Consider the following 72,089-nt stretch of genomic DNA (forward strand, 5'->3'; position numbering starts at 1 on the left):
TGTCTCTCCCATAAGATAAAAGCATGTTGGGTGAACAAATTACAGTTGGGCAATTGACAAATAAAGAGAGCATGACAATGCACATACATATCATGATGAGTATAGTGAGATTTAATTGGGCATTACGACAAAGTACATAGACCGCCATCCAACTGCATCTATGCCTAAAAGTCCACCTTCGGGTTATCATCCGAACCCCCTCCAGTATTAAGTTGCTAAACAACGAGACAATTGCATTAAGTATGGTGCGTAATGTAATCAACAACTACATCCTCGGACATAGCGCCAATGTTTTATCCCTAGTGGCAACGAGCACAACACAACCTTAGAACTTTTCGTCACTCGTCCCAGGTGTCAATGCAGGTATGAACCCACTATCGAGCATAAGTACTCCCTCTTGGAGTTACAAGCATCTACTTGGCCAGAGCATCTACTAGTAACGGAGAGCATGCAAGATCATAAACAACACATAAGCATAACTTTGATAATCAACATAACAAGTATTCTCTATTCATCGGATCCCAACAAACGCAACATATAGAATTACGGATAGATGATCTTGATCATGATAGGCAGCTCACAAGATCCGACAATGATAGCACAATGGGGAGAAGACAACCATCTAGCTACTGCTATGGACCCATAGTCCAGGGGTAGACTACTCACACATCACACCGGAGGCGACCATGGCGGCGTAGAGTCCTCCGGGAGATGATTCCCCTCTCCGGCAGGGTGCCGGAGGCGATCTCCTGGATCCCCCGAGATGGGATCGGCGGCGACGGCGTCTCAGTAAGGTTTTCCGTATCGTGGCTCTCGGTGCGGGGGTTTCGTCACGGAGGCTATTTGTAGGCGGAAGGGTAGGTCAAGAGGCGGCACGAGGGCCCCACACCACGGGGCCGCGCGGCCAAGGGGGGCCGCGCCGCCCTAGGGTGTGGCCCCTCGTGGCCCCTCTTCGTCTCTCCTTCGGACTTCGGAAGCTTCGTGGAAAAATAGGCCCCTGGGCTTTGATTTCGTCCAATTCCGAGAATATATCCTTACTAGGATTTCTGAAACCAAAAACAGCGAGAAAACAGAATCGGCACTTCGGCATCTTGTTAATAGGTTAGTTCCAGAAAATGCACGAATATGACATAAAGTGTGCATAAAACATGTAGATAACATCAATAATGTGGCATGGAACATAAGAAATTATCGATACGTCGGAGACGTATCAATTACCCCTTCATCTTGGATGAGAGAATGAATACGCTTTTTCTGATGTCTGCCATTGGCCAAGCCATGAAAATATCGCGTATTCAAATCACCTTCCAAAATGAATTGGGCTTTGGATCTTTGATACCATTTGAGTTCCTCTTCGCGAAGAAGACTCGCCATCTGTGCATTGGATTGATTCTTAAGGTCAATCTCTTGCGTGGACAACGGTCTCACTTCCGCTACAGCCTCAAGATCATCGATCACTTTTGATAAGCGAGCCTTCTCTTTTTTAAGAATACCAGCCATATGGGCAGCCCAACCAGAGAGATGTTTGCGCATAGCACTCATCTTATTATTCCATCTCAATATTGGTGAACTACCCCGACTGGTCTTTCCCAAACCGTCTTAACCATCTCATGAAATCCGTCTCGATGTAACCAGCCAAGTTCAAATTTGAACGGCCGCTTACAAACAGGTCGGGGATTCCCAGTAGTTAGAAGGATAGGAGCATGGTTAGACAATTTTTCAATACGTTCTAGTGCACGGACGGACACCATAGGATATTTATGTTCCCATTCGGTATCCATCAACACGCGATCTAGTTTCTCGTATGTGGGTTCAGGCAAGCTGTTGGCCCAAGTAAACTGTCGACCGGACATAAATACCTCTCTTAAGTCTAGGCTATCAATGACAGCATTAAACAAGAAAGGCCAATGTCCATCGAAAATGCCTTTGCTTTTCTCATGAGGAAATCTCAGCAAATTGAAGTCCCCTCCGATTAAAATCGGATGCGGATTATCTTTTGCAAGATTTACCAACTCACGTAAAAAGTCAGCCTTAAAAGCGTCTTGGGCAGCACCATACACAGCAACCAGACTCCAGATGAAACCATCTGCTTTGTTCTGAATATCGAGTTTAATGTGATACTCTCCATGAGAACTAGCTAAAACGGTCATGGTGTCTATGCGGACGCCAAGTAAAATGCCCCCAGACCTGCCACGAGGCGAGCGAGAAAACCACTGAAAGTTAATCCCGCCTGATAAACGGTCGAGGAAACTTTGTGAGAATTTTCGCCTACCCGTCTCAGATATAGCAATAAAATATAAATCATAATCTTTACAACCATCGGCAATGTGAGAATGTTTAGCCAAGTCACCAAGACCTCTGCTATTCCGAAACATGCCATTCATCGAGAAACTATTTTAGATTTAGTATTTTTGCCATATCTACGAGACTTCTTTCGAGCGGACGATCGAGAACCACGTGCAGAAGCATTTAGATCATAAACTGAACTAAGCTCTGAGTGTTCTAAATCGACCTCTGTAACACTCCCAACTATAGCCGAGAGAAGCTGACCATCTAGGATGTCATCATCTTCATCATCGTCTACAATAGAAGTAGCAGGCTCAGTGGATCCATTTGAAGCAACCGTTAAATGGTCAAGCTCCGTCTGTCTCAACACATTAGCCGATGCTAAAATCTCATCAGACCGACTACCCAACGAGACCCCTACTCTACATAAATTAGAAGAAATCCGAGTATCCGAAAAAGAGGTAAACGGCTTGGCTGTTTGTTTAGTACCTGCCGTGTCGAGGTTCAACTCCGCCTTGCGCCGCATAGCCCTCTGCATCACGTTTTCATCCATGACCCCCGCGCCATCCTCTGCCACAGCATACCTCCCACTCCTCCTCACCGTCGGCTGAACAACCGGTGGAGGACTCGTGGGCTGAAGCTGCGGTACGGCAGCTGGCGGAGAAGGACTCATGCATGGTGAAGAAGGCACCGAGCCCAACAGCGAAGACGTAGTAGACGAAGCCCGTGAAGCCGGTGAAGGCGCACACGATGCAGGGGTAGATGGCGTAGAAGCCCCCTGCACCGAGCCCGACCGCAACGCCGCTGCCCCCCAGGCGAAGGGGGCGTGGAAGATGGGCTGGGGCTCCTCCCCAAGCCGGCCTGCACCGCCGCCTGAGGGTGAAGCTGGGCCGGCAGCGCCCCCGTCATCTCGTCGCTGCGTCCAGAGTGAGCACGAGGGAGCACGGCCGATGGTGGGGGTCGCGCCACCTCACCATCCCCGCATGGCAGTTGTTGTATCGCCAAGCCCTGGGCTGGCTGCTGCTGCTCCACAACGATGGGGACAGGCTGCAGCTGCCCCGCCGGTCCATAAGCCAGCTGTTGCGATGGCACCGAGCCACCGGCCGGCTGCTGCTGCCCCTCTGAACCGGCGTCACGCTGCTGCTGCCCCGCCGGAAGAGTCGCAGCCGGCTGCTTTCCCGAGACTGCCGTGTCCACCGCCGAAAGAGGGGGAGTCCTCGGCTGCACCCTCTCCGTCTGAGCTGAGGTAGAAGACGGAGCGGGAACAACTGAGGGACTACCCAACGGTGTAGACGACGAAGTGGAACGAGTCCTCCCCTGCATAAAAGTCCGAACGCGAGACGGAGAAGACGCCCTGGTCGTAGATGGCGGAGTGGCCACCAAATGAGGCGACACCGTCATGGCTCGAGCCACAATCTCCCGCCCCCTGTCTGTCCTCGGCGAGTGGTTAAACGGGGTCAAAGCCACCTGAGTAACCGGTACCGAAGCTGTGTCAGAAGAGTGCATAGGTGCATGGCCATCGACCTCGATGTGTGATGACCCTGGTGCCACATCCGCCGCAGAATCATCAAGCCCCTCGTCCTCAAAACCATGAGACGCATCATCATCATCGTCGCCCTTCCAGAAGAAAGGTCGAAACTGAGGATCTGGCTTATACCCAGGAGCCTCACGACGAAACCGAAATCTATATCCATTAAGCTGTAGACGAGCCAAGACCTCTAAGCATGGTGGCCTGTCCTTAGACTTATCTTTCTCCAAAACAGATACATTCCTCATGGCCACCTGAATCCGAACTATCCCCTGACTCCGAAGGGTATACAAGTCCACATCAAGAGTAGAGCCAATAAAAGTACCTACAGCCCATAGACCCAGGAAGTGACGGAGAGAGTCTGGCACACCTTCGACATGCACCCACACAGGCTCCATAACAAACTCAGGTGTAACATCCTGATAAGTCCAAGAAGATACTATGGCATGTGCATTTATCTTAGGCACACTCATCTGCATACCATCAATCATCAACAAGTCACCAACTGTAGGGATCGCAATCAAAAAAGCATTATCGCCATGAGACACCGCCACCCACTTCCATGTAAGGTTCCCCGGACACATGCGAGCCATGAGACTCTGGATATCTGCCGCTGTGACAGTCCCCTCCCCTGACACCTGTACCAAGGCTGTAGGTGCTCCAGAGGAAGACAACTATGGCTTATACACTGAATCAGGAATCTGAAGGTCGAGCGTAGCGTCGTTACCACATCCAACAAAAAAACTCATGGGCTTCGGGGTCTTCAAAACAGGGCACCGAATGGTCGGGTGTGCCCCAGTCACAGACTAAACAGTAGTGAGGCACCTTGCAGTCCTTTGTAGCATGTGTATTGACCGCGCATTTCCAGCATCGACCCACTTTCTTAGGTCTCACGATAGGTGCGGCGGCGACTGGTGCAGCCGTAGGCAACTGCTGTGGTACAGGAGGCGCCTCCACCGCGGGCATAGCAACTGGCATACCCCCGGTACCGAAAGATCCTGCACTATCCCCTGCACAGCGGGCGGCTGTACGGCAGTCCCACTTCCCACCGCACCCACCGCAGCGGCGGGCTTCTTCTTTCTCCTCTTCTTCAGCTGTCCAGGTTGCACTGGCGGATTCTGAGCTACAGGCTGCTGCATCTGCTGTGGCACCACCGGTTGCTGCATAGGAATAGGATACTGATAAAACTGCCCTTGATACTGCGGGTATTGTTGTGGCGGCGGGAACGGATGTTGTTGCTGCGGCATGAATTGCGTAGCCGGAATACGCAGCGGAGGCGGGCGGTATCCCACTTGAGGCCGGGGCGGAGCCGCAGGTGCAGGCGGCATGAGGGCGCCCGCCGGCCATCCCTGGAACCCCGGAGGGCCCTGGTACACGCTGGACCCCGGCGCATCGACCGCCTGCGCGGGAGGCGGCGCTGCTGGTGCCTGCGGCGTCCCTGGCGGCACGGGGCGTGGCGGTCTGGCCATGCCTTCCGCAGAAACTCCCTTGGCAACCACGTCGACAAAAGAACGTCTGAACGGGCGCCGGCGATAATAGATGACGACGACGAGAGAGGCGAGCGCGGATCCGGCGGCACTTGTGGCGGCGCAGACGGATGCGAGGCGGCGACGGCGCGATCTTCCAACGAGAACGAGTTTACGATCGTATGTCTCGCGATCGGTACGTGATGTACCCTGCGTCTGTCTTCCCGCTGCAGGCCCATCACCGCCCGACACAAACTGGCCCAACACCTCTGCGGCCCAGCTAGCGACGCTCCCGCCTCCTCCGGTTCGAACCAAGGCCGCCGCGCCGTCGAGGCAGAGCCGCCGGCCGGCCGATCCACTCCCGTCCTGGCAATGCCGATGAAGTCACCGAAGACAGCCGGCGGCGTAAACCTCTTGGGGGGGGAGAGGACCCTTCCACCCCTTGATCCGTACCGCCTGCCGAGGAAGTCTCAGACCCGGCGGCGAGCTTGAGCTTGCCCTAACGACCGTCGCCGGTTCCACGCGCGAAGGCGAGGCCGAACGAGCCCTCGGCACAGCCGACGCCGCCGGAGACCGTCGCTCCCATGGCCTGGTCGCTGCCCCTGGGTACCCGATCTTCCCCCAGAAGTCTTCCAAGAGCGCTTCCCGATCTTGACCGGCATCCAGGGCGATCGGCAGCACCTTAGGACTTAGGATCGTCTTCCAGCCCTGCCCACGCCACCTCCTCCGCCACCGTAATCTCCTCGTCCACCTCCGAGTCCTCTAGGTAATCGAAACGGCTACCCGAGCGCGGAGACGATCCGGCCGGAGAGAGGATGGGCCGGACCGGCGGCAGGCGGATCCGCCGGCGAGGCGAGATCCAAGGTTCCGTCGCGCTCATTCCGTCGCGCTCATCTTTATTGTATCTCCTTTTTGTACTTTACCGTGTTGGATAGAAACTAGGAAGTCCCTCCGGGTTCCGGCGGCGTCAGACGCGATTTCCTTCCCCTCGGGACTTCCTCGCCTTGTTGGAGTCAAACCCAATCGAAGTTAGGATCTACGGAGTACTATGTTCCTAAAGAGTGCAAATAAATAGAGACTCTAGAGTTAGCGGAGGCGAAGGCGGAAAAGAAAGGATTTTTCGTGTCGACGCATCATGGGGCTGCTATCGCTCAACCGTCTTATGATGTCGCTGAAGCAGGATTCTCGTCGCCGGCAAATTCAAGACCGACGTAAGCCATTTCCTCTTCGTCTCTCTGTTATTTTATTCATATATGTAGCAGTAGAGACGGTTGACACCTAGATTTACGGGGAAACTCTCGCGGGGGGCAGCACGAGCAATCGGCCACTATGAAAAAGAAGTCATGGCTGACACATATGTCACAAATTCGGACTACTATTACTCTTCTGTATTATGCAACAAAATTTTCCTAGGCTGTTGGTATATGTTTCTATTTGGTTACTCCGTTTCTGTTCCAGTTGTTGATTTGGTCATAACAATATTTTAAGGGAAAATTGGTTATTTACCTAATAGTTCACTGGCCTTGGATCCTGTACCCAAAGTTGAGGATGAAATACCCATAAAAAGGATTAAGTATTTTAATGATTTACCCAAAAGGGATTTTCTATAAATAGACAAGTCCAACCTTTTAACAGTTCGAGAAAAAAAACTAATTTATCTTTAGTACATTTTAATCCCTGCGTGTAATCGATCGTTCTATGTTTTTCCTAGGTTGAGTGGACCTAATCATCTGTTTCTCCTTCCTGAGTTGAATCGCTCCTTACATTAGCCCATCCATTCTTTCTTTCATCTCTTATTAATATAGTTTCTCGTGATGAATGCAAACAATGGTTACATCATAAATTTGACTGTTTTGGACCACAACACTACAACACGCAAAGGAATATCTGCAACCAGTGGCCCTGCTATTAGAATGAGGACCAACCTGTGGTTGGATGGGTTAGGAGGGTTAGGAGAGCAATGGCACCCTTAGTCCACTAGAGTTCAAACCACAGGTTTGACACTTTGGTGTCTCATAAAGACGGAATATTTTTTTTGAAACGAGGCAAAAGCTTTGCCTTTCATTGATATAGGAGAAAAGAGTGGCCCGTTTATGAGGAAAACTGGCCGAAAAACCGTACAACACGACACCACACGCCAGCCCCGAGGCTGCGCTCCACACGGGTCGACGACCAGCTAGGTCGACACCACACCTCAACGCAACAGGCGGAGGCGAAAGACCGGAGCCACCGCTCCAACTACCACACCGGCCCCGAGGCCGCGCCCCGCCTGGCCGAAGACGAACCCGCCTCCGTGGTAACTTTGTTGATCTCAAGACCTGCCGGATCATCAGTTTCATGCATTTAGTCTCTCGGAAGTGCTCATAGGAGTAGGATGTGCGTGCTTTCATAGTGGTGAGTGTATGTGCGTATGTGTGTTTCGCAAAAAAAAAAGCGCTACCATTAGAATGGAAATTGATTAGCCTGTCATTAATTAATCATAGGCCAATGCAATATTAATCAAATCGCATCTCACAACGGCGGTGAAGACGGCAACGACGGCATCGTTCATGAACAGACTACTCTGATGACGGGTGGAGACGACAGCAGCGGATGGCGCCGTAGTTGATCTGCCGCCAGCAGCCACCATGGTGGGAGACGCGTGCATATACCCAAGCTGACCCAACGATAGTTTCTGATCTAGTTGATCAAAACTGACCCAAACAGCGATCCATTATCATCTCTGTTTCATAAGTAGGGAGCAGTATTGCATGTCCTGATATAATCATAAATATGGTACTACTACAAATGGAGGGGTCCAGCATTACTTTTTTTTCGCATCGAAGCCCCTAGTGGGTATTTTACCAATGAACAATGAACTTTGGGTACATGATCCGAGGCTAATAAAATTTTGCGTAAATAACCACTTTTCCATATTTTAATCCGGAGAGCCTTGTCAGGGAGGAGTGCAAAGGCAGTTTGTAGTGGATATCCATCTCATCCTATATGTATGGTGTGTGTCACTGTCATCTACTCCCTCCGTACCATAATATAAGATGCTATTACAACCAATATATGAGTATATTGGATGGAATAGCATCTTAGATTCTGGGACAGAAGGAGTATTAGATTGTACAAGCTACTCCCTCCGTTCCAAAATAACTTGCTCAACTTTGTCTAGATACGGGACAAAGTTGAGCAAGTTATTTTGGGACGGAGGGAGCATTTCTTTTTCACATCTTTTTTCATGTAATTTTATTATTTTTCTTGCACAACAGCAACAGGTTACTTCGATCCGCATGTGTGTTCATGTGCTTGTTCTTGTTGTGTTCCTTCGTTTTCCTTCTCTACTATCATAACCATGAGCTATTGCAGATGTATCAATTAGTTCATTAGCTAAAAGAAAGCGCTCACAAGAACATGTATCTCGAACTGGCAAAAGAGCAAGATACTCAGGCTCACGCCTGCCGGAGGTATGTGTCATGAAATGCTGATAACAGAATAGTAGTAAGCAGATTATCACTATGTTACCTGAATATAATAACAGACTGTAATCACCTACGGTCCTACTATGATTTTGTTCCCACTTGTATTGGTTGCATTTTTTTTCATTTCCAGGAGAAAACATTGTTTCAAATATTAGATCCCTTGATACATTTATTAGTAGACTTTCTAAAGCTATTTTGCTGGCACAAGCAGCTTGTACTTGATTTTCTCTGATTACTATAGTCGAGATCACCCTCAAATCCTTTGCAACTTGTCCTTACCCTCGCCTAGGGGTACTAGGCTACTAGCACACCTAAGGAAGGTGATTTGAACTTGGGTTTCTTGCTAGCACAACCATATGTTGTACTCCCTCCATCCCAAAATATAAGGCGTCTAAGGATTAGTTAAAAGTCAATGTTTTTAAAGTTTGACCAGGTTTATACACAAAAATATAAATATTTACAATACTAAATCATTATCAATAGATTCACCCTAAAGTATATTTTCTTAATATGTCAATTTGATATTGTAGATGTAAATATTTTTTCTAAATATTTGGTCAAAGTTTGTAAGGTTTGACTTTTGACCAATCCTTAGACGCCTTACATTTTGGGACGGAGGGAGTATCATTGAGCTACTTAATGATCCCCGTAGCTACTAAATATAATAGTACAATTGCTGCATTATGTGTATACTACATATTTATTTTTCATATATTTGTGCTAACTGAAACAAGAAAGCCATCCAATCCAATGCTTTAATATTACCAATTTACCATTGTTCTGGTGGACAGTGTTCAGTATAGGATCAAACGAAAATCAACAATGCCCAACATGAGTTATATAATAAAGATCAATTGAGGATAAGAACCTAAGCATCCCTGAAATCAGCAACAAAAAAATATACAATCTTAGTCTTATCCAACCTCTACGAGTTAATTTTCAAGATGTTAAATAATTGTAGAGGTTGGCATCTATGATATTTGGGCATACTCCAACCTCAGATATCGTAAGCAAATGTGCTTCACCCCTGCACTAGCCTATGGCTTTGTCTATAATGTCCACGTGACTCCAGAAAAGAGCCCTGCCTTGGTCAGTTGCTACCGTAAAACAATGGCAAAGGGCCAGGCCAAGCAAATCACCTATTCCTCTGCCTTCTGCTTTTCCCATGCATGGGAGATCTATTGGAAGGTAAGGACCTGAAGGAAAAGAGTCTTGTGTCATGCACAAGTGTCGGATGCATGTAGATCTATGGCAGAAATTTGGGATATGCCTTTTTTCTTTATTTTTTCTCATTATTAATTGTTGAAAATTTGGGAGTTGTGTTGTTGATTTTTTTAATTTTTCATGAAATTCAGCTTAGAAACGGTATTATCTCTGTGGAATAGGATGAAACACATTAAAACTCCGATGAAACTTCCGTGAAATGTGTGCAAAACTCTATATTTTCTCTGTAATATGTGTGAAGCGAGATTAACTTCCACAAAATATTTAGTAATTCGATGATACTCGTACTTTGTTTATGTTTTTCTCTCTCTATCCACTTTTTGATTTCCATATGTTTATTTTGGGTTTGGTATCTATCCTGCCCCAACTTGCTTGGGACAAAAGACTGTTGTTAATGATGATGATGCTCCTGCCAAACTCGTTGGAAAATGTAGAAACACATCTATTTGAAACTCATATGGATCTATTTGAAACTTGCTTGAAATATACCAAAACTTCTCTGTAAAGATGTAGAAGAGCGGGCCTGGCGCAGTGGTAGAGTATCTCCACTTGTGTCCTGGATGTCCTGGGTTCGAATCAGCCTCCTTGTATAATAAAATACAAGGGAAATGCTGCCTGGAAATACCCTTCCCCAGACCCCACAATGTGAGAGCTTTCAGCAATGGGTACGCCCTTTTTTTAAAGATGTAGTGCCGATGTGAGTGTGCAAGGAATTTGTAATCCATTCTTTGTATTTCATGCTAGCATGAGGATTCGGTGCAAAATGTATGAAGTTGTGGATTGTGTATTTCATCTAGGTTTCACGTCTGGTATCCAACAGTCGTTGCTCTAATTTACGTGCTCCATTGAACATGAGTTTCCTTTTCATCACATAAGACGTGCTCATACCTGTCCCAGCCATGTCTGAAGCCAAGAAAATACATTCTTACATGGTATAGGAATGAGCTGGACAAGAATATACTCTTTCATATGCCGTGTCTTACATGCACAGAAAATATTCAGTTTTCTCTAGGTTGAAATAGTTTTTTGCTTCTGCAATTCAAGATTTAAACTTCTCTACTTGTGCATGCAGGATATTTGGCAACTTATCTGCTCCTTTCTGCCACTGAAAGATGCTGCGCGTGCTGCTTGTGTGTCACACGCCTTTCAATCTGGGTGGAGCTGCCATCCCAGCCTAACCTTTAGTAGAGAAACGATGGGCTTGAGTGAAAATACACGTAGACAGGGTAAAGTAACAAGACATTACAACAGCAGAGTTAGCAATATTCTGCAAAAACACTCAGGCGTTGGTGTGAAGACACTCAATCTTGAATTCTACGGTCCTTATAATGCCAACACCAGCTATTGTCTTGATAGTTGGCTCCAGATTGCTGTTACACCAGGCATAGAAGAACTCACCCTTATAATGTCTTCAAATATCGTTGAGCTTCCAAATTTGGACAGTGACCAGTTTTCATACAAGGCAATGTACAATTTTCCATGCACAATTTTATCTGATGGGATTAGAAACTCTATTCGTGAGCTGGACATTGTAGGTTGTGCTTTCCGCCCTACCGAAGGAATTGGTCGCATGGGAAACCTGAAGATTTTGTCTCTGTGTTTTGTGCATATTACGGGGGACGAGTTGGGGTTCCTTCTTTCCAACTCTTTTGCTTTGGAGTTATTGGAACTCAGCTGTTGCAGTGAGATAATTTTCATTAAGATACCTTCCCTGCAGCGCCTCAGCTCCCTTAAGGTGTCCCAATGTTGCATGCTGCAAGTGATAGAAAGCAAAGCTCCGAATGTCTCCAGTTTTGACTTTGATGGGGAACAAGTACAATTATTTCTTGGAGAAGCATTGCAAGTGAAGAAAATAGACATATCACATTCCGGTGTTCTTCTTTATGCTCGCACCATGCTCCCGTCCAGTACGCCAAATCTTGAAACTCTTATCATACATTCGATTGGTGAGGTATATACTCTAAAACTTAAGGTGTCTATGGACTACGATATGCATATAGCTGTAGTTATTATATTATATATATATATATGGGGTTAATATTCTAGGCATTTCTATGCAGATGGTCAGTATACCAATGCTACCAAGCAAATTCCTCCACCTCAAATGTTTAAATATTGCTGTAACTGGATGGTCCTTATCTCCGGCTTCTGATCTTTTGTCCCTCGTTTCTTTTCTTGACGCCTCTCCTTGCTTGGAGACTTTCGATCTACAAGTAAGTAACTGTTTACCCTGCCGAGATATTTTGTTAATGATCAGTTAGAGCCATAAATCAAAGAATGTTGGCTTTTCATCTGCAGGCACCAACGAGACGCCAGGACCATGACTTGGTTTTTGAAGACCCCTCACATTTGGGGCAGTTTCCAGGACACTGCTATGAGAATCTTCGGTTTGTGAAGATCACTAGTTTCTGCTATGCGAACCCCTTGATTAAGTTCGCACGCCATATTCTTCAGCATACAACGTCGCTTGAGTGCCTTACACTGGACATAACTGCTGGTGGTTTAAGGTGCTCCGATGACAAAGTTGGTGAATGTGACGTAAGCAAGGGTACTCTTGTGGAAGCTCCTAATGCACTCGTGGCTATCCGAACTTATATTGAGGGGAGAGTCCCTTCCACAGTGAAGTTAAATGTCTTGGAGCCTTGCAACAGGTGCAGTGTTGTTGATGCTTAAGTCTCAAGCTATCATGATTACCGAGTGTAACTTTTCATGGCTTTGTGCTTTTTAATTCTTTTATTAATACGGAAACCATAGCCACTTTTTATTAGACTATTAATGTTGATGGGCGCGATGGCTAGTTGAGGTGAGTTTAACAACCAAATATGGTGTCCAATATCTAGCTCGTTTGTGATCCTCAACATTTACCGATGTTTTCTCATGAACGATGGTGTCAGAGATGATTGTATTGGCGCTAAGATAAATGAATTGACCATCAAAACAAGAGGGAATTTTGCCTACGATCCATCCAAATGCTCGACTCGTGAGTGGCTCGAGACTCGTGAGAGGCTCGAGCTTGACTCATATTTTCTTAGCTCGAAACTAGCTCGAGATCTTTACAAACTGGGCAGATACCAACTTCGTCTAACTTTCTCGAACTTGACCAGTTTGCACTAGAAAATATAGGTTACTATAAGTATCAAAAGAAACAAGTTTGTCAGAAAAGTTGTTTATGAAGTGGTGTTGATAATCCCAAGATCATGCTTCAAAGTTCTTAGAAACCAAGCCCAATTTTCGTATCCTCAACTTCCACTGCTACAACTGCTATTGGGCATAAACGATCGTTATAAAATCCATACCTACAACGGTTAGTAACAATTCTCTGTATCCGGTCTTAATATGACAACCATCAACAAATATGATTGGCTTGCGACCTAGAATGAAACCCTATTTTCTAGCTTCGAAACACATGTAGGATCTTCTAAACCTGTCATTTTGATCAACTGAGAGGTAGAAAGTACTTTGCTTCTTATTTCATTTGCATAGTCCTAGAGAAGCTTGTACTTGCCTTCTTCATCTCGATGCAATGGGCCAGCAAAATTTGAAGCATGTATTGCAGGGCTGGGCCAGCGAAATTTGAAGCGTGTATTTGATGACCCACAAGTATAGGGGATCGCAACAGTCTTCGAGGGAAGTAAAACCCAATTTATTGATTCGACACAAGGGGAGATAAAGAACACTTGAAAGCCTTAACAACGGAGTTGTCAATTCAGCTGCACCTGGAAACAGACTTGCTCGCAAGAGTTTATCAGTAGTAACGAGTTTTATAGCGATAGCGATAGTGAAATAACAGCGACAGAGTAACGGAAACAGCGAGTAGTGATTTTAGTAAACAGCAGGATTAAAATACTCGTAGGCACGGGGACGGATAACGGGCGTTGCATGGATGAGAGAAACTCATGTAACAATCATAGCAGGGCATTTGCAGATAATAATAAAACGGTATCCAAGTACTAATCAATCAATAGGCATGTGTTCCAATTATAGTCGTACGTGCTCGCAATGAGAAACTTGCACAACATCTTTTGTCCTACCAGCCGGTGGCAGCAGGGCCTCAAGGGAAACTACTGGATATTAAGGTACTCCTTTTAATAGAGTACCGGAGCAAAGCATTAACACTCCGTGAACACATGTGATCCTCACGTCACTACCATCCCCTCCGGTTGTCCCAATTTCTGTCACTTCGGGGCCATTGGTTCCGGACAACGACATGTGTATACAACTTGCGAGTAAGATCATAAACAACGAATATCTTCATGAATCAATAACATGTTCAGATCTGAGATCATGGCACTCGGGCCCTAGTGACAAGCATTAAGCATAACAAGTTGCAACAATATCATAAAAGTAACATCTACGGATACTAGGCACTATGCCCTAACAATCTTATGCTAGCTATTACATGACCAATCTCATCCAATCCCTACCATCCCCTTCGGCCTACGGCGGGGGAATTACTCACACATGGATGGGGGAAACATGGCTGGTTGATGGAGAGGCGTTGGCGGTGATGGCGGCGATGATCTCCTCCAATTCCCCGTCCCGGCGGAGTGCCAGAACGGAGACTTCGGCTCCCGCGACGGAGTTTCGCGATGTGGCGGCGTTCTGGAGGGTTTCTGGCGACTTCGACTTCTCCCCGTGCGTTTTTAGGTCGAGGCCGATAAATAGTCCGAAGGAGGGCGTCGGAGGCCAGCCGAGGGGGCCACACCATAGGCCGCGCGGGCCACCCCTAGGCCGCGCCGCCTTATGGTGTGGGGCCCTCGGGCCTCCACTTGATTTGTCCTTCGGCTCCGTCGTATTCGGGAAAATAGGGCCTTCGTCAAAATCCCGAGGTTTTTCCCGAAAGTTGGATTTCGCACAAAAACGAGACACCGAACGGTTCTGCTGAAAACATCGTTAGTCCGTGTTAGTTGCATCCAAAATACACAAATTAGAGGCAAAACAATAGCAAAAGTGTTCGGGAAAATAGATACGTTTTGGACGTATCAACTCCCCCAAGCTTAGCTTATTGCTTGTCCTCAAGCAATTCGGTTAACAACCGAGCGATAAAAGAACTTTCACGAACACATTTGTTCATATGATGTATATATTCTCATGATATGGCTAATACTTAAGCAATTCATAATAAGATACATGCAAATAAGATCATCTAACAGCTATGTCAATCATGAAGAGGTACCAACAATTAATAATAAGCATCATGAATCATGTATATAAGCAGGATTGCAATGTTCATAAGAGAGTATGATAAAGTGGTATCTCGATTGCCTGTATTTGATCGGCAAAACATAAATACCCGGGCACCTCTGGAGTTCATAGAAAGACTAGAAGTAGTGATTGTCAAAGATAAAAGCATCAAAGTTATACCACAATCAATCATATTTTGAGACAAGCATATTATACTAAGAATGACAGTTGTGCTCTCAAGAAGGTGCTCAAAGAAAGGATGGAGACACGACATAAAAGTAAAAGATTGACCCTTCGCAGAGGGAAGCAGGGATTAACATGCGCTAGAGCTTTTCATTTGTAAAGCAGGAGTAAAATTATTTTGAGAGGTGTTTGTTGTTGTCAACGAATGGTAATGGGTACACCAACTACCTCGCCAACCGGACTTTCAAGAGCGGCTCCCATGAATTATTTGCATGTTTATGTGGCACTCCTTCCAACCTTTCTTACACAAACCATGGCTAACCGAATCCTCGGGTGCCTGCCAACAATCACATACCATGAAGGAGTGCCTTTTTAGTTTAGTTTTATTATGATGATGACACTCCCCCCAACCTTTCCTTACACAAGCCATGGCTAACCGAATCCTTCGGGTGCCGTCCAACAATCACAAACCATGGAGAAGTGTCTATTTAAGTTAATTAATTCGGGACTGGGAATCCCATTGCCAGCTCTTTTTGCAAAATTATTGGATAAGCAGATGTGCCACTAGTCCATATGAGAGTCCGTCAAAAGTAAATGACAAGGTTGAAAGCTAAACACCACATACTTCCTCATGAGCTATGAAACATTAACACAAATTAAGAAGCATTTTGAAGGTTTTAAAGGTAGCGCATGAGAATTTACTTGGAATGGTTTGAAATGCCATGCATAGGTATTTATGGTGGACACTTTGGAATAACTTGGTTTTCATGTGTTTGGAGGCACGAGCAGCGTTCCCGCTCAGTACAAGTGAAGGCTAGCAAAAGACTAGGGAGCGACAAATCAAGAGAGCAGTGAATCGTCATAATCATGCTTGCGGCAAAATAAATTAACCGAGGCATAAAAGTGATACAAGAACTCGAAGCAATGTAAATCATTGAGGCTTAATTGACTTTTGTTCAGTCATATGCATGCGTGAGCATGTGCCAAGTCGATATAAATGAATTATTCAGAGGAGGATACCACAATATCATACCTATCTATGAATAAAACAATGCAAGCAAACATCCATGACATGCTACTCATATTAATAAATTGGAGCTAAACATGAGAGATCCTGAACTACTAGACTTTCTTAAATGACATATACCTCACATGAACCAACTAAGCATGCTCACATGGATGAGTATATGTACAAAAATGAAAACAAATAGAGTTCATACCAGCCTCTCACCACAATCGGATTGTCGTAGATCGTCATTATTGCCTTTTCACTTGTGTAGCTTGGATAGTATGAAATGAAAACCACGCTCCAGCCACCGAAGACCATTGAACTCATAATGAACTTTACAAACCAAATAAGAACAGCAAATATTTTTGGTGTTTTCGAATTTGAGAACAAGAACAAAAGGAAACAAGCAAACAAAGCAAAATCTTTTTTGAGTTTTCTTATAGCAAACTAGCAATAGCAAATAAAGCGAAACAAAAGCAAGAAACCAAGATAAACAAATGATGAAGAGAAACAACAGAAATATTTTTGGTCTTTTTGTGTTTTAGGAAAGAAACAAAGTGAAAGCAAGAAATAGCAAACTAAAAGAAACACAGAAAAGCGAGATGGCAGAAATCTGCCAAAACCTGACAGCAGTACAGAAATCGATTTTTACAAAAATCTTACGTTTCTCAGCTCGAAAAGTGTTCAGCTAATGAAAGTTAGATAACAACCTGGGGAACCTGCACAAAAATTGGCAGCTCAAAATAACTCTCTGGCTGTGCGCACGAATTTTTCTAGTAACAGTCCAGAATCTGTTTTCAGGCAGCATTTCCCCAAATATCATCTTCCTCTCATTAGAAAACCACTCAAACAAACTAAACAAGTACATACAAGTATCCAGCAATCATGATATGCAAAGAATGAGTGATGCCGGTATACCTCCCCCCAAGCTTAGGCTTTTGGCCTAAGTGGAGTTCAATCCCATCGAGGGTCTGGGTTCCACGCCGGTGGATCATACATGGAGTAGTCATAATAAGGTACCGATGCAGAAGAAAAGCGTGGAGGCTCCTCATGCCCAATGTGTTGATGCAAAGATCTTGCTGCATCTGACGACGAGTCGAGGTGTTCCTCGATCTCATCCGTGTTATCTCTTGCACGATGGCTTCCTCCCTCTATGTATGCATTAACTGCACTTTCCGTGACTGACCAATCCTCCCTGGAATCAAGGTTAAACAGAGAAGGTGCAGGCAATCCTACTAATTTTCAAATTTCTTAGTCCTTGTCCAAGATTTCTTGTAAAATGTTATTCTGTAAGACAGGTTTCTCAAATTAGACGAATCAGAAACAAATTCATGCTTAATCATGGAGGCTATGTCAAGTTTCTCTATGGGGAGCTGAATATCAAGACGGTGAGGTCCTACATTATGCATAGCTAATAAACGAGAGGCGATGAGACCCCCACAAACTCCTCCCCTCTCACGGTTAGTAGCAAGTCTGTTGGCTATCAAAGCTCCCAAGTTATAAGTCCTATTACCTTGTAATGCAGCAGCTAGAAAGGCTAGATCCTGGATAGTTACTTTACCTCCATTCTTTCTTGCTAGAACGCACTTGGTAATGAAATAAGCAAAATAACGAATAGCTGGGAGATGAATGCTACTGATTTTACCACCATCCTCTGAGAAGCCTCTTCCATGACAAATCATCTTGAAGAGGTCTAAGAATTCTTGCGGCGATCCCTTTATCTTCTCGCATGATCCCCACTGCGGCACTCTGATTGCTGCACAAAAATCATTGAATGGCAAGTTGACAGTTTTATTATAAATTTTGTACTGAACCATGGGATTAGATCGTGACCATTTGAATTTAAAATCCTGCACTACTGACATAGTCAGTTTTACATATTGGCATGGTTCCCCATCAACAAAATCATCCAACCCTGCACGAGAGATTAAACTTTGAACGTCCTGCAAGATCCCTGCACTTCTCATGAAATCCACGCACGGATAGTAAGTGGGATATACTACTTCTTCTCGGTGAACTCTCATGACCTGTTGCACCTCTAATTTTTGTTGGTTAAGTTGGTGCCTACTCCCTTCCATTTTCTGAAATTTTTCAACAAACAATATAAAACTTGATTTGGTGACATATAATTGAGGGAAACTACCATAGGAACTTGCTAGAGTACTAATCATGCATCAAAACTAATTTCTACCACTTAGAACAAGCATGCAAGCTCACTAAACATGTTACCTACAGCAGCAAAATATTCAACATATACTCAACCAAACAAAATTCTACTTGGATAATCGAAGGAGTCACATACCGGAGAGCAAATGTGCCAAATTTAAGACAGAAATCTGGGCTGAGCAAAGAGATCGAAAAATCCTGAGCTCTTGAGCAAAAACGCGAGTGAGAGAAAGTTGGTTCGAGTTTTTTCGGGAGAGAGAAGATGCTCGGGAGAAAGAGATGAAGTAGTGGGGCAAGGAGGGGCCCACACCACAGGGTGGCGCGCCCCTCCTTGGCCGCGCCGGCCTGTGGTGTGGCACCCCGTGGTGCCCCACAGGTCATCCTCTGGTACTCCCAGGTGCCTCGTCGAAAAATAGGACCAACGGTGTAATTTTCGTGAATTTTTGAAAACTTTGAAAAATGCACATTTCTGGGTATTAAGTTTATTATTACTGGACAGGAAATTTTTTAAAATCTCCAATTAACTAAGGAACTTTGAAAAATAAAAGTGCTACAGCAACTAGAGCAAGTGGAGGAAGAAAGAGATGTTGTTTACCTCCTCTATGCATATAAAAAGTATTTGTTAACAAGGTTGATCAAGTCTTGCCACCAAATAAATTTTACATAGCATATGAAGAAATGAACCTCAAATCAATCATGTTACCTTGAATTGTATTGATATGGATCCAATCATAAGAGTTTGATATTTTTCTTTAGGCTCATATATAGGACAATCAATAGTTTCCACTTTGATAGTTCTCACATTAGAAATAGTATTAACTCCACACGCTTTCTCAATCCTCTTGGGGAAATAGACGGTGTGTTCCTTATCATCAACATTGAAAGTAACCTTTCCTTTATTGCAATCAATAACAGCCCCTGCGGTGTTAAGAAAAGGTCTCCCAAGAATAATAGACATATTATCATCTTCGAGCATTTCCAACACAACAAAATCAGTTAATATCAAGCAGTTATTAGTAACTTGAACAGGAACATCCTCACATATACCAACAGGAATAGCAGTAGATTTATCAGCCATTTGCAAAGATATATCAGTAGGTATCAACTTATCTAAGTAAAGTCTCTTATAAAGAGAAAAAGGCATAACACTAACACCAGGCGCCCAAGTCACATAGAGCAGTTTTAACATAATTATTCTTAATAGAACAAGGAATAGTAGGTATACCGGGTCGCCCAACTTCTTTGGAACTTTGCCATTGAAAGAGTAATTAGCAAGCATAGTGGAAATTTCCTCATTGGGGATTTTGCTTTTGTTAGTAACAATATCTTTCATATACTTTGAATAAGGAGGCAATTTAATAGCATCAGTCAAAGGGATTTGCAAGAATAAAGGTTTCATCCAGATCACAAAATTTATTATAGTGTTCTTCTTCCTTTGATTTTAGTTTCTTAGCAGGAAAAGGCATTTGCTTTTGAACCCAAGGTTCTCTTTCATTACCATGTTTCTCAGCAATAAAATCTTCTTTAGTATACTTTTTTATTTTTAGCATGCTTTTCAGGTTCTTCTTCAACCTCTTCTTTATCAGGAGTATCATTCTTATCATTATCTTTATCATGTTCATTACCACTTTCAGTTTCAGCATCAGAAATAGAAATACTATTAGGATCATTAACAGGTTCAGAGGATTCTACAACATTTTTATGTTTCTTCTTCTTTTTCTTAGATGGAGCACTAGTTTTAGTTCGTTGAGAATCTTGTTCAACTCTTTTGGGATGCCCTTCAGGATATAGAGGATCCTGGGTAGAGACACCACCTCTAGTTGTTACTTCATAAGCATGTTTTTCTTTAGAATTATTTCCTAGCAAGTCATTTTGCACTTTAGTGAGTTGATCAATTTGAGTTTGAACCATATGAAAATGTTTAACAAGCATCTTAACATCATTGGAGGTTCTCTCCACAATATCATGCAATTCACTAATGGCTTGAGAATTTTCCATTAGATGATTCTCTACTCTCATATTAAAATTTTCTTGCTTAACAATATAATTATCAAACTCATCTAAGCATTGCGCAGGAGGTTTTGAATACGGAATATCTTCCCTAGTAAAGCGCTGAAGGGAATTTACCTCAATCATGGATGAAGGGGGAATTATCTCACATATATCTTCTATGGGAGGAAGATTCTTCACATCTATTTAATACCTTTCTCCTTGAGAGACTTCTTAGCTTCCCTCATATCTTCATCATTCAATTTAATTAAACCCCTCTTCTTCAATATTGGCGTTGGAGTTGGTTCAGGCGTAGTCCAATCATCATGATTGCGGCCTATTTTAGCCAATAATTCTTCAGCTTCGTCTGGAGTTCTTTTCCTGAAAACACAACCAAGCACAACTATCCGGTATGCCCTAGACTCAATGGTTAGTCCACTATAAAATATATCAAGTAAATCATGCTTTTCCAAATCATGGTCAGGCCGAGCTCTAATAAGAGAGCAAAATCTCGCCCAAGCCTCAGACAATTTCTCTCCATCTCCCTGATCAAAATTATAGATTCTCTGCAAAGCAATATGTTGAGCACTAGCAGGAAAGTATTTACGGAAGAAAACATCAAACAATTCTTTTGGACTTTTAATAGAATTAGGTGGCAAACTATTATACCAAGTTTTAGCGTCATCCTTTAATGAGAATGGAAAGATTTTAGCAACAAAGTAAGTACGCTTCTTAACATCATCGTAAAACAAGCTACTCGAGTAGATAACTCAATCATGTGTTCAACAAGCACTTTCTTTTTCAAGTACCACAAAAGGGTGTTTTCTCAACAATAGCTATATGAGATAGATCAAGAGAAAAATCATAATCTTTATCCTTAATGTTTATAGGAGATGTGGCAAATTTAGGATCGGAGACAGCTTTATATCTAACAAGCATGTTCTCGCAAGCAACTTTTTAATTTTTCTTGCATCAGTAGTAGCATTGCATTTTTCAATAAAATCATCATCAAGTTCCACATAATCTTCATCAAGATCATCACTAGAGTATTCAAGTTCAGGTGAATTAACAGGTGTAGTAACATCGGAGTTTCAGTGTTTTCAATTTGTCTAGACCTAGCAATTGTAGCATCTAGAAAAGTTCCCAATGAACCACTATCATCAAGCACAGCAGAAATATTATCAATATTATGAGAGTTTTCAGATTCAGCAGAAGTACCAGCAAGCGAAGCATGTGGCGGTGAAACAAGTTTATCAATCACAGATGGTGAATCAAGAGCAGCAGAGGTACTCAGAGTTGTACCTTTTCTTGTAGTGGATGGTAATATGGCGACCTTAGTATCGCGAGTTTTACCCATAATGGAGAATTTGCAGCGAACAATATCAATCCAAGTGAACTTCCAAATAAAGCTATGCTCACCAAGCAACGGCGCCGTGAAAATAGTCTTGATGACCCACAAGTATAGGGGATCGCAACTAGTCTTTGAGGGAAGTAAAACCCAATTTATTGATTCGACACAAGGGGAGACAAAGAACACTTGAAAGCCTTAACAAGTGAGTTGTCAATTCAGCTGCACCTGGAAACAGACTTGCTCGCAAGAGTTTATCGATAGTAACAGCTTTATAGCAATAGCAGTGAGTGAAATAACAAGAAGCAGAGTAACGGAAACAGCAAGTAGTGATTTTAGTAAACAAGCAGGATTAAAATATCGTAGGCACGGGGACGGATAACTGGCGTTGCATGGATGAGAGAAACTCATGTAACAATCATAGCGGTGGCATTTGCATATAATAATAAAACGGTATCCAAGTACTAATCAATCAATAGGCATGTGTTCCAATTATAGTCGTACGTGCTCGCAATGAGAAACTTGCACAACATCTTTTGTCCTACCAGCCGGTGGCAGCCGGGCCTCAAGGGAAACTACTGGATATTAAGGTACTCCTTTTAATAGAGTACCGGAGCAAAGCATTAACACTCCGTGAACACATGTGATCCTCACGTCACTACCATCCCCTCCGGTTGTCCCAATTTCTGTCACTCGGGGCCATTGGTTCCGGACAGCGACATGTGTATACAACTTGCAGGTAAGATCATAAACAACGAATATCTTCATGAATCAATAACATGTTCAGATCTGAGATCATGGCACTCGGGCCCTAGTGACAAGCATTAAGCATAACAAGTTGCAACAATATCATAAAAGTAACATCTACGGATACTAGGCACTATGCCCTAACAATCTTATGCTATTACATGACCAATCTCATCCAATCCCTACCATCCCCTTCGGCCTACAGCGGGGGAATTACTCTAGATGGTCGTCTTCTCCCCATTGTGCTATCATGTTAGATCTTGTGAGCTGCCTATCATGATCAAGATCATCTATTTGTAATCCTTCATGCTGTGTTTGTTGGGATCCGATAAATATTGAATACTATGTCAAGTTGATTATCAATCTATCATATATGTTATTTATGTTCTTGCATGCTCTCCGTTGCTAGTAGAGGCTCTGGCCAAGTTGATACTTGTGACTCCAAGAGGGAGTATTTATGCTCGATAGTGGGTTCATGCCTCCATTAAATCTGGGACAGTGACAGAAAGTTCTAAGGTTGTGGATGTGTGATACGTCTCCGACGTATCGATAATTTCTTATGTTCTATGCCATATTATTGATGATACCTACATGTTTTATGCACACTTTATGTCATATTCGTGCATTTTCTGGAACTAACCTATTAACAAGATGCCGAAGTGCCAGTTCCCGTTTTCTCGCTGTTTTTGGTTTCGTAAATCCTAGTAACGAAATATTCTCGGAATTGGACGAAACGAAGACCCGTGGGCCTATTTTTCCACGGACCTTCCGTAAGACCGAAGAGCATACGAAGTGGGGCCACGAGGTGGCGACACCACATGGCGGCGCGGCCAAGGGGGCCCGCGCCGCCCTATGGTGTGGGCCCTCGTCGGCCCCCGACTCGCCCTTCCGCCTACTTAAAGCCTCCGTCGCGAAACCCCGATGCGAAAAACCACGATACGGAAAACCTCACCGAGACGCCGCCGCCGCCGATCCCATCTCGGGGATTCTGGAGATCTCCTCCGGCACCCCGCCGAGAGGGGATTCATCTCCCGGAGGACTCTACACCGCCATGGTCGCTCTCCGGAGTGATGAGTGAGTAGTTCACCCCTGGACTATGGGTCCATAGCAGTAGCTAGATGGTTGTCTTCTCCTCATTGTGCTTCATTGTTGGATCTTGTGAGCTGCCTAACATGATCAAGATCATCTATCCGTAATTCTATATGTTGTGTTTGTCGGGATCCGATGGATAGAGAATACCATGTCATGTTAATTATCAAGTTATTACATATGTGTTGTTTATGATCTTGCATGCTCTCCGTTACTAGTAGAGGCTCTGGCCAAGTTTTTGCTTTTAACTCCAAGAGGGAGTATTTATGCTCGATAGTGGGTTCATGCCTGCATTGACACCTGGGACTATGACAGAAAGTTCTAAGGTTGTGTTGTGCTGTTGCCACTAGGGATAAAACATTGGCGCTATGTCCGAGGATGTAGTTGTTGATTACATTACGCACCATACTTAATGCAATTGTCCGATGTTAGCAACTTAATACTCGGAGGGGTTCGGATGATAACCTCGAAGGTGGACTTTTTAGGCATAGATGCAGCTTGGATGGCGGTCTATGTACTTTGTCGTAATGCCCAATTAAATCTCACTATACTTATCATGTCATGTATGTGCATTGTTATGCCCTCTCTATTTGTCAATTGCCCGACCGTAATTTGTTCACCCAACATGCTTTTATCTTATGGGAGAGACACCTCTAGTGAACTGTGGACCCCGGTCCATTCTTTTAATACTCGAAATACAAATCTGCTGCAATACTTGTTTTTACTGTTTTCTCTGCAAACAATCATCTTCCACACAATACGGTTAATCCTTTGTTACAGCAAGCTTCAGTGAGATTGACAACCTCACTCGTTTCGTTGGGGCAAAGTACTTTGGTTGTGTTGTGCAGGTTCCACGTTGGCGCCGGAATCCCCGGTGTTGCGCCGCACTACATCCCGCCGCCATCAACCTTCAACGTGCTTCTTGGCTCCTCCTCGGTTCGATAAACCTTGGTTTCTTTCTCGAGGGAAAACTTGCTGCCGTGCGCATCATACCTTCCTCTTGGGGTTGCCCAACGAACGTGTGAAATACACGCCATCAAGCTCTTTTCCGGCGCCGTTGCCGGGGAGATCAAGACACGCTGCAAGGGGAGTCTCCACTTCTCAATCTCTTTACTTTGTTTTTGTCTTGCTTTATTTTATTTACTACTTTGTTTGCTGCACTTTATATCAAAACACAAAAAAATTAGTTGCTAGCTTTACTTTATTTACTGTCTTGTTTGCTATATCAAAAACACAAAAAAATTAGTTTACTTGCATTTACTTTATCTAGTTTGTTTTATTTACTACTGCTAAAATGGCCAACCCTGAAAATACTAAGTTGTGTGACTTCACTAGCACAAATAATAATGATTTCTTATGCACACCTATTGCTCCACCTGCTACTACAGCAGAATTCTTTGAAATTAAACCTGCTTTACTAAATCTTGTTATGCGAGAGCAATTTTCTGGTATTAGTTCTGATCATGCTGCTGCTCATCTCAATAATTTTGTTGAACTATGTGAAATGCAAAAATATAAAGATGTAGATGGTGACATTATAAAATTAAAATTGTTCCCTTTCTCATTAAGAGGAAGAGCTAAAGATTGGTTGCTATCTCTGCCTAAGAATAGTATTGATTCATGGACTAAATGCAAGGATGCTTTTATTGGTAGATATTATCCCCTCGCTAAAATTATATCTTTGAGGAGTAGCATAATGAATTTTAAACAATTATATAATGAACATGTTGCTCAAGCTTGGGAAAGAATGAAATCTCTGGTAAAAAATTGCCCAACCCATGGACTGACTACTTGGATGATCATCCAAACCTTCTATGCAGGACTAAATTTTTCTTCGCGGAATTTATTGGATTCAGCTGCTGGAGGTACCTTTATGTCCATCACTCTTGGTGAAGCAACAAAGCTCCTTGATAATATGATGGTTAATTACTCTGAATGGCACACTGAAAGAGCTCCACAAGGTAAGAAGGTAAATTCTGTTGAAGAATCCTCTTCCTTGAATGATAAGGTTGATGCTATTATGTCTATGCTTGCGAATGATAGGACTAATGTTGATCCTAATAATGTTCCATTAGCTTCATTGGTTGCTCAAGAAGAACATGTTGATGTAAACTTCATTAAAAATAATAATTTCAACAACAATGCTTATCGTAACAATTCTAGTAATAACTATAGGCCATATCCTTATAATAATGGTAACGGTTATGCTAATTCTTATGGGAATTCTTACAACAATAATAGGAATACACCCCTGGACTTGAGGCCATGCTTAAAGAATTTATTAGTACACAAACCGCCTTTAACAAATCTGTTGAGGAAAAGCTCAATAAAATTGATATTCTTGTTTCTAGAGTTGATAGTCTTGCCTCCGATGTTGATCTTTTGAAATCGAAAGTTATGCCTAATAGGGATATTGAAAATAAAATTGTTACTACAGCAAATGCCATCCAAGTTAGAATTAATGAGAATATAAGATTAATGGCTGAACTCGCGTGCTAGGTGGGATAGAGAAGAAAATGAAAAACTAGCTAAAAAGGAAAATGTAGCTAAAGTTTGGACTATTACCACCACTAGCAATGCTAATGATTCATATGTTGCTGCACCTCCTACTATCAATGATAAAATAATTGGTGTTGGCAATGCTTCTACTCCTAGTGCAAAGCGCGCAAAATTACTCGAAACCGCTAAAACCGCTGAAACCGCTTGTGATAAAACTCGCTGAAATTTTTTCCAACCTTGGGGATGATAATCCCATTGCTTTAGATTGTAATGATTTAGATTTTGATGATTGCCACATCTCTGAAGTTATAAAGTTCTTACAAAAACTTGCTAAGAGTCCCAATGCTAGTGCTATAAACTTGGCTTTCACAAAACATATTACAAATGCTCTCATAAAAGCTAGAGAAGAGAAACTAAAACTTGAAACTTCTATTCCTAGAAAGCTAGAGGATGGTTGGGAGCCCATCATTAAAATGAGAGTCAAAGATTTCGATTGTAATGCTTTATGTGATCTTGGTGCAAGTATTTCGTTATGCCTAAGAAAGTCTATGATATGCTTGACTTGCCACCATTGAAAAATTGTTATTTGGATGTTAATCTCGCTGATAATGCTAAAAAGAAACCTTTGGGGAAGGTTGATAATGTTCATATTGTGGTTAACAATAACCTTGTCCCCGTTGATTTTGTTGTCTTGGATATTGAATGCAATGCATCTTGCCCCATTATATTGGGAAGACCTTTTCTTCGAACCGTTGGTGCTACTATTGATATGAAGGAAGGTAATATTAAATATCAATTTCCTCTCAAGAAAGGTATGGAACACTTCCCTAGAAAGAGAATGAAGTTACCTTATGATTCTATCATTAGAACAAATTATGATGTTGATGCTTCGTCTCTTGATGTTACTTGAGATGCCAAAAAAAACTCCAAGAAAAGAAAGTTTTATAGTACATAGAGGATGACATGCGGGTCCCATTTAGCAGCAGCGGTATCACCGTTTGAGAGGCGGCAGGGGATCGAAAGAAAAAGGCAAGTGACCAAATTTGAGGTGCCAAAAATAATTCAAGAAAAGAAAGTTTTATAGTACATAGAGGATGACATGCGGGTCCCATTTAGCAGCAGCGGTATCACCGTTTGAGAGGCGGCGGGGATCGAAAGAAAAAGGCAAGTGACCAAATTTGAGGTGCCAAAAAAAACTCCAAGAAAAGAAAGTTTTATAGTACATAGAGGATGACATGCGGGTCCCATTTAGCAGCAGCGGTATCACCGTTTGAGAGGCTGGCGTGGGATCGAAAGAAAAAGGCAAGTGACCAAATTTGAGGTGCCAAAAAAACTCCAAGAAAAGAAAGTTGATTGCACATAGAGGATGACATGCGGGTCCCATTTAGCAGCAGCGGTCTCAACGTTTCCAAGGCGGCAAGGGATCAAAAGAAAAAGGAAGTAGCCGGAAATCGGGGGTCAAAAAAATCCAAGAATAGAAAGAATTTTGGTTCATAGAGGATGACATGCGGGACCCATGATCCTGCATCGTAAACGGCTCGATCGGAGAAAACGAGATGGCGCGATCGAGAAAAAAACAATGCCGGAGAGGCTGCCATCCGGGCCCTACATCCCTCGGCGGTGCGGATTTGCGTTGACTCGGCCGGCGAACCCGAGAATTCGCGATGCACCACGTCCCGGGCCACCATACGCGACGTTTTGGCCGCTTTCGTCGGGCTAGGTGGCCTCAAAAACGAGAAAAAAAAGTTTTGACATGCACCACGGAGGGACCCAAAATCGTCGGCCATGGTACACCAGCAACCACGGCGCGACTTCAACTTCGTCGGCCATGGCAACTTTTCTTGTAGTGTGTAGTAATTCTAAAATGTCTTGAATAATTTGATACTTGGCAATTGTTGTGCTCATGTTTAAGCTCTTGCATCATATACTTTGCACCCATTAATGAATAAACACTTAGAGCTTGCTAATTTGGTTTGCATATTTGGTTTCTCTAAAGTCTAGATAATTTCTAGTATTGAGTTTTGAACAACAAGGAAGACGGTGTAGAGTCTTATAATGTTTACAATATGTCTTTTATGTGAGTTTTGCTGCACCGTTCATCCTTGTGTTTGTTTCAAATAACCTTGCTAGCCTAAACCTTGTATCGAGAGGGAATACTTCTCATGCATCCAAAATCCTTGAGCCAACAACTATGCCATTTGTGTCCACCATACCTACCTACTACATGGTATTTCTCCGCCATTCCAAAGTAAATTGCTTGAGTGCTACCTTTAAAATTCCATCATTCGCCTTTGCAATATATAGCTCATGGGACAAATAGCTTAAAAACTATTGTGGTATTGAATATGTACTTATGCACTTTATCTCTTATTAAGTTGCTTGTTGTGCGATAACCATGTTTACGGGGACGCCATCAACTATTCTTTGTTGAATATCATGTGAGTTGCTATGCATGTCCGTCTTGTCCGAAGTAAGAGAGATCTACCACCTTAATGGTTGGAGCATGCATATTGTTAGAGAAGAACATTGGGCCGCTAACTAAAGCCATGATTCATGGTGGAAGTTTCAGTTTTGGACATATATCCTCAATCTCATATGAGAATAATAATTGTTGCCACATGCTTATGCATTAAAGAGGAGTCCATTATCCGTTGTCCATGTTGTCCCGGTATGGATGTCTAAGTTGAGAATAATCAAAAGCGAGAAATCCAAAATGCGAGCTTTCTCCTTAGACCTTTGTACAGGCGGCATGGAGGTACCCCATTGTGACACTTGGTTAAAACATGTGTATTGCGATGATCCGGTAGTCCAAGCTAATTAGGACAAGGTGCGGGCACTATTAGTATACTATGCATGAGGCTTGCAACTTGTAAGATATAATTTACATAACTCATATGCTTTATTACTACCGTTGACAAAATTGTTTCATGTTTTCAAAATAAAATCTCTAGCACAAATATAGCAATCGATGCTTTCCTCTTTGAAGGACCATTCTTTTTACTTTTATGTTGAGTCAGTTCACCTATTTCTCTCCACCTCAAGAAGCAAACACTTGTGTGAACTGTGCATTGATTCCTACATACTTGCATATTGCACTTGTTATATTACTCTATGTTGACAATTATCTATGAGATATACATGTTACAAGTTGAAAGCAACCGCTGAAACTTAATCTTCCTTTGTGTTGCTTCAATACCTTTACTTTGATTTATTGCTTTATGAGTTAACTCTTATGTAAGACTTATTGATGCTTGTCTTGAAGTACTATTCATGAAAAGTCTTTGCTTTATGATTCACTTGTTTACTCATGTCATTACCATTGTTTTGATCGCTGCATTCATTACATATGTTTACAAATAGTATGATCAAGGTTATGATGGCATGTCACTTCAGAAATTATCTTTGTTATCGTTTTACCTGCTCGGGACGAGCGTAACTAAGCTTGGGGATGCTGATACGCCTTCGACGTATCGATAATTTCTTATGTTCCATGCCACATTATTGATGATATCTACATGTTTTATGCACACTTTATGTCATATTCGTGCATTTTCTGGAACTAACCTATTAACAAGATGCCAAAGAGCCAGTTGCTGTTTTCTACTGTTTTTGGTTTCAGAAATCCTAGTAACGAAATATTCTCGGAATTAGACGAAATCAACGCCCAGGGTCCTATTTTGCCACGAAGCTTCCAGAAGACCGAAGGAGAGTCGAAGTGGGGCCACGAGGTGGCCAGACACCAGGGCGGCGCGGCCCGGGCCCTGGCCGCGCCGGCCTGTCGTCTGGGCCCCTCGTGCCGCCTCTTTACCTGCCCTTCCGCCTACAAATAGCCTCCGTCGCGAAACCCCCGAGCACCGAGAGCCACGATACGGAAAACCTTACCGAGACGCCGCCGCCGCCAATCCCATCTCGGGGGATTCTCGGAGATCTCCTCCGGCACCCCGCCGGAGAGGGGATTCATCTCCCCAGAGGACTCTTCACCGCCATGGTCGCCTCCGGAGTGATGAGTGAGTAGTTCACCCCTGGACTATGGGTCCATAGCAGTAGCTAGATGGTTGTCTTCTCCTCATTGTGCTTCATTGTTGGATCTTGTGAGCTGCCTAACATGATCAAGATCATCTATCCGTAATACTATATGTTGTGTTTGTCGGGATCCGATGGATAGAGAATACTATGTTATGTTAATTATCAAGTTATTACCTATGTGTTGTTTAAGATCTTGCATGCTCTCCGTTATTAGTAGAGGCTCTGGCCAAGTTTTCGCTCTTAACTCCAAGAGGGAGTATTTATGCTCGATAGTGGGTTCATGTCTCCGTGAATCTGGAGGAGTGACAGAAACCTCTAAGGTTATGGATGTGCTGTTGCCACTAGGGATGAAACATTGATGCTATGTCTAAGGATGTAGTTATTTATTACATTACGCACCATACTTAATGCAATTGTATGTTGTTTTGCAACTTAATACTGGAAGGGGTTCGGATGATAACCTGAAGGTGGACTTTTTAGGCATAGATGCATGCTGGATAGCGGTCTATGTACTTTGTCGTAATGCCCAATTAAATCTCACCATATTTATCATGACATGTATGTGCATTGTTATGCCCTCTCTATTTGTCAATTGCCCGACCGTAATTTGTTCACCCAACATGCTTTTATCTTATGGGAGAGACACCTCTAGTGAACTATGGACCCCGGTCCATTCTTTTATACTGAAATACAAATCTGCTGCAATACTTGTTCTTTACTGTTTTCTACAAACAATCATCTTCCACACAATACGGTTAATCCTTTGTTACAGCAAGCCGGTGAGATTGACAACCTCATTGTTTCGTTGGGGCAAAGTACTTTGGTTGTGTTGTGCAGGTTCCACGTTGGCGCCGGAATCTCTGGTGTTGCGCCGCACTACATCCCGCCGCCATCAACCTTCAACGTGCTTCTTGACTCCTACTGGTTCGATTAAACCTTGGTTTCTTACCGAGGGAAACTTGCCGCTGTGCGCATCACACCTTCCTCTTGGGGTTCCCAACGGACGTGTCAACTACACGCATCAAGCAAATTTCTGGCGCCGTTGCCGGGGACGAAGAAAAGTTACACCACAAAGATTTCCAACTCCCACGGCAACTGCCAGCACCTTCGTTCTCCGTTTCTTTCTGGTATGACCGGGTGGTACGGTCATTTTTTACCGTACTGATGGTCATAAAACTTACAGTAAGTTTTCGATGGTCCTTCGTTTTTGCATCATGTTGGTACGACCGAGTGGTACGGGTGCATATGCCCGTACCGATGGTCATTAAAATTAAAATACCTTTTGCCATTTTCTTTCGATGTTCTATATAAAAAATATACCGACTGCACTGGTACGGGCGGATGGTACGGGACAAACCCGCTCGTACCAAATGTCAGTGCCAAGGCAGGGGCCTTATATTTAGAGTTTACTTTTCTCAGTTTCCCTTTTTCAATCTATTCCCTCTTCAACAATTAGGGTTCTGCTGAGATTCAATTCTTCCCACTCAAATTTCTTGATAATTTTTAGTCTACTCTCACAAAAGACATGTAGCCCTTTCGCATCAAGAAAATTTGGGTGAAAAAGGAGGAAGGGTCTCAAAAACAGGTGAAGAAGGAGGTTTTCCCTCTGAACCCTTATAGGTACAATCTCCATGGATCTTCTCTCCAATTTCCTTCTAAGCTACCCCCTATAGATGAGAGGGCGCAACATGAAGAAATTGAGAAAAGGATCGCCTCCCTTGAAAAAGTCTCTAAGGCTTGTGTTGAAACTATGAGTGAGGGAGTTGAATCTTATTGGTTGATGAGTAAAGACCTTGAGAGAAGAGTTGAAGACATCAATGAGAGAGACGAAACCCTGACTAAGGTTGTTCTTGAGATGGCTGATGATAGGAAGTTACTTCTCAAAGTGATCAAGAACCAACATGATGACATCACAGAGTTATCTACTCGTTTTGCGTGTATAGCACACATGTGCAACCTGAAGCAGGAGGACACTATCAGTGGAGCATCATTCATGCCAGAGGAGGAATATGTACACCCAAGAAGTTGTGTAATCCCGCTTGGCTTGATGCTAAGCTTGGGGAGATCATCCTGGGCCTTGTGAAATCCCACTACTCATTTTAAGCAAGTTTATTTTTAGTAATGCATCTAAGAATAGAAACTTTTTGCATTATTATATCATTTATTTCCTTTGGAGAGTGAAGGACTCTTATCATGTGAACTTTAAGCCATTATTTTTTTTGAAGCTTGATTGAATCATGGTTATTATTTTAGATGTATGAATTAGGATGAATATGCCTGTACTTGCATCATGATGATGATTTCATGGTTCTCCACACCAGGAAGCTTTGATAGGATATAGGAAATTATGTACAAAGTATTTTATGATCATTGGTTCCTACATGAGAAGAAAGTAAGCAAAGAAATAAGAAGGAAAGAAAAAGAGAAGAATAAAAAAGAGGGAATAGAAAGAGAAAGTGCAAAAAAGAAAAGGATTTGATAGTATAGTTCGTGAAGAAAAGTTAACTTCATGATTTTATGATATTTAGATAAAGTAGTCTTCTTGTCTACTATCAAACCTCGAAAGGTGTAGAGGCCTTTAAGTCATTTGAATTTGAGAATAGTATAGTATTGTTCATGACCTAGCTTTGCATCCGATGTTATAATCCTTGTTCTTAAAAATGCCTCATTTGTTTTAACGACTTAAGCTTCATGAACAAAGATGACTCTGTCCATTAAGCTTCTATTTTGCTCGGGGACGAGCAAGAGTGTAGCTTGGGGAAGTTGGTGAGTGCAGTTTTAGCATGTTTTCGTATCGTTATTTTACTATGTTATCATTAAAGTAGTGGTAGGGATTTTGTATTTCACTGCGCTACCGCGCCCTTTTATGATTGTCTACACATGATCTCCAACTAATAAGTCAATAATGAAATATCAATGAAAATGTCATTTTCTGGCATTTTGACGTGATAACAAATCATTTTTGCCCTTAATAATGCACCTGGGCGAAAGGATAATGGGAGGACAAACTTCTATAACTTTAACGAGCATCCGTACGGGCGGGCCTTGCCCGTACCGTACCACCCGTCGGAAGCGCCGCCTCGTCAAATACTTTCTCCTCCCGCAGACGGATCTGAGATCCAAGCACGTACGCGACAAAAAAAATACTAGAACACCGTCCGAGAAGAGATCTGAAGGGAGATCAAGAAGGGGCATCATCCACGCTGCTACCCGGATTATGGGAGGACAAGGCATCATCACCTTCATCATCATCCACAACGAAACACCATCTCCATTCTCTCCATCCCATTAGATTGTAATCGCCATTACCATTGTGGGTTTGTACTTGGATTCACCCCGTTATCCCTTTTCCATACACAAGTTTATGACGATGTTCTTCATTGTCTCCATGTGTGAGTAGTTCATCCCGTTCTTGAGGGAGATGGATAAACCCTAGTAGTATTATTATATGAATTAAGATAATTTATACCTTTGCACTATGATTGTATGTTAGTTTTCTCTTGTGATGTTGCATGATGTCGACCATGTAATATTTGGCTAAGGGTCATAGGAGGGAACTATCGTCGAAAGTTCGTCAGTATATACAGCGGGAAGTGATATCCCGTGTGCGGTGCACTATTGTACGGAAGAGGGGGATAAGAAGGGACTCGCAAAGCTTAATAAATAACCATGGGGCAATACCTTAATCGTAATGGACCAATAGTTGGGCCGAAGGTCGTTGCGGTGGTTATTCAGGGATGTGTTATGAGATACAGATTCCAACTTCAAGCATTTCCCACATACAACGAGGGCTAAGATATGAGTTATCTAGTTTGTATCTTTAGTTAATACTAGTGGTGGAACCAACAACCCCCGAGAATATTTTAGTCTTTCTGCAGTCCAAACACAATCTTTAGTCGCATTTACATTGTTCAATTTCAGTTATCTACTCCACAAAAACACCTTACAAAACCCTCTTAATTAAATCCTTTGCTTGAGATTTGAGACAACTTTAAGTAATTTTAGATAAATAGTAGCAAGGGGCATTCAGATCACTACTAGTAGCTCCTCGTGGTTAGATACTCTTATTTCAAAACTAGCGCGCTACAACTGATCTCTGTTCTTGCAGTTATCAGAGATAATCGAGGCACACGGATACGAAGATGTATTTCCATGTTCCTTCACACGAAGTGAGGTACGTCATGTTGGAGAGATGCGGGTTACCACGAAGATCTCCTGAACGCCATGAAGGATCACCTTCTTCTCCATCCAATTTCCACGAAGGACAAAGGACCTTTCCTTATGGATAGGTTTTCCTCCACTCCGGACATGGAAATCTCCACAATCATTTCACAAGGTCCACGAAGGAGAAGCCCGAACCTCTTCACAATCTTCCACAAAGAGGTCACTGGAGCACCAACCGCCAACCCAACTGAGAGGGCACCCTACAAGAGTAACAAAATCACGGTCTCTCATTCAAACAAATCATAATGGAGGCCTCAACACTATGCAATGATGCAAACAAATAACACCAAGAAAAGTGCTCAAATCCTTCTTTCCCAAATCCTACCAAAGCAACAAATGCTATGGAGAAACTAGAGAGGGAAAACAATGGTCTAGATCTAGATTCTAAGAGTTCCCACACTTAGAAGCGGAATGTATTGGTGAAGGTTGTAGATATATATCTCCTCTTTCAAAGGCCTCATAAAGATGCAGGAATCATATGAGGGAAGGGAGAGGAAGAAAACTCAAGGGGTTCAACAATGGTGCTAAAAAATGTGCTCAAGAACCCTAGCTAAGCAATGGGGAAGAAACTCCTCTTATAGGAAAAGCAAATATGACCATTTGGACAAAAACAGAGCAGTACAATCAAGATTAGCGAAAATACTGGTTCGCTAGTGTCCACGCCGGAACAATTGGCGTACAAACAGGCGTCGCTGGTTTCCACGCCGAAACGTCTGACGAGTCACCGATCCTTTGCTGAAATACCTTATCGTACAATGCTTCAGCATATACCGGAAATTCCGGCGGCTGCCGATTTATTCTAGCGGTGAGCCCGACTGCCCATGTATGCGCACCAGTTTTGCCAAAGCTAACAAGAATTGTGGTAACTTTTGGATGCAGGCTCCAATTTTAGCAAAATTGGGCTTTTTGAAAAGCTAAGAACAAGCTCTATCTAATAGAGGCTATAAGACCCAATAAAGAGAAGTAGTAAAATACGAAATAAGGATATGTATGAAACTTCCCTAAAAGAAGAACTGGTAAAACCTCCAAACTCAAAAACGCAAAAGAAGATGTATACGAATTCCGTTTTTGATGAGCTTTGATTTGTAGAAGATCTAGAAACAAGGTAAAGAACCTCACACAGAGAAACACCAAAAATAAATAAGAATAAGGGGATGCAAAGTATGCAAAGGGTTAAGCTCCCTAATACGATTTGACCAAGTTACCTAACCGAAAGCCCCTCTTGATAGTGTTGCTATCTATCCTATAACATGGTCTCCCAACAACCATCTTGAGACCGGTTAATGGAAAACCTAGCAAGGCTATATCTTTTCCTTCCGGATCATGCTTGACCTTGATGATGATGCTCCATGCTTCATTCAAGATGGAATGCTTAACTTCATCATTGTTGCTTCGTGAAGACTCAAAGTTTGATCCCCCATACACCGCTATGGGATAGCTTAATTAAGGCATATCTTCACATGTCCATTATCACCAAATGGACGACAAGATTCAACCATGATATTATCAATATGCTCATCTTGAACTTGCCCTTCTCAACCTTGATGATGATCACCACTTGATATCATCCTCTCATGGTGACAAGGTATTAACTTGTCAATGCCTACAAGTTGTAGACTAGGGTTTCGTGGAAAGTAGAGGGCAAGTAGATCTCGAAGGTTTCAGCCGAAAAAGTACCCGACTGCTAAAAGCTAGGGTTATGTTGACAATGAATCGATCCTCTCTTTCTCCCTCGACTCCCCCTTATATAGGAGGCGGAGCCGAGAATTTTGTGATGTACAAGTTACAAAACAGCGGGAGACTCTTTGAGTTCGTCCCGTATAGTTACAAGTCTTTATTCCTAATACAACTCTATCTTCCATATTGACACCTTATTGGGCGTCCGGGCTTTGTATTCTTCGAGTCATGGGCCTTCAGTAAACCCCGGGTACCATCTTCGGCAGGTCCATTGGGGATGCCTATGTCACATGGGCTATATGAGATCTTGCTTATGATGCATTCCCATGGAAAGATACCTAACCCACATAGAAAACACAAATACACATTTATGATGGGTTATTTCATGAAGCATAATTGGCAACACTTACCATGCGACAAGATCACATGATCCCATGTGGTACATTATTTACGCTTCATGTGTTGACCAATTTGAATCCAATCTTCGCTCTTAGTCTTGATCAACCTTGTATCTCCCCATGCTCTATCATAATATCTTGATGCATATAAGAACACTTCATTTAATTGCATGCTCTAAATCTTAATCAACCATAGCTTAACTCATGAGTCTATCATGATGTCGACTTAGAGCAAGACTTGAGTTCTTCTCCTGAAATTAAACTCAAGATTTTGATCATCCATTGCTTAAGACATAAGATAGAGCATGGATAAATTGAGTTCCACACAAGAACTCCATTTTCATTTCTTCTTCTTGATCATACCATAATTTTCTCTTTAAATCGATGATCTTGACGCCAATATTCAAGGCATATCTTTATCTTCATGGCATCCACACTTGGACGAGCTTGGCATCCCAAAGAGGAATCTGCATTGTTGTGCATAAAGGCCCTTATCCGCATGCCCTAATCGGCCCACCATGTTAATTATCCTCTTCTAAAATATCTTTGATATTATTCCTAATTTTAAAGTTATTTTGAGGAATAACTTAAGGGGAAACCCCATTTCTCCGGTCTCTCTTTGATATATGCTATTTTTTGTGTAGTTGTGGTGGCAATGGATCCTTGCGTTGTAGTAGATGTTTTGATAATGAGCATTCATGATGGTTTTCCATTAGTGCTCGAACTCGCTTTTAAATGCTTTTGTAATGAATAATGTGTTTTCGTTGAGCCATTAATGGAAAAGGGTTAGCCCGTTAGAAAAAAAAGCTCGTGATGCAAAATAAAAATTGCAGAAATTATCTCCTATAAAATTTCTAGAGAAGTAAACATCTCGTAGGATTTTTGGAGTGTTTAACTTTGAATCAAATGACCTTAATATAAAAAAATTCTTATGGGTAAGAATCCTACAACTTTTTTTTCAGAAACTAATCTAAGTGGAACCCCCATTTCTCCGGTACCTCTTCAAGCGTGCTCTTTTGGCGCGCGAGAGAGAAAGAACAGTGTGTTTTGGCGCAATTTTTTAAATAAATATGAGATGTTTCCTTTTTTTCGCTCCTCGTTGCTATTCCTATTTCAGTTGTTCCACCTTATTATGATACTTTTCTATGGTTGTGGTGGCAATGTGTTTTTGTCATGTAGATTTTGTAACGAACAATGTCTTTCCGTTGAGCGATTAATGGAAAACGGTTAGCCCGGTTGGAAAAAAAACGCGCGAAACTGATTTTTCTTGGGAGATCCTCTCCTATGAAATTCCTAGTACAATAATGTTGTGTGCAAGGACCCATGTCGATCGTTTGAGATTTGCTCAAAGTCTCCAATGAATGCAGAATAGTGGGTGCATATATGCTGCATTTAAGTAGTAAATCGGCAGAGATTTTCCTTCCTCGTTATGGTTAACCTCCGCTCCATTTAAATGTCTTGCGATTCGAATGGAAATTCGACGCCGAGAACGTAGAAGACGTAGAGAGGCAGAGAGACCCGTCCCGTGCCGTCAGGTGCGATTTCCTAAACGGTTAAACAAACAAGAGAAGAGCTTCCATCCAAGCGACTCGACTCGACTCCCCCATCCTCCCTCCGTCTTGCCATCCTCCACCAGAACTCCCCCACCTTGCCCCAAATCCGGCGACAATCCCGGCGCGCCATGACCTCCTCCTACCGGCAACCCGCAACCACCAGCCCGGAGGCGCCGGGGCTGAGGACGCCCAAGGTGGAGCCCGACGCGGCGGCCGCGGCCGCGGCGGACGCCCGAAACCCTAGCTCCCCCGGCGGCCCGCCGTCGCCGGAGATGGAGGCCACGGCGGAGGCGCTCACGCGGGAGGAGGTGCTGCGCCGGCGCCGCCGCCGCGCCGCGCGCCTCGTCGGCGTCTACCGCCGCCTCTACTGGGCCATGGCGGAGGAGGTGCGCGCGCGCCACCGCCAGTACGTCTGGGAGCTCGGCCGCAGCCCGCTCGAGGCCGAGCAGCCGCCCTCCGCCGCGGGCGCCGAGGCCAAGCCCGGGCCCGCCGCGGTGCCCAGGCGGAAGAAGTGCGGATTCACGGGGTGCAAGGTGCGGGCCATGGCCATGGCCAAGTACTGCCACTCGCACATACTCATCGACCGCACGCAGGTGCTATACAAGGGCTGCGCGCACATCATCAAGAGGTGAGACCATCTTTTTTTATCCTACAGCGGAAAGCTCGGATCTTGGTCTCGTTAGGGTTCCTCTTTCGGCTGCTCTGGATCTAGCCATCTTTTGAGGGATAGCGATGCCGCCGTCTCTTTAGATTGGCTCCTGATCTCTCTTTCGAGGTTATCCCTGTTGTTCTGGTCGATTAGATCAGGACCTTCGCCTGAAGAATGCCTAAATACTATCCAGATTACTATAGTATGCAGAGGGATCCCGTGTGCAGATGCTATCTATCTTTTCTTGGGGAGAGAGATTCGCCGAACATATGTCCTTCTTTCTAGCAAAAAGGAGTTACCAATTTGCACAAAATAATTGCCCCTCGCTTGGTCTCCTATCCTGTTTTTGCATTGCTGCACCTGGGATAAGACTTCGAACCCAAGTTACTATATGATGTTACTGTATATTATGGTCCGTGACCCAAGGCAATAAGTCGAGGTCTTAATTTTAATTATATATTGTGAATTTAATCACTCTGGAAGATAAGCCCAACCATACAGAAAGCTCATATTGTGTACATCTGAGAACAAAAGTGTTTATGCTTCCAGTGGGATGAAGCAATATGAGGTGTTGTGGGATTAACTAGGTTTGTGATTGATTTGCGTTGTCTCTGGGGCCATCTTTAAACTCTCTGCTCCAATGCGGAAGTACAGTAATTCGAGCTGTATAATTCTTCGGTTTGATGTGCTTCAAAAGTTAGATCTCTAGTTGTATAGGTTTTATTATGTGGTTTGCAGGAGTTGGATTTATCAATTGGAGATAAATAATAATAAACTTAAGGTTGTTGTTAATGAATATTGTATTTTGATTCATTTAAGTATGGCCAGTTTCCCTGTCAAGAATTGGCTTATCCATGTTTGTTACTGTGTAGTTAATTCTTCTGGTTTATTAGTATTGACTACATAGAAGGTTTTCTTTTCTGTTTGAACCCAATCCAGATTGGTTCTTTCTACAATTAGGTTTGACCCTGGTTATTCTTCTTCCATTTTGTAGCTGACTTATGTTTTGCTGCCTGTAAATATTTTCTTGCTGCCAATGACCTAATTATTTTTTACAATGAGTCATCATTTCTCTTAATTTCTTTCTATTTTAGATCTTTATAGCAGCAATACTAACTAGATTCTTGATGATTTTCAGTACTGCGGATTCTGGGCGAATTACCTGTGGCAGGCCTATCTTAAAAGCATCAGTTCCCTCCCTCTGCAATGTTCACTTAATAAGATCTCAGAGGAATATATCACAGGCTTATAAGAAGGTTGGCTTTAATCCACCCCCTACTGGCCAGATCTCCCCAGATTTTAGTGTGTTGGTTGCTGAAACCGTCCGTCAGATCCAAGCCAGAAGGAGACGATCCCGAAGTGCCGCAGAAGGGAAGAAATGCCCCAAAGATGGGAAAGTTGACTGAGCTCTGTCCTTGAAAGATATGGAATGTGGAAACTGTAAGTGGTGTGCATGACTGGGAGACAATTTGTATGACCTTGGTTGTCAGTTAATAGCAAATGACAAACAAAAGGTTAATTCAACCAGCTGGTGGTGGAAGTATCAACTGCGAGGGTTCGCAATTGCTTGCCTCAGGATTTCATTTATGTCTAGCAAAATGCTTCTGTATGGGATTGATGGCTGGTTGAACATGCTGCAGGACGGCTATGGTTGATTCAATTGATGTGCTGAGCCATGATCTTCTGATAGTAAGGTATGCTTTAGGTATATACTGGGTCGGTACATTTGCCGATTGCTGATTAAAGAAAGTGGTGAGTTGTGAAGCCATATGTTCAACCGTTACATTCTGAACTGGATTTTAAATTGAGTGCCTCTTGTGGAGTAAATAACATTACCTCTTTCAGCTTGGGTCATGTATACCATGCGATGGCTGTCCTGTTATTCAGCTTGGTGTTTCTTTGATGCTCAACTTGTTATTGGAACTTGTGAAGTATACACTGTTCCTATTTCTCAAGATGCAAATGTGTTTGTGAGCTCAACTTTAACTTCTGCTGAAAGGACTGAAAGCATGGTAATAACTGGAATTTTTGCTTCTGCCGAAGATGCCAGAAGTGCCGATCCTGAGGGAGGAACCATACAAGTAAGGAACTACAAGGGAGAGTGGTCTTCCTGTACATGTTGATGTCTACGGCACGGATTGTCGCCTGATACCATGGTTTAGCCGGAATGCTTGCGTTGCACCAGAGATGTTTCACATGGAGAGGATCTTGTTCTGCATCATGGACAAAGGAAGGAACCCTGCAAGTATTATGAGATAGCTGATATTAATGCAAGGTAGGAGCCCTAGATACAACAGATACTGTAGTTTCCTAGTAGTACAATCAAATTTCATGATATCCTTCTTGCACAAGATGGTAACTTCTGAAATGATGGATGTGTGTCTGATCTTGCACCACCCAACACATGAATGTGACAGTAGGGCAAGATGTGGCAGATCGCTGGTGTTGGACTTTGGGATGGCTGATATTGGATGGTGGCCTGGTACTATATAGGACATGACTAACGGAACTGACACATTTGTTCATCTTCCTGATATGAGAATGGTTTCCTGTTGCTAGTTGTATCAAGTGTGAATAACTTGGAGTGAGCGTTTTTATTGTTTTGTTTAGCCTTTATGGTTGTCTTGCACTTTCACACCAGCCATGGTATTTTTCCCGACTACATTTCTGACCTGTATACCCGTATGGCTTATTTTCACTTTGCATGAGCTGGTAGAGCGGCCAGGATCCATTCTCTTGCTATCTTGAAAGAGCTCTAAGCTCTCAGGGTTTTGAGAGTCTGGTTGAACAAGATATCGCTCTCGTTGGGCCTACATAGATTTTAGTTAGTGTTCTACACTTTACTGTTGATGGACAGTGGAGGCGGTGTCCTGCAATTCTGCAGCACAAGTGCCACGCCTTCAAGCAGCAGCAGACCTTCACGCCAACGCTCTTTGACAGCTCGCTCTCCTGCAGCACCCTCGCACAGCAGCCTATCGCCTTCTCCCAGCAGAACGCTGCCCTCACCCAGCATCATGGCGTTCTCCGACGCCCTGACGCAGCACAGTCCAGGACCTGGAGAACATAAAGCATCGCTCCTCTCCTCCAGGCGAACGGCTCGCTCCAACAGGAAGACGACACACACATGCCACTGACAAACTCATACAAGGACACGGCAACTGTTATCACCTGAAGTCAAGTTTTTTGTGCGCTGCACCCAGACATGGTCCGTAAGCACACACAACAAAGGCAACAATGCGACTGTACCACCAAATACTGCAGATCGGATCAGCAACTCATTACGGAGTTTCCTTTCAACATAAAACTCATTTCAGCGAATTTTTGGTCAATTGTCAACAGTGTTCTTGCAATGACCCTAAGCCACAATGATGAGAAGTATTTTTTGACTTGGGTGCTTAGTAAGAAAAGACTTCCTTTACTGAGATTGGTTTATCATATAGGGTGGGAGTCACAACTCGAAAATAACCTAAGAAAGATAGATGGATCAAGCAATGCAAATCAGAACCAATAGATGGAAATAATTTCATGGTATTCTATCCTGCGCTTCAACAAATAGGCATACTGAGGTGAATAGCTCTTATCCTCTTTGCTCAAGATATTATGGAAATATTAAACATGCTTTGTTTTTGTATCATTGAGCAAAGGAAATTTGGATGAAGATGGGTCTATGGAATTTAATCGACGAAGGTTTCACAACAGACCTATCTGATTGTACTGTAATAGATTACTCGATGATGTGTAAGTTTTAGACCCTTATGTGATAATGTGTAAGGACCCTTACATGATAATGTGTAAGTTTTTCAACCCTAGGGAAAATCTTATGCAGAGCTAAGAGAGGTGATCATGATTACGAAGCGGTTTATTTAGTGGATTAGAAGCCAAAAAGACCATAGGGAAACGGCGTAACCAGTGAATCTGCTGGTGTTGGATTGGCTCGACGGGGTTTTTGTTTCTGTGAATGTCGATGCAGGCTTTAGCCAAGATACGAGTGCCGTGATTAGGGATGATAAAGGAAATTTCCTTGCGGTTTTTAATGAACCCGTTGATTTTGCTATTGATGTAGCTACTATGGAGGCTTTGGCGATCAGCTATACTCTATACTTGACGAGTCAACTCAGGGCCAATGAATTGATGATACAATCTAACAGTTTGGAGATGATCAAGATTTTGAAGGATAGGGTATTTAAGGTGATTGCATCGGCAGCTACCATTTAAGTTATTTGTACACAAGGCACATATTTTACAAAGGTAGATTTTACTTTCTGCTCTAGAAATACAAACCTTGTCGCAAGTTTGAAAATTCAAACTCTTCAGGGAAAAAAACATATCATATATGTTCCATTATGTATTCCCCGGAAGTTTCGCTTCATTTAGTTAAATGGTTTATCCTCAAGTGTTTTTTCACATTTTTTTTTCAAGAATCCATTAGTAAATCATAAAACATTGAGTCAAATGAAACCAAACTTTCAGAGAATAAACAATTGAACGTATACACCTTGATGGAATTTTTCCATTTTCCCCTAAAGAGATTGAATTTGAATTCAAAATTCCAATCGAACTGTCCGTTCAATCCTGAGATCCACATGCTTTTATTATTCCACCGTTAATCGGCAGTTTAGGTGCAATTTAGTTCCTGATGCTTACCCTTAAAATAAACAGTGCTTACTGGCATCTCGTGAACTCAATGCGTATATACAGTACTTCCTCCGATTCATATTATTGACTCAACTTTATCTAGATACAAATGTATCTAGTCAACAAATGCATCTAGATACATGCGTATCTAGATAAAGTTGAGTCAATTAATTTAGATCGGAGGGAGTAATTAAAAGAGAATACTGAACACACAAGATTGTTGTGGTAATTATTTCCCCGGCATTTCATTTTTTTAAAGTTATTTTCAATCAGCAGGAGTATGTTTTGACGAACCACCAGTGTTTCAAAATGGTACTAGGCCATGTTTTTGCAAGCTAAAAAGTAATGTTGTCCACGAGCCGATTTTTCCTTACCTTATGTATCGGTTGGTTTGAACTTTATTTTTTTGTGGCACTGAGTTTTATGCTCAAATGTGGGAGCAAACTCTAAGCAAGAAATGAGGTTCTCCGCCCTTCTTCCACTCTGTCCCAAAAGACTAACTAAGGGCGGGCGCGAGGGTTCTAATGTCAGCAAAACCGAAGTTGATTCGTACATCGTAGGATCCCATCTTATTGACGCTTAATTTCAGGCATCTCCTCAAGATGTTGCACAGGAAATTTGTTTAGAGTTTGGCTTGCCGCATGAGAATCTGTTGGATAAATAAGTACCTCATGTTGGAGCCTACCGTTGTAGCTCTGGAGTCTGGCCTAGGAACGCTGTGACTAATTTTCTTTCTTTCTCAGCTCAAGCATCTACACAAGCGCCCATCATTGATCATGCCCTAAGACCAACTGAGTCACACTTTCATGTTCTTCACATACTGTATTTCAGAACTTCTTTTATTTGGTAGCTTGATTCTCACTTGATTTATTTCTCTCATTTTAGTTGCAAGAATGTTACACCTGAGGAAATGGAAGACAAATTAAAGAAGGGGAAAGTGACTAGCCAGCAAATTGATTAATCAGAACTGGCTTTAGCGAGTTTCAACAAGAGGCGGAATGTATGTCCATTTTCCTGTCTTCCATCTGCTATTTGGTTTCTTCTTGTAAATTTTATCCAAAGTTGGTGGATATTTGTGTTCCACTGTAGCTTACACTGTGTTTGGATGCATAGAATTGCGAATGGAATTGAATTAGACTAGAGGAAATGTAACATTTTGTTTCTCAAAGATAATTGTAAGGGAAAACCCCACGGTATAATTGCATCCACAAGCACTTGAAGACGGGTTATACATTCAATCTCCCATCCAAGTGAGGTGGGCTCAATTCCTACAAATATTGAATTAGGACTGCGTCTTTCAAATACTTTAGTGTGATTTTTATTGGTAAGACATTATGATAGTTTCAATTTGGAAACCTTTTCAAGAATACAGAATTTCTCTATTCCACTTCTACCAAACTATAGTAGCTACCGAGAGTTCTTGTTAATTCAGTTAGAAGAATTGGCAGCTTGACTCCATTGCAAACTTTGCTATGAATTTCTGACAGTACATAATCGACATTTCATTTTGTTGTATCCAATTTTGGTTGATCAATCTGTAAACATACTTAGAATGTGGCTTTCGCCTTCTTGCTTCTACATCTCTGGTTCTCCTACTGTTTGTTCTAGATATTTGGTTGATTTCCCTATAAAACCTGAGTCTCCTTAGCCTAGGGTTGCGTTTGATTGATCTTATTTTGGTCTTTTTTTCGGGTCTGCGTGCAATTTTGAAAGTGGCTCAGTCACTAGCAGATTATGGTAGACCTAACCATATTTAAACTAGATCAGTTACGTGCACCACATCATTGTAACAAGGCTCAGCATATAGCTTTGGGTACTTTTCACAAACCTATTATTTCTCCCCTCTTTCTGTCCAACTTGTAGGTAAAGTTTGATTTATGTGAGCCATTGCTTTCTAGAACTTTCCAGTCCTGGAACAACAGAGATTTTTTTGTGCACCTCAATTTCGTCGCGAAGCGCAACGATAAGAAGAAACTCTTTTTCGCCGATATAGAAGAATGCGGAAGGCGCAGCGTAGAGAACTTGAAAGTACGCTGCTGCATTCCGCTGGATTCATTATGTGAAGGCAAGTCTTCTGAAACTTTGGAACCTTGTCCATATAAGCGTATGGATCATCACTAACTGATTTTTTAAATGTTTTCTCCCATTTCAACAGTATGTTTCTGTAGATGTTGGCACTGACTGGATTTTAGTATTTGTTCTGCAGTTGGTTATTATTACTACTACCGTTCTGTTCCTACACATGGCTGTAGGAAATGGCTCGACTTCACGAGGTGCTACGCTTGCACCGAGCATCTGAAACATCAGGCTGATGGGCTGACTTACTCAGGTGGCCATGACTATCGGAGGAAGAATTATCTTGTTTAGAAGGTGTCTCATTCATCAGGCCGCATCAGAAAGGTAGTGAGCAGTTGGCCATTAATTCCTACACCTGTGACGCGTGCAATCATATCTTCTTTAGGTAAGTAGCTATTTGTCGCTGTCACTTGACATAACCTTCATTTCCCCCCCTCTCAAACACTGGAAGCGTGCTATGTCGAGTTTGGGCGCAAGCTCGTGTTTCTGTACTTCGCATCTGAGAAAACCGAGGAACTTCATTTCTCGCTTTTTTTTTTTGGAAAGATATATATTTTGTCAGTTAATGGATTACAGGTAAGACGAGTTAATAGTTAAAACTGAACAAAAGTCAGCTTTCGAGTTACTGGTTCTTCCTCTTGCCTTGGATTTTTTTTTTAAAATCTCCATACCATTTTTAAAGTGTCTATCTAAACATTTCTAAAGAATTTTGAAGTCATTTCCTTGAAGTTTGACTCGACGTATATCAGAAATATAACAGCTTTTACTGAACCAAATAAAGTTAAGATAACATACAGTACCTCGTACACATATACTGTTATCAGCTGCAGTGGATGCACAATTGCACATGTAGCCTGACAACCCGACATACTGCATCCTGAAATTTCAAGAACTGTCTGGAAAACAATACTGTGCATATCCACATATACAAAGGTAATTCTTTTCACGTTTAAAGTCTGGCGCTGCGAATGTGAACAAGCCATCTCCCTCATTACTGTACAAAGTTGTTAGTACTAGCTCCTTTTTGGCATCATAAACTGCATCAGTGGCAGACAGCCAAGTTACGACCACCGAGACATCTAGGTATCTCTGATGCCTGTGGAAGTGACAGAGAGCCCAGAAGTTACTACCGCTTGCTGCAGAAGGATTAGTATGTCGCCGAAGGCAGAGCATCATTCCTTTGTCCCTTTGCAGCTCAAGGAGGCAGCATCAGATGCCAGAGGTGAGACCAAAGGCTGGCACACATTCTCACCCTTTCTGCTTTTCCAGCTCTGTTGCTCTAATTCAGAGAAAACGATGTCCTCCTAGAACACACTCCAAGGATCCACGGCGAGAATCCGAGATGTATATAATCTCGTGGCGGTTATCCATTGGCTGCATCAGGAATTCTTGTGCATAATACTCTACCATCGTCCTGCCTGGCCTGCTGATCGAGCTAGCTAGCTAGCTAGGTAGCGTTGGTTCATGCAAATGCCGTTCTGCTCTATGATGTGGGACAGGAGTCCGGCCCCGCCGGAGGACGCCATCACCATCAATGGCACCGTGGTGGTCGCCAAAAACTTCGGCCTGTCGGCGCCGGGAAAGTCCACCACCCTGCGCCTGTTCAGCGGCACGCAGATCGATCACGGTGAGTTGGTTCACTGTCATCATGTCAACTAGCAGCATTGTCAAGCGGAACTGCAATGAAATGAAGTGATACTGGAGGGTGCAGGGACGAGGAAGGGGAAGCTGAGCACGGAGGCGGCGCTGCGGGGCGGCAAGAAGAGCAAGCACGGGAAGACGAGCACGGTGACGTACCATGTGACGTTCGTGGTGGAGGCCGAGTTCGGCACGCCGGGGGCCGTGGCCGTCAAGAACGGCAACCGCGCCGACCAGTTCTTCCTCCGCCATGTGAGGCTGGAGCTCGCACACGACCGGAGCATCCACTTCGAGTGCAACTCATGGGTGTACCCCTACAAGAAGACCAACTCCGACCGCCTCTTCTTCATCAACACGGTCTGGAATTCAGTAACCCATTACCAGTTCGTCGAGTGTGAAATCATTCTACAAGCTAGTATAATAATAACTGATTAAGGTCTGTGTGATGCATGCGCACCAGAGCTACCTGCCTTCCAAGACGCCGGAGGCGTTGCTGCTGCTGCGGGACGAGGAGCTGAGGAGCCTGCGAGGGAACGGGAGGGAGAGAGGAAGGACTGGGAACGCATCTACGACTACGACTACTACAACGACCTCGGCAACCCGGACAATCCGGACCACGTCCGGCCGGTCATGGGCGGCACCAGGATGCATCCCTACCCGCGGCGTTGCCGGACAGGCCGCGCCCTCAGCAAGACCGGTAAATGATTAACTAACGCTCTCTGAAACTTACTGCCATTAGGCCCATTCCCAATGCCAGCTGATTTCTGAACCATGGATTCGATGGATTTCAGACGAGGTGACGGAAACGCGCAAGCACGTGATCAACCTCGACTTCTACATCCCACCGGATGAGCGGTTCAGCCCGGGCAAGCTGGCCGAGGTGTTGACGCTCGGGGTGCAGGCGGTGACGCACTTCGTGGTCCCGGAGATGAAGACGATGATCCAGGGTAACAACTTCAAGTCCATTGAGCTGCTCACCAGGGACCTGTACACCAAGCCCTCGCAGCCGGCGGCGGACGGCGAGGTCATGGAGCAGCTCAAGACCTCCGTGCCGTCCAAAAAGACCTACAAGCAGGTGGCCAAGAACGTCAAGGACACTCCCGTCAAGTTCCCCATTCCACAAGTTATTCAGCGTGAGTTACTCTGTTTCTTTAATTGATTGGTCAAATTAAAAATCTAGTTTCGCTTGTTTGTTGATCTTGGATGATTGATGATACAGATGACCTTGAGGCGTGGAGGAGCGACGAGGAATTCGCCAGGGAAATGCTGGCTGGTCTCAATCCTGTTGCGATCAAGAGATTACAAGTAACCAATTCATCTCATCCTGAATTTTGTTGACTGAAGTCTCAAAACTGTACCATTTGAGTGACAACAGTTGATTAACCAAGAGATCCTTCACATTGCAGAAGTTTCCACCGGTTAGCAGTGGTGGGAAGAAGAGCTCGATAACAGCCCAACATGTTGAGAGCCAGTTTGCAGATGTAACTATTGAAATGGTTAGTAAGACTGCTCTCTGTTTTTTGTTCTTGTTTCTCTGCTTGGTAGAATGATGCAATTATCCATGCGTGTTGGCAGGCAATGCGGCAGAACCGGCTGTACATCCTGGATCACCACGACTACCTGATGCCGTACCTGAGGCGCATCAACACGCTGGGCGTGTGCATCTACGCGTCGCGCACCCTGCTCTTCCTCAAGTCCGACGGCACCCTGAAACCAGTCGTCATAGAGCTGAGCCTGCCTGCTACCGACGGCGGCGACGGCGAGATCAGCAGGATCTTCCTCCCCGCGAGCCACGGCACCGACGCGCACCTGTGGCAGCTCGCCAAAGCCCACGTCTCCGTCAACGATTCAGGGTACCATCAGCTCATTAGCCACTGGCTCTTCACGCACGCCGCGGTGGAGCCGTTCGTCATCGCCACCAAGAGGCAGCTCAGCGCCATGCACCCCATCCACAAGCTCCTGGAGCCGCACTTCAAGGACACCATGCAGATCAACACCCTCGCCAGGAGCATCCTCCTCAACGCTGGAGGCATCCTCGAGAGGACAATGTACCCTGGCAGGTACGCACTGGAGATGTCGTCCGCCATCTACGGGGACTGGAGGTTCACCGAGCAGTCCCTGCCCAACGATCTCGTCAGGAGAGGGATGGCCTCCAAAGACCCTGCCATGCCCGGCGGCCTGTCGTTGCACATCGAGGACTACCCGTACGCCGTCGACGGCCTCGACGTCTGGCGCGCCATCGACGGCTGGGTGCGCAGCTACTGCGCGCACTTCTACCACCACGACACGGACGTCGAGGAAGACACCGAGCTGCAGGCCTGGTGGGACGACGTCCGCTCCGTGGGACACGGCGACCGGCAAGGCGACCCGGCGTGCTGGCTCGCCCTGGACAGCGTCGACAACCTAGCCGAGACGTTGTCCACGCTTGTCTGGATCGCCTCCGCGCTGCACGCGGCCGTCAACTTCGGCCAGTACGGCTACGCGGGGTTCCCGCCCAACAGGCCCACCCGGTGCCGCCGGTTCGTGCCGCTGCCGGGGTCGCCCGAGATGACGCAGCTGGAGGCCGACCCGGACAAGTTCTTCCTCGAGATGATACCCGACAGGTTCACCGCCACGCTCGGGCTGGCGCTCATCGAGGTGCTCTCCAACCACACCTCCGACGAGGTCTACCTCGGCCAGCGCGCCACCTCCACGTGGACGGACGACGGCGAGCTGCTGCGGCTGCTCGATCGGTTCCGCGAGGAGCTCAGGAGGGTGGAGAAGAGGGTCACGGAGAGGAACAAGGACCCGCGGCTAAATAACCGGAGGGGTCCGGTCAAGGTGCCATACACGCTGCTGTTCCCGGACGTCGCCGGCACGGAGAAGGGGCTCACCGGAAGAGGGATACCAAATAGCGTCTCCATATGATCCATCCATCCACATGCTGTATATATAGTGCTATCTACTTTTGGTTTGGTTTGGTGGTCTTCTTTTCGAGTCTGGGATTTCTTTGTTGGTTTCAGCTTTTGAAAATTGATTTGTTGTGAAATCTGGTGCATGGTTTGGGGTTATAATTATACAGCAAAAAGAATACAAATGATGTTCAATTGCTTTGTGCTAGCGGTTAAAATCCCAAAGGATGTGTCTATTCAGATGTACCCAATGCATTTGCCTCGGTTTTAGCCAATGTGTAACTTCTTTTGTTGCCTTTCAGAAGTTAGAAATATGAGGTCAGTACTGAGCGTCGCTGGCCAGCCACACGATTGATTTTAGTGGGGAATTTCGTTTGACTGATGCATGTAAAAATTTTGGGCATAATTTTTCAGAATGCAAATATTTTTTCCTGCGATCACTGAAAGTCGTAAAAAAAGGTTGCAACAATTTGAATGCACTAGTAAGCAACAAATTCCAAATTTAGTCATAGCAAAACGTAATAAAAGGGTGGCAGCTTGCAGCAAAAAATACCAACACATCCAGCATAGTATATGCTAAAGTATTCAACATCAGGGAAACATGTTAGAAATATTGCATAAACCTCTTTATACCATAAACCTATAAGGCCCAGAAATCATTGCAGTTGACACAGAACAAGAAAATGCGAAATTCCAGCAAAATCGCCAACACCGTTCGCAACATCAGAAATTCCCCAAAAGACTAACATTCGTCATCAACCATGGAGACATTACTTGTGTCGATTCGAGCTCACTGGCAACGAATCAACCATGTCGGAACTCCGTGAGAGACAAATCAGGTGAACCCCCGACCCATCCACTCCGGCGTCATCTTTTCCAAGTCCGACGTGCGGGCAGGTTGCCTTTGATGGCCTCCATTGCGAGCTCTGCCATGGCGTTCATGGTGACATCCATGATTAGCTCCCTTGACCTATATTTGGGGTATCAACAGAAAGAGGCTAATCGACAAAGGAGGAGGCAACAGCTGGCAGGAGAGCAACACAAGCAGAGGATCAACAACCATACGTATGTTCATGCGTAAGAGTGGCTTCCGAAGAAAGTCCGGAGGTGCGGGGAGGGGGGAGGGGGGTGCTTTTGGAGCATTTGTTGGGAGATAGGAGAAGCAACAACTACATGAGAAGAAACCGTATATAGGATGGTGTGCAGTAGAACCACGCCTCCGTCAAGTCCCGCACCTTGCTAGGGAAACACATCTCGGGGAATTCAACCCCAGCCCGTCTCTAGAAGGTAATGGCCCCGCACATGATGAACTTGCCCCTAGCGACTTCCTTCAGCGCCATGCGCCAGAATAAATCTGGGACATGAGAAGAGAGGGCTCGATGCCGAGGTACCACTCGCAGGCCATGGTGTACATGGATACTTGGAGTAGCAAGTTGGGAGATATGTCCTGCGCGTGGAGCTTGAAGAAGAAAACAAGGTCCCACAAGAACCTGGATCTGGGTGACATAAAGCCCCGATCCAGCCATGCCTTGAAGAAGACGTGCTCCCCGTCATGGGGAAGCAGAATCGCCTCCACCCCCGGTGCACGCCACCCGCTCTCCTCCAACATGCCGTTTACGGCGTACTTATTCAACATTTCTTCTGTGATGGAGGACTTAGCGAAGTTTCTCCCCATCGTGCGGGTCCCTTTCGGCTTTTGGTTGGAAGGTTTAGGGCCCATGGCATTTGAGGGAGAGATGGGTAGAAAGATTGAAGTTTTCTTCTCATAGAAATGGCGATGGTAGTGGAAGAAATAGAGGGGAAGTGAAGAATGGAGGTGTAGATCTCATAGTTGCAAGGTTACATATTGCGTGTAGCTAGTTTTCAAAAGTAAGAGTATCAAATCCGGTAATGATTTTATTGCCTCTTGTTATCTTCACTTAAAGGTACCTGCAAGTTGTCTTGAATCCAAAGCAAGTGAAATCAAAAGTGTTTGTTCTTGAGAAGTTGTGAACAGAGTATTAATTAAACCTGAAGTAAATGATACGGTGCAGTAAAACGTTTTCGGGGAGTTGCAGTTTTACCACTAGCCTAAGTACAGTGATTAGGATTATTGAATTTTCTTTTATATATAGGTGTGTGGCAAAGCCCCTTAAATGGATACTCCCAGAACCACTATTTCACATCCCTTATAACCACTACCTTTTTTTCCATCTCATGTTGCAATTAAGGGTCTCCCCATAGTCATGGTAATATGCACCAGTCCTTGCGGTCCTCGTATATACACGATTGACGGAGACGACGAATCCTTTCACTTTACGCCCACGTACCCCCAAGCACGTACAATGATGATTCTTACACTATTAGGACAAACCTCATCGCCGGCGGACCAGAATTACCTATCGTTAACGCACGAGCGCCCGCCGGCTCAAATCGGCTGGTGGTAATGGCTTATCGCCGGCGCATCAGGTTTGCCCGCTAGCGGTAGCTTACTTACCGCCGACACACCAGCTTGGTGCACCGGCAATAAGTTGTTACCACTCGCGCACCAACGATAATCTCTTTTTCCAGTGGGGGGCCACGATTCACCGATGATACAAGCCTAGGTGCGCCGGTGGTATGTTTTGTTTTTTTAAGGATTTTCAATGTATATTTGCAGTATTTATACATGTCCATTACACTGTTAATATTACATGTTCAGTACACATGCAGTATGGAAACACATGCGTTCGAACATGAGAGTTTACGGTATCAGTTCACAAATCGACAAGAAGTTTCCAAATCATGATTCATATCATGTTACAATTAAATTAAGTAGCAATAGAAGCAGGTCTCGACCTAGTCGCTAGTGTCATAATTCACAATCTAGCTACTGACCTAAACTACGATCACGTATAACAGCGACACGGTCACGATGGGTGGTCTTATGTTGCTACTTCCTCCGTCCCAAAATATAAGGCGTCTAAGCTTTGGTCAAAAGTCAACATATTTTAAGTTTGACCAAATTTATACGTAAAAATATAAGCATTCACAATACCAAATCAATATCAATAGATTCACCAGAAAGTATAGTTTCTCAAAATGTCTATTTAATGTTGAAGATATTTATATTTTTACGTATAAATTTGGTCAAACTTAGAAATTGTTGACTTTTGACCAAAGCTTAGGCGCCTTATATTTTGTGACGGAGGGAGTACTATCTTCCGCCTCCGCCCTAGTGTTGTGCTTTTTGTAGTTGTTGCCGCTGAAACAGTGCATTTGTTTCCGATAATCTTTCCAATCATCGTAGACTCCAGGAATCCTACCATTGTACTCCCTCCGTTCTTTTTTAATTGACTCGGATTTAGTACAACTTTGTACTAAATTTGAGTCAATTAAAAAGGAACGGAGAGAGTACACAACATACGATGACATCTCTGTGCACAAGAATAATGAAACTTTAATAGAAAATTCATAGATAATATATATATATGCACCATATAAGTATGCAACGAAAAAATAGTTAATCATGAATGCATATGATTTCGTGACCAATGCAGACTCATATAAAGACATAGAAAAAACAAAAGGAGAAGCACAAGGCCAAATTAAATGCGCAAATTCACATGGACATATGAAATGGTTTTATGCTCAATGGTAATGCTTGACCCCTTTTTATAAAAATATTCTTTAGTTTTATCGATCAAGGCATCAAGGCTCGATGTGCACCTCGGTGTTGATGGTCTTTCTCACTAGGAAATCCATCGCCACATTTATCAGCAACGCCAACTCAGAGGTGATAATATCGTCGCAAGTGTCTTTTAGATGTGAAGAAATCTCTAATTTTTCCAATTCTCCCCGTGTGAAATCATGAATAGCTCAACGTTATATTTTAACAATAGTAAGATTCATGACAAATCTCTATAAGATAAGAAATTTTATTCACATTAAACCTAAAAAAATGAGTCTATGTATTTTCGTACCTAGTCCAATTTTTTGGTTCAAAGTTGGTTTCTGCAAAGTGTTCACTAAAACAAGCATAAACTTTTTATACGGATTTCGTTTTTGATGTTTTTGATGCACGACCACTAAAATTATTCAAAAAAATATGCATATCTAAATATTTTTCACAAAAATCAAGGTAGAACAGTCATACTACCTTGCTCCACTCGAAGCTTCGTGTATGGGGGTGCGAGTGGTCCATTGCAAGGAAACCGAACACCGAGGTCGCGTTTGGTAATCTGCACCCAATGTTTGGCTCATGGAGCAGGAAGACGGGAAGCAGTGCATGTTGCAAATAAACTCTGGACCATATTTACCAATTGTTTGGTAGCTCGTGAAGAACCTTTTGGCCCGACAGATACACAAGGTCCAATTTGTTTGGTTACATACGAATCAGCTTTAGCGTCACCATTTGTTCACGGGGTGATCTTACCTCTTACCTCTTACCTCCTCACCTATCACAATTAGCCTCACATCGCTGTCGATGAAGCTTGGCACTGCCGGCGCGTGGAAAGACCACCATGCCACTCTCGCCGGCGGTGGCCAAGGTGGTTTGTGTTACCTACGTGCAAGACTAGACTGAATATGATAGGCCGAAGCTTCCGGCGTAGCACAACAAGGTCGGTGTCATCACTACCTACACCTACACGATTACCACCATGCCGTCACCAATGATGGTGGCTGATACGTCTCCGACGTATCGATAATTTCTTATGTTCTATGCCATATTATTGATGATACCTACATGTTTTATGCACACTTTATGTCATATTCGTGCATTTTCTGGAACTAACCTATTAACAAGATGCCGAAGTGCCGGTTCCTGTTTTCTGCTGTTTTTGGTTTCAGAAATCCTAGTAACGAAATATTCTCGGAATCGGACGAAATCAAGACCCGGGTTCCTATTTTCACCGGAAGCATCCGGAACACCCGGGAAGGACCGGAGGGGGCACTGGGCCCCCAGACCATAGGCCGGCGCGGCCCAGGCCCTGGCCGCGCCGCCATATGGTGTGGCCACCCCTTCGACCCTCCTGCGCCGCCTCTTCGCCTATATAAAGCCTCCGTCGCGAAAACCCTGACGCGAAAAACCACGATACGGAAAACCTTCCAGAGCCGCCGCCATCGCGAAGCCAAGATCCGGGGACAGGAGTCTCCGTTCCGGCACCTGCCGGAGCGGGGAAGTGCCCCCGGAAGGCTTCTCCATCGACACCGCTGCCATCTCCACCGTCATCTTCATCACCGCTGCTGCTCCCATGAGGAGGGAGTAGTTCTCCATCGAGGCTCGGGGCTGTACCGGTAGCTATGTGGTTCATCTCTCTCCTATGTACTTCAATACAATAATCTCATGAGCTGCCTTACATGATTGAGATTCATATGATGATGCTTGTAATCTAGATGTCATTATGCTAGTCAAGTGAGTTTTACTTATGTGATCTCCAGGAGACTCATTGTCCCACGTGTGTAAAGGTGACGAGTGTGTGCACCGTGTGGGTCTCTTAGGCTATATTTCACGAGAATACTTATTCACCGATGAATGGCATAGTGAGGTGCTTATTTATATCTCTTTATGATTGCAATGTGTTTGTATCACAATTTATCTATGTGCAACTCTAGCAATGTTATTAAAGTAGTTTTATTCCTCCCGCACGTGTGCAAAGGTGACAGAGTGTGTGCACCGTGTTAGTACTTGGTTTATGCTATGATCATGATCTCTTGTAGATTGCGAAGTTAACTATTGCTATGATAATATTGATGTGATCTATTCCTCCTACATATGCATGAAGGTGACGAGTGTGCATGCTATGCTAGTACTTGGTTTAGTCTTTTGATCTATCTTACACTAAAGGTTACTAAAATATGAGCATTATTGTGGAGCTTGTTAACTCCGGCATTGAGGGTTCGTGTAATCCTACGCAATGTGTTCATCATCCAACAAAAGTGTAGAGTATGCATTTATCTATTCTGTTATGTGATCAATGTTGAGAGTGTCCACTAGTGAAAGTGTAATCCCTAGGCCTTGTTCTTAAATACTGCTATTGCTGCTTGTTTACTGTTTTACTGCATTACTACTGCTTGCGTTACTACTTGCTTGTTTACTTGTCTCGGGCAAAGCACTTTTACGGTGCCGTTGCCACTACTATTTCATACCACCTGTATTTCACTATCTCTTCGCCGAACTAGTGCACCTATTAGGTGTGTTGGGGACACAAGAGACTTCTTGCTTTGTGGTTGCAGGGTTGCATGAGAGGGATATCTTTGACCTCTTCCTCCACGAGATCGATAAACCTTGGGTGATCCACTTAAGGGAAACTTGCTGCTGTTCTACAAACCTCTGCTCTTGGAGGCCCAACACTTGTCTACAAGAATAGAAGCTCCCGTAGACATCAAGCACTTTTCACGGCGCCGTTGCGAGGAGGAAAGGTAAAAAGGCACTCATACTCCGGTTCCGGTGTAAAGTACTTTTCTGGCGCCATTGTGTTTGTGCTCGAAGCTATTTCCTTTAGATCCTGCAATTGCATCTTTTTGTTTCTTGTTTACACTAGTTTGGCATAATGGACAACAATGAGCTTCTTGTTCTATTTCCTGATTTAAAACATGGATTGTTTGATGCGAAAATTAAAAAACCTATGGAACCTTATTTGCATGCTGGTAGTAATATTAGTATGAACGCTTTGAACACCATTGTTGCTAATGATATAGAAAGTTCTAAGCTTGGGGAAGCTGGTTTTCATGATCTTTTTAGTCCCCCAAGCATTGAGGAGAAAATTTTCGTGATGATACTTTGCCTCCTATTTATGATGATAATGATAGTGGTCTTTTGGTGCCACCTACTATGGAGAGTAAATTTTGTTGTGATTATACTATGCCTCCTACACTTGATGAGAATAATAATGATAGCTACTTTGTTGAATTTGCTCCCACTACAACTAATAAAATTGATTATGCTTATGTGGAGAGTAATAATTTTATGCATGAGACTCATGATAAGAATGCTTTATGTGATAGTTATATTGTTGAGTTTGCTCATGTTGCTACTGAAAGTTATTATGAGAGAGGAAAATATGGTTGTAGAAATTTTCATGTTACTAAAATGCCTCTCTATGTGCTGAAATTTTTGAAGCTACACTTGTTTTATCTTCCTATGCTTGTTACTTTGCTCTTCATGAACTTGTTTATTTACAAGATTCCTATGCATAGGAAGCATGTTAGGCTTAAATGTGTTTTGAATTTGCCTCTTGATGCTCTCTTTTGCTTCAAATACTATTTCTTGCGAGTGCATCATTAAAACTGCTGAGCCCATCTTAATGGCTATAAAGAAAAGAACTTCTTGGGAGATAACCCATGTGTTTATTTTGCTACAGTACTTTGTTTTATATTTGTGTCTTGGAAGTTGTTTACTACTGTAGCAACCTCTCCTTATCTTAGTTTTATGTTTTGTTGTGCCAAGTAAAGTCTTTGATAGTAAAGTAAATACTAGATTTGGATTACTTCGCAGTTCCAGATTTCTTTGCTGTCACGAATCTGGGTCTAATTCTCTGTAGGTAACTCAGAAAATTATGCCAATTTACGTGAGTGATCCTCAGATATGTACGCAACTTTCATTCAATTTGGGCATTTTCATTTGAGCAAGTCTGGTGCCCTTTTAAAATTCGTCTTTACGGACTGTTCTGTTTTGACAGATTCTTCCTTTTATTTCGCATTGCCTCTTTTGCTATGTTGGATGAATTTCTTTGATCCATTAATGTCCAGTAGCTTTATGCAATGTCCAGAAGTGTTAAGAATGATTGTGTCACCTCTGAACATGTGAATTTTTATTATGCACTAACCCTCTAATGAGTTGTTTCGAGTTTGGTGTGGAGGAAGTTTTCAAGGATCAAGAGAGGAGTATGATGCAATATGATTAAGGAGAGTGAAAGCTCTAAGCTTGGGGATGCCCGGTGGTTCACCCCTGCATATTCTAAGAAGACTCAAGCGTCTAAGCTTGGGGATGCCCAAGGCATCCCCTTCTTCATCGACAAATTATCGGGTTCCTTCTCTTGAAACTATATTTTTATTCGGCCACATCTTATGTACTTTACTTGGAGCGTCTGTGTGCTTTTGTTTTTGTTTTTGTTTGAATAAATGCTTGTGTGGGAGAGAGACACGCTCCGCTGGTTCATATGAACACATGTGTTCTTAGCTTTTAATTTTCATGGCGAAGTTTCTTCTTCGTTAATTTGTTATATGGTTGGAATTGGAAAATGATACATGTAGTAAATTTCTATAATGTCTTGGATAATGTGATACTTGGCAATTGTTGTGCTCATGTTTAAGCTCTTGCATCATATACTTTGCACCCATTAATGAAGAAACACTTAGAGCTTGCTAATTTGGTTTGCATATTTGGTTTCTCTAGAGTCTAGATAATATCTAGTATTGAGTTTTGAACAACAAGGAAGACGGTGTAGAGTCTTATAATGTTTACAATATGTCTTTTATGTGAGTTTTGCTGCACCGGTTCATCCTTGTGTTTGTTTCAAATAACCTTGCTAGCCTAAGCCTTGTATCGAGAGGGAATACTTCTCATGCATCCAAAATCCTTGAGCCAACTACTATGCCATTTGTGTCCACCATACCTACCTACTACATGGTATTTCTCCGCCATTCCAAAGTAAATTGCTTGAGTGCTACCTTTAAATAATTCAAAATTTATCACCTCCGATTTGTGTCAATGTTTTATAGCTCATGAGGAAGTATGTGGTGTTTTATCTTTCGATCTTGTCATTTACTTCGACAGACTTTCACAATGGACTAGTGGCACATCCGCTTATCCAATAATTTTGCAAAAAGAGCTGGCAATGGGGTTCCCAGCCCGATTAATTAACTTGCATTAATAATTCTCTTCACATGTTTTGCTCGATTCATCGATAAGCAACTTAATTTTGCAAATAGACACTCCTTCATGGTATGTGATTGTTGGAAGGCACCCGAGGATTCGGTTAGCCATGGCTTGTGTAAGCAAAAGGTTGGGAGGAGTGTCATCCATAAATAAAGAAAAACTAAACTAAAGTACATGTGTAAACAGAAGAGAAGAGGGATGATCTACCTTGCTGGTAGAGATAACGTCCTTCATGGGAGCCGCTCTTGAAAGTCTGGTTGATGAGGTAGTTAGAGTGCCCACTACCATTCGTTGACAACAACAAACACCTCTCAAAACTTTACTTTTATGCTCTCTTTATGTTTTCAAAAACCAAAGCTCTAGCACAAATATAGCAATCGATGCTTTTCCTCTTTGAAGGACCTTTCTTTTACTTTTTATGTTGAGTCGGTTCACCTATCTCTCTCCACCTCAAGAAGCAAACACTTGTGTGAACTGTGCATTGATTCCTACATACTTGCATATTGCACTTGTTATATTACTCTATGTTGACAAACTATCATTGAGATATACATGTTACAAGTTGAAAGCAATTGCTGAAACTTTATCTTCCATTGTGTTGCTTCAATATCTTTACTTTAAATTATTGCTTTATGAGTTAACTCTTATGCAAGACTTATTGATGCCTGTCTTGAAGTACTATTCATGAAAAGTCTTTGCTTTATGATTCACTTGTTTACTCATGACATTACCATTGTTTTGATCGCTGCATTCACTACATATGTTTACAAATAGTATGATCAAGGTTATGATGGCATATCACTTCAGAAATTATCTTTGTTATCGTTTTACCTGCTCGGGACGAGCGAAACTAAGCTTGGGGATGCTTGATACGTCTCCGACGTATCGATAATTTCTTATGTTCTATGCCATATTATTGATGATACCTACATGTTTTATGCACACTTTATGTCATATTCGTGCATTTTCCGGAACTAACCTATTAACAAGATGCCGAAGTGCCGGTTCTCGTTTTCTGCTGTTTTTGGTTTCGAAATCCTAGTAACAAAATATTCTCGGAATCGGACGAAATCAAGACCCGGGTTCCTATTTTCACCGGAAGCATCCAGAACACCCGGGAAGGACCGGAGGGGGGCACTCGGGCCCCCGGACCATAGGCGGCGCGGCCCGGGCCCCGGCCGCGCCGCCATATGGTGTGGCCACCCCTTCGACCCTCCTGCGCCGCCTCTTCGCCTATATAAAGCCTCCGTCGCGAAAACCCTGACGCGAAAAACCACGATACGGAAAACCTTCCAGAGCCGCCGCCATCGCGAAGCCAAGATCTGGGGGACAGGAGTCTCTGTTCCGGCACCCTGCCGGAGCGGGGAAGTGCCCCGGAAGGCTTCTCCATCGACACCGCTGCCATCTCCACCGTCATCTTCATCACCGCTGCTGCTCCCATGAGGAGGGAGTAGTTCTCCATCGAGGCTCGGGGCTGTACCGGTAGCTATGTGGTTCATCTCTCTCCTATGTACTTCAATACAATAATCTCATGAGCTGCCTTACATGATTGAGATTCATATGATGATGCTTGTAATCTAGATGTCATTATGCTAGTCAAGTGAGTTTTACTTATGTGATCTCCGGAGACTCCTTGTCCCACGTGTGTAAAGGTGACGAGTGTGTGCACCGTGTGGGTCTCTTAGGCTATATTTCACAGAATACTTATTCACTGATGAATGGCATAGTGAGGTGCTTATTTATATCTCTTTATGATTGCAATGTGTTTGTATCACAATTTATCTATGTGCAACTCTAGCAATGTTATTAAAGTAGTTTTATTCCTCCTGCACGTGTGCAAAGGTGACAGTGTGTGCACCGTGTTAGTACTTGGTTTATGCTATGATCATGATCTCTTGTAGATTGCGAAGTTAACTATTGCTATGATAATATTGATGTGATCTATTCCTCCTACATATGCATGAAGGTGACAGTGTGCATGCTATGCTAGTACTTGGTTTAGTCTTTTGACCTATCTTACACTAAAGGTTACTAAAATATGAGCATTATTGTGGAGCTTGTTAACTCCGGCATTGAGGGTTCGTGTAATCCTACGCAATGTGTTCATCATCCAACAAAAGTGTAGAGTATGCATTTATCTATTCTGTTATGTGATCAATGTTGAGAGTGTCCACTAGTGAAAGTGTAATCCCTAGGCCTTGTTCTTAAATACTGCTATTGCTGCTTGTTTACTGTTTTACTGCATTACTACTGCTGCGTTACTACTGCTTGTTTACTGTCCTGGCAAAGCACTTTTCTGGTGCCGTTGCCACTACTATTTCATACCACCTGTATTTCACTATCTCTTCGCCGAACTAGTGCACCTATTAGGTGTGTTGGGGACACAAGAGACTTCTTGCTTTGTGGTTGCGGGGTTGCATGAGAGGGATATCTTTGACCTCTTCCTCCCGAGATCGATAAACCTTGGGTGATCCACTTAAGGGAAACTTGCTGCTGTTCTACAAACCTCTGCTCTTGGAGGCCCAACACTGTCTACAAGAATAGAAGCTCCCGTAGACATCAGTGGCCTCGAAGGTTACCGCCACCTGCCGCCGCTGGCCACAACGGTTATCGCCATGGATTACCGCTTCTCACATACCATAACCATCACAACGCTACCGTCCACGAAGTCATATACAAGGGCTACCACGACGGCATGTGGAAATACCACCATGATGCCGACGATGATAATGGTGGCTACTGCCATGGATCCACACCTCTCACCTACCATGACCATGTCGCCGTTCATGAAGTCGGGCACAAGGTCTACTACGACGGCTCCTGGAAATACCACCATGACGGCGCCAATGAGGACGGTGGTACCACCGTGGATTACGTTCTCTCACCTCTCACCTACCATGACCATGTCATCGTCCATGAAGTCGGAGTCAGGCACAATGCATACCAAGACAGTGCATGGAAAATACCACTGTCGAGGGTGCTCCTCGGCAATGCCCTCCGATAGGGGCTTAGGGTTGGTGGAATCCTGCAGGCTGACACGAGACATCGGTTCGCAGACAAGCGGGGAAAGCAATTTACCCAGGTTCGGGGCCCTCGATGAGGTAAAACCCTTACGTCCCGCCTCGTCTGTTCTTGATTATGATGATAATGGGTTACAATGGGGTGCCGAATAGTTCGGCTGAGATCTCGTCGAGATGGCTAATCGCTAGGGAGACCTAGCTCTAAGCTTTTGTTGGCTAAAATTGCTAAGATTGATTGTGTCCCCTCGACAACCCCTTTCCTAGCCTTTATATAGGAGGCCAGGTCTCAAGAGGCCTAGTCGAGTACGACTAGGTCTACAGTAGATCTATCTCTAGACTTTCCTTGTTCGGCTCCTTCCGCATCTTGTACTCCAAGGTATCTTCCGTTGCATCGTCCTAGCGGCCCACCTCGCCACCGAGTGTCTTCATGGGCCCCCAACTAGGAAATATAGGGTAGGGCAACATTGGTTACCCGAAGGGTAATGCCCACGTCGCATGGCCCCCGAGTGTCTAGCCGAAGGTAGTTCGGGTTGAGACTAAAGCATGCCTCCTCCCAAGGTTCTTCTCCTTGATTGTTCTTGAATCCGCATCATCTTCTTCTGTCGGGTGCGCGTCAGCGCTCCCGATGGGAGTAGCCCCCGAGTCTAGGTGCGGATGCTTGCAATCCGTGCGTAGACTCAAGTTGTACCACTCGAACATTTTTCTCTGTCGAAGTTTGTCTGCAGGTCTTCGTAGGTCATCCGATATATTTTCCTCATGCAAGGGATGATAAGTAACGTGCCCAACTTTTGTTGGTTAACTGCCGATGGCAAAACAACGTTACCCTACACAGAATCAAGTCCCCGGGCATGATCCTGGAGTGCAAAAAAGTTCCGTCGGGTGCGCGTCAGCGCTCCCGATGGGAGTAGCCCGAGTCTGGGCACGGGTGCTTGCAACCGAGCGCAGACTCGAGTCGAACAATTGTCCCTTTCTTCAAGTCTTCATTTTATCGGGTGCGCGTCAGCGCTCCCGATGGGAGTAGCCCCCGAGTCTAAGTGCGGATGCTTCATAGTCTGTGCTTAGACTCAAATTTTTCATCCGATAACTTTTCATCTTTCCTTCGAATACTTTTAGCATTTTTCATGACATCATTGATGACGCTCTACTGATAACTTGATTCTAACTGACAGGACGTAACCTGCTGGGCCTATTCTTTCTCTGTCCGGCCCTTTTCGCACAGTCATCAAGGCGTCTCCTCGATTCCTGCAACCTTCAATAGAAAAGATTACTGAATGGCCTGGAGGCAACGACACGTGCCCCACTCAGTTCTCAAGTCCCCCTTAAAATCTCCAAAGGGCGAAAAAATCCCTAATCCTCTTCCGCATTTTCCGTAGTATCTCTTCGTTCTCCTCCTTCTTCTTCCCTTCGCCGCTGCTGCGCCGCCACCACTATTTCTCCGATTTTCCCCGGATCGCACAATGGTGAAGAAGAAGGGCGTTACTGCCACCGCCAGTTCTACTAGCGGAGGCGCCGCCGCCAAATCTTCCTCGACTCTTCCGAAGGGAAGCGCCCCGAGCGCTCCTCTCCCAACTCCGGCGCCGCCAGCGCCGCCAAGCTCGGTGGCCAAGCCCGGAGATTGGGTAGCGTCGACCGTCACCAAGCGTGACGAAAAGAGATCCCGAAGCCTAGGATTAATCTCCTCCGACGAGGGGAATGTGATCTTTCCAGTGCGATTTCTCGGCCTAATCCCCCTGCTGGCTTTACCGTGATGTTCTTATCGTTCCTATATCGAGGTCTTTCGCTTCCCGCTCATGAATTCCTCCTCCATCTCTTGCGAACTTACGAAATCCAATTATGGCAACTCACTCCCAACTCAATCCTCCACGTTGCTGTGTTCATCACCCTTTGCAAGGCGTTCCTGGGTATCAAACCTCACTTCGGGCTGCGGAAAAAGATCTTCTATGTGAAGAGATACAACAGTAGTAATGGATTCTTTGTCACCGGGGGGAGTAGGGTTCGTAGCCCGTTCAGAGGTTAATTACTTCAATTTCCCAATGCGAGAATCTGTGCAAGGGTGGAGGCTGAAATGGTTTTACGTTAAGTACTCCCTGTCACCCGAATCTCAGCTTCCTTGCTTTGCCGATGTCTCCGAAGCCAAGCCCAAGAATTCCTGGAAGAACATTCTCTCACCCGACGAAAGAGTAGCAGCCGAAGAATTATTTGCCAAATTTCTTCGAATCAAAGAGGCCGATGGCCAAACTATGGTTGGCACAGAGGTGGCAGCGGTGTTCTTGAAACGTCGAGTCCAACCAGTCATGGCCGGAGTTCACCCGATGTGGTTGTACTCGGGTCCAAAGGATGAAACCAGGATTAATGCTGCCGATCCGTCGGAAAAGAGTTGCTTGACGAAGTCCGTCGCCTTACTTCCTTTAGCCAGGAAGACTCGATCCCGTTAATATCTTCTTACACTCCTCTTGATGCTGATCATCCGCCACCAGAGGTAACCTTCTTTTGACGTCCTTACCATGCTATTTTCACTTAGCTAGTATGATTGCCTTTATTCTTTCTTGTTCTTCTTTTCGACAGGCCCCCATAGCCTCTGGAAACTTACACGATTCGCCAAATGATATTTCTGAGTGAAGAGGATCCTCAGTTCCTGTTGATTTTCCCACTGTCGAGCACGCAGGCCCAGAGAGTGAGCGTGATGATCCGATAGATTCTGAAACTGTTCACACCGACCATCCTCCTTCAGCCGACGATGCTTGCGATACAGAGGGTTCAGTGCGCAACGATGACGCTGATCGTGATGCCTTTGTTAATGCAGCTGTGGAGGCGACCAGGGCTTCGCCGGCGAAGAGATCAACCGGCGGCTTTGCCGACGAAGACGATCTCTTCGACATGTAAGCGCGTTTTTCTCTGATGCCTTAGCTTGTCCCTTTGTTCTTCGCATTCTTTTCATAACTTCTGTCGACCATTTATAGTGACAAAGGTTTCGCCGAGCCTCCGCCTAAGAGGGCTAGATCTGATGCTATTCCGACGGCCGCTGTTGCTTCCGAAGCTTCAGCTCCTAAGGAGGCTCCCACGGCTCAGGCGTCGACTGCTTCTTCCCTTTCCAAGGGAAAAGATGCTCCTGCCGCCACCACGACTCCTCCTTCTGTAAGTCCCTTTTTTTTAAATTACATCGTGGATTTCCTAAAATGTGCCTTTTCTGACGATTCTTTGCAAAACATCCTTTTTCTCTTAAGGATCTCCGAGGTGTTATTTCCTCTTTGGAGGCTTTCGCTTCCCAGTAAACTTCTCTGGAGGCAGACAAGGTTCGACTACAGAAGGAAGTTGAATCTTCTTCCTCGAAGCTGGAAGGCGCAGTCAAGATAGCTGCCAAGGCCCGCCAAGAAATTGATTCCCTGAAGGAGGAACTGGGTAAGCTGAAGGAAAAGCTGAAGGAGGAGGAGGCATGGAGGTTGGCTGCCGAAGCTCAGGCAGCCGAAAAGGATGAAACCCTTCGCCAATCTTCTTTGGCTCTACTTGGTAAGCTTTTTCATACATCTCTGTCGATTATTATTCTTATGGATTTGTTCCTTTATCACTGATCTTTTCCAATTCACTTTCTTGCAGAGGCCGCCAACATTCCTGCTGCCGCCTTGGACAAAGTTCCAAACAATTCTCCGGCACATGGTGTGTTGATGGCTCTCGCCTCCCACCAGCTTACGCGGGAGCTTCTTGAAAAAGGAAAAGGTGCCCTAGCGCGGATGCACCTGATGATTTTCCCCAAGATCAAGCAGGACAAAACCCTGGGGCAGTTGATCGATGCCTTCGCGGTTGACACCAAGGAGGTTATCGAGGTATTCAAGCGTACTTCGCGCACCTATGGTGCCCTCCTTGCCTTCCAGCTTATGATGGGTTACGGCTTTAAGGGTGACATCGAAGAAATGACTAAGGAGCTGCCGAAAGAGCAAGACGGGCAGTTTGTTGACTTAAGCACCTTTAAATCGTCTGCCCTTACTTGTGCTCGCCAACTCCTTGAGCTTGTTTCGTCAAGGAAGTCGTCGGCTGGACCCAGTTTATCGACTCAGACCCAAGCCCCTTGATTTTTGTAACAAACTTACGCTCGAGCTGATACGAAACATTGTTCTGCTGCAAAACTTATGCTTGTAATAAACTCCGTGCTAGCAATGTTGCTAGCACACCTTTGTTATGATATTTCTTCTTGCGCTTCTCCCGATGGGAGTTACTTCAGATGCTCAGTTGTACCATATCCGTCATCCTTTTTAACATTGTTTCCTGCAGGTCTTCCCAGTGCCCTCATTTGTCGAAGACTCTCCGGGTGTTCTTCCTGAGGGTGATCGGATCCAACGTATGAAGGATCGGATCACTCAGATGGAAAAGGACCTGCGCATCACTTATGCTTTAGCTGCTATTATCAATAAGAAGAGCGAGATTGCAGCCGAAGTGGAGCGATACGCTCTTACTGAGCTGCATAAAGCTACCGAGAGTTTAAACTGTAAGCTTCCTGATTCCTTTGCCCTTTTGTCGACAACGCCTTGTCTGATCTTTTATTGATGCCTTTGCCAGTCATAGCTTTGAACCGTGCGGAAGAGAACAAGCGGATTCACGAGCGAGTGCATGCTTTAACCCAGCTGTCCTCATCCGAAGAGGTTTTCTGGCGGGAACACTCGAAAGCTTCGGCTGTCGCAAAATTTCAGGATCGGGTTCAGCAAGTCCACCATTTCTTCGACAAGTGCTACAAAGCTATGAGGGTGGTTTGGAAGACGATGTTCCCTTTAAACACAGTTCCCCCTACGCTGCTGTCTTTGATGTCTGAGTTTGGAAACGCCAAGAAGATTCAAGACTTGGTACGAGCTCAGGTTTCCGCAGGGGCCAGGTTGACACTTGCCCTTGTGCTTGCACGATACCCCTCAGCGGATCTGTTTGCTATTGCCAACGCTGTTGGTGACTTCGATACTTTGTATCCGAAGGTATTGCTTCCTGCTAATATAATTGTCGACAAGCTTGAAGGGCATTCAAGGGTACCTGAAGAAAGAGAAGCTCCACATGGGTAATTTAGGGTTGCTTTTGTAAATATGTTATTTTGACTGTTTTACCCAAGTGTTAGGATTGATGAGCCAAGAATTTTTATTCGGTAGATACATGTATATGTACTTTTACCGTAGTGATGCCGTTGGCGATTTTTGAAGGAGCAAATCTTAATTGCCCGCTTAAGAATTTTTCGTATTCGTTGGTCAGCAAACGTTTGAGTGATCAGCTCGTGTTGCAGGTCTTGCTAAACCCGTTGTATGTGCAACTTTGCTTTCAACCGATGTATGTTGCGACAGTCACTCCCGAATTTTTCGGGTGCAATGATTCTGCCGATGAGCCCGTTGTTCTTTGATATTTCCATAAGTGAAACATCGAACGTGGGTTGTGTGTATTTCCAAAACTCTTGCTATTTTCGGCACTCGTAGAGGCATCTATAGCAGAGGAAAAGGTTAACACCTTTGTTTGGTTTGTATCTTTTAGCACTCGTAGAGGCTTTTCTTTTGGAGCACAATCTTCTGCCTCGTACTATGTTTGCATAGTGATGCGGCTTAGATGTTTTTGAAATACTGCAATGCTTAACAAAGTATCGAAACTTGAGTTCTTATTAATAAGGTAAGCACGAGACTAGAGGGAGAAAAGGAAGGCCCTGTTGATATAAAGGAAAAAATTAAATGCTAATAAATTGCTTAAGCTAGGAAGGGGTTCTTCTCATCTTCTGCCTTTTTCACCACGTTAGTGGTTGCTGCGGTGTTGTTGACTTCACCAGTGGTCTGGGCAGTGGTTGCCAGCGTCTTGCTGTCTCCTGTGCCTTCTATGCCATCGGCTGCCGAAGCTTTTGCTGCCGAAGCTTCCGCTGCCGAAGCTTCGGGAGCAAGGTCGGGTGGCTTCTTCTTGGTTTCCCTGACATGTTTTTCCTCCTTGATTTCTTGTATGGACAGCTTGGGCAGAGGGTCGACAAATTCTCGTTGTGGCCCAAACTTTGCAGCAATCCTTTGAAAGTCGCGATCACAATTGTCCGAGCGTGAGAAACTTCCATAGACTGTGATGTTCGTCCCGTTGTTCCCAGGCATTTTCAGCTTGAGGTATGCATAGTGCGGCAGCCATGAACTTGGCATAAGCTGGTCTCCCGAGTATGGCGTGATACTGTGACTCCCAGTTCACTACCTCAAACTCGATCTTCTCCTTCCTGAAATTGTCGGTTTTACCAAAGACGACGTTCAGGTAAACTTTGCCAAGAGAGTAGCCCGGTGCAGTTGGGAGAATCCCGTGGAAGCAGGTATCTGTTTCTTCTAGCATCTTCATGGTGATCCCCATACTTTTGATTGTGTCGACGAATATCAGGTTTAATCCGCTTTCACCATCCATGAAAACTTTGCTCATCTTGAACCCCCCGATTTGTGCCTCGACTACTAAGGCAGCGTGTCCCGGTTACGGTATGGTCATCGGGTGATCTCGCTCGACTGAACGTAATGTTCCGAGAGGACCACTCGACATACTCGGGGATGTTTGCCATGATGCTTTCTGCCGGGTTAATCTCTCGGTGAGCTTCTTCATCTCTCTTCTTGAGACACTTGTCCTATGGATCATGCTCATCCGCCCCCGTGGTGGTGGAAACGCCTCGTTGGGTTGATGGGGTTGAGCCCTGTCGGACTTGGTGCCGCGGTGGAGGTGGAGGTGGTGGTGGTGGTAGCGGTTGCCGACCTCCCTGCTCGGATGAGTTTATTCATGTCAATGAACTGCCGACGGTCCCCGAGTAGGTGACTCGACTTCGTTTTTCCGTCCTTAGAATCGGTATACGAGTGCGAGGTAACGAGGAGCGTTGATCCGTTCGGCGTAAGGCAGTTCGGGGGCCCTCTCGTCGCCGAGGTTTATAATTGCCACGGTTCCCGGAGTTGTTCCGATTACCATCCTGTCGATCGTCTCTTCTGTCGTCATACCGATCATCCTGCCGATCAGAGTACCCTGCGGCTACCAGGTTGTTTTCATCATAGTTGCGGTTCTTCCTTCTCTTGTGGCGATCCCTTCGGCCACCCGAGTCGTGCTTCGGCTGGTCATCGTCTTCGTCGTCACTGCGCTGTCGTGGCCTTCGCACGTTGTCCTCGCCATCAGTCCAGCTGTTGGCGATTTCCATTAACTTGGTTATGGTTTTAGGCTTTTTACGCCCGAGTTCTTCTATGTAACTCTCACGTCGGACGCCGTCGCTGAAAGCGTCAATTGCTCTGTCGACAGACACATCTTCGGCAGCGTTTAGGAGTTTGGTGAATCTCCCGATGTATGAGCGCATCGACTCCTTCTGCTTCTGCTGGCAGTTCCGTAGTCATTGGTGAATCTCCTTAGTCATTTCTTCGATCCCGACGGGTCTCTTGTATGTTGCTTGGAAATTGGCAACGAAGGCGTCTACTAGATCGTCCCATGATTTGATGGAACCCTTCGGCAGCCCCCTTAGCCAGGCTCGCGCCGAATCTTTGAGATAGAGCTGTAAGCACTGCATTGCTGCTATTTGGTCCCCCTTATGTAGTATTATAGTCTGCAGGTAGTCATCTATCCAAGATCTTGGCACTTGCTGCCCATCGTATTTGGCAGCGTCGGTAGGCGTAGGCTTGAACTTCCTGGGCGGCATTGCCTCTCGGATTCTGTGACTTAAACAGTCGGCTCCCCTGAGCTCGCCGTCGTACTCCTGATCCTCATTCAAAGAATCGTTGTCGTTCTCGTTCCTAGCGGCGCGTCGTCGCCTCGCTTTGTCGATCCTGCTCTGGGTGATTTCATCCCGAGCGTCTCTCGCATGATACTTCGAGCCGCTGCCCTGCAGCGTGGTCTTTTCCTTTTGTGGAACTAGATTATTTCCCAGTATCGCGAGACTTTCCAGGGCGCCTCGATGAGCTTGGGCCATGGACCCTTCAGGGCGTTGGTTAATGAGGTATGCAGCAAGGTTGGCAGTTGCTCCTGCAACGGTTTTCGGTCGTGGCATGCCTGCGGTGTCCGTAGTCATAAAGGACTTGGTCATGTTTGACGTGATTTCTCTGGCATCATCTTCCGAGAGCCTGGACAGCCTCGACCTGTGCTTGCCTGCCCCTTGAGTATTTCGAGAGGCGCTCGCCTGCGAGCCTCTTCGCCGCTCAGTGGATCGATGTGCCGCAGATAGGCGTCTCTCGAGAGAGGCTTGTTCCTTTGGCAGGTGCTCCCGATTTTTCTCTAGTATAGAGCGATAAGCATTGAGGGTTCCGACTGAGGTTCCTGCGGGGAGCGGTGTGTTGTTGAGTACTGCTGCCCTGGCGGCTGCCCACTCCTCGTCTGCGATGGTGTAATCGCTGTCGTGGTTGCTGGCGCTGTTGTCGAAACTCGCCCGCCTACCGGAACGAGGAGTATGGTCTCTGTTTCCTCTGTGCCTTGTGTTTCCTGTGTTATTGGCGACACAGACCTGATGGTGCGCCGTTCTTCTGGTGGTTCCTTGGACGATGCTGTCGATACTGTCCTCTCCCGATGAATACTGGGCATTGCAGATGAACGGCGTGTCGCTCGATCCCAGCCCGTGCCTGGTGTCGCAGTTCAAGCAGTAGTACAAAGTTAACTCCGAAGATGTGGGATCGTCGGATCCTACCGACATTGAAGACACGGAACGGGGAGTCGAGGGTGCGGGTAAACTCGTCGAGCCTGTCAGGCCAGCCGAAAGGTCGCGTGACGATGACGCGCTTGGACTCATCGATCTGGAAGTGGGCGATTCCAGTAGCCGAAGGATTCCTTCTGCGTTGACGTTGTAGTGGACGCTGCCGAAAGTCATCTCCATGTTTCCTTGTAGATCTGAGAAGTTCGAGCGAGAAGAATCGCTGTGTGGGGTGAACTCATAGGAGCCGAACCGAATCGGGCTTCCCAGGTTTGGCGATGACGGTGTCGATGAAGTTGCTGATGAGGTGGCCGGTGAAGTCGCCGGTGTCATGATTGGATCTGCCGATGACCGATCTTGTGCCGACAGGCTTCCCACAGACGGCGCCAATTGTCGAGGGTGCTCCTTGGCAATTCCCTCCGATAGGGGCTTAGGGTTGGTGGAATCCTGCAGGCTGACACGAGACATCGGTTCGCAGACAAGCGGGGAAAGCAATTTACCCAGGTTCGGGGCCCTCGATGAGGTAAAACCCTTACGTCCTGCCTGTCTGTTCTTGATTATGATGATAATGGGTTACAATGGGGTGCCGAATAGTTCGGCTGAGATCTCGTCGAGATGGCTAATCGCTAGGGAGACCTAGCTCTAAGCTTTTGTTGGCTAAAATTGCTAAGATTGATTGTGTCCCCTCGACAGCCCCTCTCCTGGCCTTTATATAGGAGGCCAGGTCTCAAGAGGCCTAGTCGAGTACGACTAGGTCTATAGTAGATCTATCTCTAGACTTTCCTTGTTCGGCTCCTTCCGCATCTTGTACTCCAAGGTATCTTCCGTTGCATCGTCCTAGCGGCCCACCTCGCCACTGAGTGTCTTCATGGGCCCCCAACTAGGAAATATAGAGTAGGGCAACATTGGTTACCCGAAGGGTAATGCCCACGTCAACCACCATGCCACCCCCACCGAGGGTGTTTACCACCATGAACCGATGAACAAGATGATCGAGAAGACAAGTGAAACTTTGAGCAACATGTTACCCTACATCCAAATGAACTACCACATACATACTAGTTATAGGATACTAGTGAGTTGTTTATCTATCCATCTACGTCCATCGAAACGAAAAACTTACAACACGAGAGTTGTGCATGATGGTGATGTGAATATACCCATCAAAGGAAATTTCAAACGATCTACCGTGTGCGACGAATTTGATGAAATTCGCTCAAAAAAAGCTCGAAACATGAACACAAAATTTATGACTTACGCCCGACGAAACTCGAATCTGATTGTCGGAATTGATTTATATTGTCAACACACATTTTATTTTGATTCAAACTATGGTTGTGTTGATTTGAAGTGAGTGGGTGAAGAAGTTTAATGCAGAGTGAGCCTAAACAAAGAAATTTCACACGGTCCACCGTGTGCGATGAATTTGACAAAATCCGAGCTCGAAACATAAACACACAATTTATGATTTACGGTTGAGGAAACTCGAAACCGATGGTCAGAATGGATTCATACCGTCTATGCGCATCTTATTTCGATTCGAACCATGGCAGCTGAATCGTCAGTTCCTCCAGAACCAAAAGTAGAAAAACGTGTTTTAAAACCCGTACGGCCATAGCATGAAGAGAACCCAACATCCAAACAGAATGTTTTTAACTCTC

At 44.4% G+C, this 72,089-nt stretch overlaps 2 protein-coding genes across 2 annotated transcripts; both read left to right on the forward strand.

Annotated features, from left to right (window-relative positions):
* Window positions 1-38,299: 38,299 nt before the first annotated feature.
* LOC124708008 lies at window positions 38,300-41,347 on the forward strand (the record flags this gene model as incomplete). Its single annotated transcript, XM_047239699.1, has 2 exons — window positions 38,300-38,691; window positions 39,851-41,347. Coding segments are annotated over 2 exons (660 nt in total), but the record flags the coding sequence as incomplete, so codon positions are not given.
* Window positions 41,348-46,387: 5,040 nt separating this feature from the next.
* LOC124708306 (linoleate 9S-lipoxygenase 6-like) lies at window positions 46,388-50,077 on the forward strand. The gene is given in 8 exon segments (XM_047239985.1): window positions 46,388-47,050; window positions 47,135-47,418; window positions 47,522-47,597; window positions 47,600-47,758; window positions 47,853-48,194; window positions 48,281-48,366; window positions 48,468-48,557; window positions 48,637-50,077. Coding segments are annotated over 8 exon segments (2,532 nt in total). The 5' UTR covers window positions 46,388-46,887; the 3' UTR covers window positions 49,969-50,077.
* Window positions 50,078-72,089: the final 22,012 nt, after the last annotated feature.

This window comes from Lolium rigidum, chromosome 4 (assembly GCF_022539505.1).
Source record: "Lolium rigidum isolate FL_2022 chromosome 4, APGP_CSIRO_Lrig_0.1, whole genome shotgun sequence".
Lineage (NCBI taxonomy): Eukaryota > Viridiplantae > Streptophyta > Magnoliopsida > Poales > Poaceae > Lolium > Lolium rigidum.